This window comes from Canis aureus, chromosome 25 (genome assembly GCF_053574225.1).
Source record: "Canis aureus isolate CA01 chromosome 25, VMU_Caureus_v.1.0, whole genome shotgun sequence".
Classification (NCBI taxonomy): domain Eukaryota; kingdom Metazoa; phylum Chordata; class Mammalia; order Carnivora; family Canidae; genus Canis; species Canis aureus.
This window is the reverse complement of record NC_135635.1, coordinates 2,455,030-2,524,854: the sequence shown is the minus strand read 5'-3', so window position 1 is coordinate 2,524,854 and position 69,825 is coordinate 2,455,030. Positions and strand designations below refer to the sequence as shown.

The following is a 69,825-nucleotide window of genomic DNA, read 5'->3' as shown; positions in this document are numbered from 1 at the left end:
GGTACCATGCTACAGGGCAGGGACACTCAAGAGGGCTTCATCTGCTGTTGTCCTCCCTGGGTCACTAGGATGATGTCCCACCTTGAGAGCAGGAACTTAGCGTGGCCACGGAGGGGCCCAGGACACATTCCCCATGTACCCCATGTGTGTTCCCTGTCTAGCGGGAGGAGGAGGAGACATGGGACCTGCCATCAGAGGGCGCGTCTGAAGGGGATGTAGAGCAGTTTGCCGCATACAGAAAAGGTCTGAGAAAGAGTGGGGAGAAGAAGGAAGAAACCTGATTTCTATCCCGACTCTGTTAATAACCAGCTGGGGACTTCCGGGCAAGTCCCTTCCCCTCTCCTTATCTGTCCATCTTCCTTATCTGCAGACTGGGAGTCAGATGAAGTAAGCTCAAGGTACTTCCCAGCTCCGAGCCGAGTGCCAGCTCTGACCACGCGTACAGGGGCAGGTGGGAAAGAGGGGGAGTGGATGGCTGACGGGCGGCCAAGCCCAATCGGAAGACACGCTTTGTACTCAAGGGTGGGCTTCAGTTTCTCCACCGCAGAGGATGAAATTGAACCTCGCAAAGAGCTTGACGCTGTGAGGCTGCTGCCCACCTGCTTCTTTACATTCGCAATCTCACACCGGATCCTCTGGATGAGCCGGTTCAGCTCCGACATCTCGTTCTTGGTGTGTTTGAGGTCATCACCGTGCCGGCCTGCTGCCAGCTGCAGCTCTTGGATCTGGTTTCCCGGAGATAGAAAGTTGGTTATGAGACAGGACCACACCCCCTACTCCCGATACAAAGAAGGGGAAGGGTCCTGAGCATACAAGTCCATGGCTGGGGTCAACCAGAGGAGGTGGCTCCAGAATAGGACATGGCGGATCCGGGACCTGGGTGGTGTGGTGGTGGTTCTGACCAAGAAGTCCACCCAGTTCTCTAAGCGGGACCTGTGTGCTGGCCCATCCTTTCTCATGGCCCTGCCTGCAGTCTTTCCTGAGCTGGATGGAAGAACGGTGCAGGTTACATTTATTAAGCACCTCTGAAGTGTAAGAAGTGCTCCCCACTCATTTAGCACCTCTTTATAGGGCCCTCTGCTAAAGGCCAGGCTCTCCTCCAGGTGCTAGGTATGCAGGAGTGAGCAGGATAGGTGAGATCCCTGCCCTCACAGACAGCTTCTCCTGCAGCCCTTTCTCAGTGACAAGTGGGGGGCTGGGAAGCCGAGGACAGTGTGTACCCTGGGGGTGGTAGGATTATTGGCTCAGGGCTTACAGCCCGTATCTTCCCCTCTTCCCTTGCCCAGTCCTCCAGAGAAGAGGGGATGATGTATCCACGGACAGGGAATGAGGAACCTGTGATCTTTGCTATCGGTGGGATTGAACAGATGTGGAAAGGAGTGCCCGAGCAGGGCAGGTGGAAAGCCCTGGAGGGTGCTCAAGTAAAGGGTCTTCTCCAAACATAACTCCCATTCCCCAGAAGGCACCTAGACTCCCGCTTCCTCCTCTGGGAAGTCTTCCCACACTGATCAGAAAGGAGCTCATGGCTTCCTCTTCGCTCCGTGCCCCCACCCTGGGCCTCCCACTGCTGCTCTCCTACAGATTTGTTACTCTCTCTCCCTCTGCCCCATGGTGACATGCCCTAGTCCCTGGAAACACATCTGTTCTACAGCAGCAACGCCCCTCTTCTTTCCTCCATTAGAGGATTACCCGTCCCTTTCTCTTAAATAGGCCCGCCCAGGTCAGTTTTATGTTTTATCGTTGATAAGTCTCTACTGAGAATGCTTTTTGAGTAGATATCGATACAGCACCTGTTATAACCATTCTTTCATTCGGCACATCTACAAAGGTGGCCCTTGCATTCGCTGGTGGAGGTGTCCCTTCCCAGGGAAGGAGAGGCTGATGGAGGACAGAGACCCCCCCGCCCCAAGGGGCCTACCTTGCTCTGGTACAGCGCCTCCGCCTCGGCCTTGCTCTTCAGGGCGATCTCCTCGTACTGAGCTCGGATCTTGGTGATGATGCTGTCCAGGTCCAGGTCCCGGTTGTTATCCATGGACAGGATGACGGAGGTTTCGCTGGCATGAGTCTGAATCTGGGCTATTTCCTGAGTTGGGAGGGGAGGACAGAGTCAGGGTCCTCCAGCCTCCCTTTGCTGCCTATTCGTCTCCTGGGCTGACGTGGTGGGAAGAAGTGCCAGCTCCAGGTCTGAATGCTGGAGCCAAGGGAGAAGGCTCACAGCATCAGGATGAACCCCACATGGGCAGGGGACAGTGGGAGGCATTTTCTATAATTCACAGAGTCAAGAACCTGTGCTTGAGTAGGACTTCCTGGGGTCATTTTTACACAAGATCGCTTTTATAGCCCAGGTGGGATTGTCTCTTGTGTATATGGCCTCTGGGGACCAAAACCCTATATTTCCATGGCCTCCCAGTGCAGTTTTGTACCTTTCTATCAAAACATCCTAAAAACAAAAACAAAAACAAACAAACAAAAATCCTTCATTCTGTTTATCCTAAATCGCTCTTATTGGCAACTCCCCAGGAGGGCCAAGTGAAGCCCTCAGCTGGGAAGAGGTGGGGTGGGATAAAGGCAGGAGCATCCTCACCGCATCATACAAACACTTGAGGAACTTGAGGTCTTTGTCCAGAGAGTCTACTTTGGCCTGGAGCTCCACCTTGACCGTATAGGCTGCATCTGCATCCTGCCGAGAGGAACCCAGAACATTCAGTCAATGCAACCCTCATCTCATGAGCTTTCCCTGTCCCTGGTCCCAGAACCATCTGATTTGCCTGCAAAGGGAAGCATAGGGATGAATTAAATTACTCAATGTTGCTTTGTCTTATACTCGCGGACTCTTTGAAGATAGAGAAAGGGGAACGTTGCTCTGGTTACAAGGGTGAAAACAAAGCCCAGGAAGGTAGAATGAGCTTCCCCGAGCCACACAGGAGGGCCAAGCCGGACCGGAGTTTCCCTTTTCCCAGACCAGAATTGTCTCCTGTCTGTCTCTGTCCTTTGCCTGGGTGTGTTCCTGCCTCTTCGGCTTGCAAGAGGCCAGAGTAACGACTCCATCCCCACTCACGCAGCAGCTCCTCCCCAGGGTGCCTGGGCTGGAGGCCTGAGTGGAGGCAGTTAGCATAGGGAAGCAAAGAGAGCATAGGCTCTTCTCTCCCTTACCTTCTTGAGCACCACAAACTCGTTCTCTGCTGCCGTGCGACGATTAATCTCCACCTCATACCTGTGGGCAAGGAAAGGAGATAGCAGGGGCCTCAGTCCCCCGGGGCCAAGGAACCTCCTGTTCCCACTGGCCAGGCAAGTGAGTGCTTGGAGGCACAGTCCCCGCAGGATCTCCGAGAAAGGAGCACTGTATGGGGGGGTGGGGGGGATGGCAGGCCTATGCCGCTGAAATACCTCATTTATATTCCACTCACTGGATCCTAGGAAAGTATCCAGGTGCCTCTTAGGTTCCCCAGACTGGCTAGTGAACCAGTCAGTAGATCAGTGAGCATGGAACGCCTTCCTACCAACCAGGTAGGAAGTTCTCATCAAACAGGGCAGCCTGTTCCCCCACAACCAGGGGAGAGGTGTGAGCCCCTGGCCCTGGTGCTTGCTCCCTCCCCTCCTAAAAACTGGCACAGAGATTGGGTTTCCCCGGGAGCCTCTGGGAACAGGACTCACGAGCTTGAGGGGGGCCCGCTCACCTCTTCTTGTAGTCCTCCACCACGTCCCGCACGCTCCTCAGCTCCGAGTCCAGCCGCACCCTGTCCCCCGACAGCGTCTCCAGCTGCTTCCGCAGGTTCCCGATGTAGCCCTCGAGGATGGGCTCCAGGTTCTTCCTGCAGTTGTTCAGATCCAGCTGCTGCAGCAGCTCCCACTTGGTCTCCAGCACCTGGTTCTGCTGCTCCAGGAACCGCACCTGGGACCACAATGGAGGTGGTCGTGTCCGTGGACACAGACTATTGACTCTCAGGTTATATAGACTTTTCTAAAGTCATTTGTCTCAAGTGCCGGACTTCCATGCACACTGGAGCTTTTACAAGTGCTCACCCTCTAGCCTTCTGGAAAAAAACCAATCCCTGAAAACTCACGGAAGAAGGAAATCCCACGGAAGAAGAAAGGCTTTCTTCCGTTGCCTGACTCGGCGCCCAGATGCTCCCCCTGAAGGCTCGGCCAAGGGCTCCTTCTGTACCCTGAGCCCCCCCTCTCCCGATACTGCCGATTCTACTAGCTCTTCGTCTTCTTTAAAGAGCCAGAGGTCATCCGGCCGTCCTCCAGAAACCCAGCACCTCTGTCTCGAGATGGGGCTACCCTGTACCCAATTTTCCACCCTTTCCAAAGTCCCCCGAGGAAGCGACACGTTCCTTTATCCCTTTGTGCTGCCCGGCTTACAGGATGTTCCAATCAGGGGAGCCCTTCCTGAGGCCCAGCTGCCACCTTTCCAGCCACAGCGTCCTGACCGCTCCCAGGCAGCAGGGAGCAGCTCGCATCCCACAGAGCATCTCATCCTCCTCCCTTGAGACCCACCTTGTCGATGAAGGAGGCAAACTTGTCATTCAGAGCTTTGATCTGCTCCCGCTCCTGGGTGCGCACTCTCTGGATCTCGGGGTCCAGCTCCACGTTGAGGGGGGCCAGGAGGCTCCTGTTGACGGTGACCTGATGGATGCCCCCAGGCGGGCACGCGGACGGGCACACGGGCCCCAGGGCCACGCTGCCAAACATGCTGCCGGCAAAGCCAGTGGCCCGGCCGCGTCCATACCCAGGGCCAGGCCCAAAGCTGGAGCCCGCGGTCCGAACCCCACCAGCAGCCCCGCCGAGGGAACTACGCCGATTCCCTCCGAGACTGTAGAGGCTCTGAGAGCCGAAGCCGGCCCCAGGCCCTTTGCCAGCTGCGCGGTAAGAAGCCGCAGGGCCCGCAGCCTGCCCGAGCACCACTGCCGAGCGCCCGCTGAAGCCACCCGTGTCACCTGCAGCCTTGACGCGCAGCTGCCGACTCATGGTGGGAAAGAGCTGGAGGAAGCGGGCGCCACGGACAGAGAACGCCCTGCGCAGCGCCCCGCCGCTGCCTCCTTTTATCCGATCGAGCCCAGGACACCGGAAAGGGGCGTCTCTGCACTGTCGCCGTGCCTTGTGCTGAAGGCCCCGGGGCCACTGGCAATGCGTCCGCAGAGATCTCCCAGCCGGTGCGGCAACAAAGCGTTTCTGGAAGCCGCGGAATATGCTGCCTTTGCAGACTGGAGTGGCCCGATCGGGCATTATCTGTGCTCTTAATTAGGGACCTGGAGACTTATCCCCGCCAGAGATCTCCTAGCTTTATTTTTCCAGGGCTGCCTCCTTCTTCCTTATCTATCAGCAAGGAGCAGAGGAAACTTCTGGTTTTATCTGGAAAGGGCTCATTGAAAACCCAAAATTTCCCTCCTGAGAGAACCCTTCTCCCGGTATCTGGTCTCATGGAGGAGCTGAAGTGCTCACGAAAGAGGAGGGGAGACTTGGAAAGAACAGGAGGTTTTGCCTTCAAAGATCTAGATCCAAGACAGAGTTCTCAGGGGTCCCTCTTTGGGTCTCTAAAGACCCCAGCTGTCCAGCAATGGAACGGACCCCAGGACGATAGTGGAAATGACCCCACAGCGTCTGCATGGCCCTCAGCATAGGTATAATCAGGCCTTTCCATGGACAAGGCCTGGGTGGTGGGTGACCTTGACGGTGCCTTTCCAGGCAGCTGGCAGTTCCTGCAGCCGTGTTTTTGCTCCCAGGCCACGTTGTCTGCCCCAAATAGGTGCTCAGACACTAGTTCTTCTCTCCTCGGGGAGAACGTCTCCCCAGGCCTTGTGCCTTCTGAGGGAAGCCTTCCATGCCCACGGCCCAAGCCACGGGAGTCCCTGCCTTTCACTCCTGGGTGCAGGGTGGGCTGGTTTGCCAGCTTCCAGGTCACTTCAGGAAGCCACTCAATTCGGGGACAGGAGAGAGCAGCCCTTTATCAGCTGAGGTAGTCCTGGCAGGGTGAAATGCCCCAAAATTCCTTCAAAAACAAGCATCTGGTGGCTACCCTAGACCATCTGGTGGACTCCGACCGCTTCCTATAAGTAAGCTGGGCAGCGTCCCCCCATTTGCATCAGCCAGAGAGTAGTAGACCAGAGCTCCCGCTGCTGGGAAGGTGGGTGGAGATAAGGAGGGGGGCCATTGGGATGGAGCCTGGGATGCTCCAAAGAGGGTCTTCCCCCACGTGGTGTTCTCCCCAAAGCCCGGCAGGCAGCAGCGGGAGCTCCTCCTAGGAACCCTGTGTCCTCAGCTCCCTGGCAGCGCCTAGCCCCAGCAAGGGCACGGGAGGGCATCACGTAAGTGGTTTCTTATGGTTTTCCCAGCCAGGCTGCAAGTGCTAGTGTGTGAATGGCAATAAACGGGGTAAGTCCCTTGACCAACATATGGCCGCAGCCACCAAGGAGGCTGTGCACCAGCGAGAGGAATCTACATAAAGAACTTAATCAGGGGCCAAAGCCCCAGACTGACAGAAGAGTGTTGTGAATGACGGTTTTGGGGGGGAATGCTGGGGAATACAGGCTCATTTTGATTGGGGTTTTGAGGACCCCCCAGAACCTGGGCTTGTACCCCCACCAGCGCTCATGGCAAGGGCTGCTTCGGAGCACCTGCTCCAGGCAGTGGGGACTGATGCACTAACTACTCGGAGTAGCAGTGATGGTGGCAGTGACAGCACCCACCGGAGTAATAGTGACAGTGACAACAGGAAGAGTTCCCATCAGTTGTTCACATGGCATGCGCCGGGCATTATGCTGAGGACTAGGAGGATTTCTGTTTTAGCCCTGATGTTTGTGCGCTTGACAGGTGAAGAACCGGAGGCTTAGAGATGTGAAAGAACTTGCCCAGGCTCACTCAGCCAGTACATCGGAGCTGGGACTGGAATTCGAGGGCATCTGGTTTCAAGGTCATGTTCCTAACCAGCACGGTACGTGATAGGATGACAGCTAGAAGCCAAGAAAGAAGCAGACTTTTCGTGCTGGGGACTGGGTTGTAAGAGGGGCAGTGATGGCGACGATGCCATTGAGATGGTGGGTGTGACACAGGAGGAAGAGGAGGAGGCAGAGGGGGATTTCCCGGCAGGTGCCATCACCGCGGCCCACGCACAGGTGCCCCTCCTAGTGATGTTAGGGGATTGCCTCTGCCTACCCCGTGGGACCTCCAGCTGTCCCAACCTTCGCTGAGTTGGCAACCTTCTAATCAGTCACCACGCTCGCTCCACACCCTAGTCTTTGGGTTCATTAGACTAATGGGTGTCCCAAGGCCTGAAGAGACCGGTCATTCAAGAGCTATAAAATTGAGCACCTACTGTGTGTACTGCGCTGTGCCGGACAGTGAGAGAGAAACGCCCAAGACACTCTCCTCATCCTCTAAGAAATTGCCATTGGGGCGGAGGAGACAAGGTATAAGCATGTGAAAGTTGTTTTGTTGTTGCACTTGTTTTCACGCCACATGCTTGCATTGGATCATGAGTGACTCAGGCAAGCAGTTACTGGAATTCTGATTTTTTTAAAAAAAATCAGAGGGGCACCTGGGTGGCTCAATCAGCTAAGTGTCTACCTTCGGCTCAGGTCATGATCCTGGGGTCCTGGGATGGAGCCCCATGTCAGGCTTCCTTGCTCAACGGGGAGTCGCTTCTCCTTCTCCCCCTGCTCGTGCTCTTTCTCTCATTCTAAAATAAATAAATAAGATCTTTTTAAAAAAAATCAAAATATCCCACCACACTGCCAAATTGCTGTATGAGCTCTAGCAATCTTGGGGTGGAGGCTTTGGGTTTTCTATGTAGAGTATCATGTCATCGGCGAAGAGGGAGAGTTTGACTTCTTCTTGGCCAATTTGAATGCCTTTAATGTCTTTTTGTTGTCTGATTGCTGAGGCTAGGACTTCCAGTACTATGTTGAACAGCAGTGGTGAGAGTGGGCATCCCTGTCGTGTTCCTGATCTTAGGGGAAAGGCTCCCAGTGCTTCCCCATTGAGAATGATATTTGCTGTGGGCTTTTCATAGATGGATTTTAAGATGTTGAGGAATGTTCCCTCTATCCCTACACTCTGAAGAGTTTTGATCAGGAATGAATGGATGGATTTGTCAAATGCTTTCTCTGCATCTAATGAGAGGATCATATGGTTCCTGTTTTTTCTCTTGCTGATATGATGAATCACATTGATTGTTTTACGAGTGTTGAACCAGCCTTGTGTCCCGGGGATAAATCCTACTTGGTCATGGTGGATAATTTTCTTAATGTACTGTTGGATCCTATTGGCTAGTATCTTGTTGAGAATTTTTGCATCCATGTTCATCAGGGATATTGGTCTGTAATTCTCCTTTTTGGTGGGGTCTTTGTCTGGTTTTGGAATTAAGGTGATGCTGGCCTCATAGAACGAATTTGGAAGTCCTCCATCTCTTTCTATCTTTCCGAACAGCTTTAGTAGAATAGGTATGGTTTCCTCTTTAAACGTTTGATAGAGGGATCCCTGGGTGGCGCAGTGGTTTAGCACCTGCCTTTGGCCCAGGGCGCAATCCTGGAGACCCGGGATCGAATCCCACGTCGGGCTCCCGGTGCATGGAGCCTGCTTCTCCCTCTGCCTGTGTCTCTGCCTCTCTCTCTCTCTCTCTCTGTGACTATCATAAAAAAAAAAAAAAAAGCTTGATAGAATCCCCCAGGGAAGCAGAATAAAGTACATGGAGCTTTCTCTCCAATCTTTGGTGCTACCACCAGGAGTGTGGGCCAGGGAGCACAGGGGCATGAGACAGAGTTGGGGGAGCAGGCTGAGACACCTCCCTTCTCCGAGTAGACAGTGCGGAATCGTGTGAGGCTAAAGGGGAGAAACTTCACAGTCTGGGTGAATGACCAGGCTCTGTGTTGCACGAGAACTGTCAGGGAGACGGGTCCCCCAGGAAACCCCAAGGGAGCTGAGCCCGTGAGCACCACAGCCTCTTGCCATCTTGGCTACGGATACTCGGGGAGGGTGAGAGGCCCATTCTGCAGGACACACCACACCGGGCAGTAAATCAAAAGCAGGGCCTGGAATAATCCCAGATGGACATAACCAAAGTGATGTGAGCTTGATTTCTGAATGGCTGCTGAAGGCCGTCTTTCTCTAGTCGGTTGGCCTTCCATCCTGTAGATAAAGGTCCTTAACAGAGAGAAGAAGACACTTGAGGGATCCTTGAGCTACCGTTGGGGTGACTTGGGGGACAAACCGCAGCACCTTAGAAACGAGAAGGACTCGAAACTGAATTCTCTGATTTTCCCTTTGAAAGTGAGCTCGGTGACTCTCGACCTGTCTGAACCAGTTAGAAAGGAGGCTGTTTTTCTGTCCTCATCCCAATTCAGCTAGCTCAAACAATGAGGTTCATCCGCTTTTGTCCCACGCTCACCACACCCCCTCCCGGAACTCTTCCCCTCCCTGGCACCCCATGCTCTGCGTCCTGGAGTATTGAGGCCGACAGCAAATGGGACATGCCCCTGCCAGGGGGGGCACACGGCCCGCTGCGGCAATCTGGGGCTCTAGACGCAGGACTGGGGGCAGGGGGCAGGTGATGTGGACGGGGTGAGGCAGAAAGTTCCACGGCAGTAAGAACGGGGCACAGAACATGAGGGAGAGCACCCCGGACTGGGACTGGGAGTAGCTGAGGACCATTTTGCAGGGAGACCAACTAACCCATTTGCCTGGGACCTAGAGGGTTTTCTTTGGTGCTACCACCTGGACAGTTCTGGAACCCCTGGACAGGTGATCGCCCTAACACCCTCCATGTCGCACAGCACAGGGCAACGAGCTCTCCGGTCGTTGGTAGGGGTCACTGACGTTACACCTCCCCCAGTCTGTAAGAACGTCAGTCCCCAAGAATTCTCTGGTGTCTCTCATCTCTTCGAGGCCCCCTCCCGGCCCCCCACGAGTGTTGGCATGAATTCCCCCAGATTAGTAAAAACACAAGCAGCCGACGACACCAATTTAACTTCTCTTCCGCCTCACTTATTAAATGCTTGCTCTGTTACAAGGAGCCGCGCAGAGCGCAACCCCGGACAGGCTGTCGCTGTGGTCAAAACTCCCATTTCTTGGTGCCACGTTAGTGAGCGTGACATCGGGTGTCAGCCTCTGTTCACTGAAACTCGACAGAGGATGTTCCATGACCTGAGACTCGATGGTGGTTCTCTTATCGCTGCTAGTCTCATAGCACTTTTTTTAAAGTTTTTTTAAAAAATGATTTTATTTATTTATTAATGAGAGACACAGAGAAAGAGAGAGACACAGGCAGAGGGAGAAGCAGGCTCCCTGCAGGACTCGATCCTGGGACCTCGGGATCACGTCCTGGGCCGAAGGCAGGTGCTCAACCGCCGAGCCCCCCGGGGGCCCCTCATACAACTTTCTAGAGACACTCCTCCGTGTGCCTCCGCAAGCAGCCCTCTCTGAGTCGAGGGCCACCCCGCGTCCACTCCTCCAGCATGTAGCTCAGCAGGGGCTCGAGAGAAAAGCATCAGAGCCGCTGAACCAGGTGGCTGTGGGCCAGCACCCCTTCCTCGGGGCAGGTGCAGCCCTCCGCTCAGGTGCTCAGCTGGATTCCACTTGCCCCACCTGCCCCACTTGCCCCCTCCCCAGGCCCTCGGCCTGGGCACCACCCTCACGGCCCTCCGGCAGCCGGAATCTGCAGGATGGGCTCGCTCTCCAGGTGAGTTGGAGCCAGACTCCCCCTCCTCCCAAGGGGAGGCCATCGCGTCCCGGCTTCCCCGCGAGCTTTCCCTTGGGTCTCTAGGGCCAGCTGAGGCCTGTCTCCCAGGCCTTGGGTCTCTTCCTCTTGAGGGACAGGGGGGCGGTCCCTCAGCTCCCGCCGCTGGCCGCTCTGGGCTCTGGCCCCTGGAACTCTGTCCTGCCCTGCTTCCCTCTGACTTAGGGACCCGCAGACAGGTTGGCGACTCTCACAGCCTGGGGATCCTTTCGCCTCCAGCCCATCCCGGGGGACCCTGTCCCACTGAGCTCTCCAATCTTGTTCCTGCTTTCTCCCTTCGCTCTGGCCCCTAAGGCTTCTGTGGCTGGGAGACCGCCTCCCCCAGCCCTTTAGTGCCCATCAAGGGCTCCGGAGCTCTTCCCCCACCCCCACCCCTGCCCTTTTTAAAAAGAAAAGCTCTGAACTCTCGACAACTCCACCCCACCGCCTACCTAGTCATCCCGGCAACTTTCCTCTCAGCTCCAGTGCACAGAGGTATGTGCAGACAAGCGCAGTCTTGCTCTGGGAAGGACACATTTTCCTCCATTTGCTTGTCTCAAAACACCCCGGGCCCCTGTTCCTGTACTACTTCGTCCTTCTCCTTGCCCCAGACCCTCCACTCCAGCTCCCCCTGGAAGAAGCTTGGAAAGTATTTCCTGCCCGTCCCCCCATTCCTTGATTTTTCTTTTTCTTTTTTTTTTCCCAAAAGGCAGTGGAGAGGCTGGGGGAAATGAAATGCCTTAATCTTTTTGATCGTGACTGTGAAGTTTGGTACTTGATCCGCCTCTTCCTGTGCCCATTTCCAAAGCAAACAGGCCGGCTGTGCAGTGGGCTGTAATTAAGCCAGTCATCACTAATGACATGCTCTCTATCTCCCATCGGAGAGCTCGGCGCGGCCCTGTGCAAACAGGGCGGGGGAAGCCCCTCCCCACCCCCACCTGGAGTGGTGGGCTGGGCCTGGAGGGGGCACCTGCCTCAGGTGGGGGGGAATGGCCATCCCCCTCCTGCCCACATCATAGCTGAGCCTGCGGGGTCCTGGGGAAAGGAGTTGGGAAAGGGACAGGAGGAGGGGAGAAGAACCCCGGCAAGACCAAAGCACGGAGGGGCCCAGGTGACCACACCCGAGGTGGGAAATGGGAGGAAGAGTGTCAAAGTGGGATGTCCAGAAAGAAATACAAGAAATAAGAAGCAGGTGTTTTGGGAAAAGGAAGCTGGAAGAGATTGGGTCAGTGGGGAGGGCTGGGGGGGGGGGCGGTCCTGAGGCACAGACCGTGTGCAGGAAGGGTCCCAGCGCCCGAGGCTGAAGGCAGGGCTTGAACTGAGCCCTCCGCTGTTCCAGGAGGGGCATTTCCATCCAGCCCCAGCCCGGGTAGAAGGGGCGAGTTCCCTGCTGGCTGCCGGGCTGAGGGGCCCTGAGCACCGCTCCCCAGGACGCCAGCCTGCCAGGGACAGAGGCTTAGGCCCGTGGGGCTTAGGTGACATCTGGCCCTGCGGTCGGGGTCAGAGCTCTAGCCACAGCTGAGGCCCAAGTGGGGCCCCTTTGTAAGATTTGGTCAGCCTTCTCTCCTAGGGCAGGAGGTCTGGGGGCCAAGTCCCGGTCTCTCTAGTGTCCCAGGCCCCCACGGAGGCACGTGAGACTCTCCGGCCGGGCTACCAGGTGTGACACGCAGCTGCAGTTCACGAGCCTGCTTAGGAAATAAGCCCGTGGCTCAGAGAGAGGGGACGGGGGCCCACGCCAGGGCACCAGCAGTCTGGAAGCGGGAGCCAGGAAACACGGGAGACCGGGGCACGCTGCCTCCCAGTTAGGGGAAAGGAACACGGGGCAGCATGGAGCGAGGGGGGAGGCCACGTGTCATAACCAAGAGCCAAGAAGGGGGTTGAGAGGGACCGGCAGCCATGGGAGAGAACCTTCTAGATACAGATGCGTGCTAGGAGGGCTGAGGGGCCTGGGATGGGGAAGAACTGCTGGCCTGGGGTTGGAATCCGGCGGGAAGCTGGCCTGGCAGCCTTGCCTCGGGTGTGGACGTGGAGTGCTCGCTTGTTGAGGGCTTGCTTGGTACATTCTCACTTCATCCTCACGCTTATCCTGCGAGGTAAATGCTTTTATTTTTCCCGCTTTATGAACGACAAGACGAAGGAGCAGGGAGGCTGAGTTGCCCACGTTACAGTGAGAACTGGCAAAAGAAACAAATTCTCAAGTGGCAGCTGTAAACTGTGTCCTTACACACAGGGCGACCTCCTGCATGAAGGTCCCCACTACCCGGGTCCTTGAATCTGGAACTTGGTGCTGTACCTGGAGTTTCAGCAAGAAGGTTTTAGACCCCCGGAAAGCATCTCCTCCAGCTGGCAGCCCTGGGGTGGGCACAGACCTGTCCCAGATCATCCTCCTAGGGATGGATGGATGGATGGGTGGATGGATGGATGGATGGATGGATGGATGGATGGGTGGATGGGTGGGTAGGTGGATGGGTGAGTGGTTGGAGGAATGGGTGGGTAGATGGGTGGGTGGATTGGAAGCAAGAAGGAAGGATCCCAGCCATAAGCCTCTAGGAGGGACCAAGTCTCTGCAGGGGTGTGGTGTGGATGCATGCCAGGGGGGCAGGGATAAGCAAGGCCAAGGAAAGCAGTTTACAGGAGAGAAGAGGCTCTCGCTGTCTCTGGTGGTTCCAGCAGCATGTGCCGAATGTGAACGTTTACAACTGAAGGACAGTGCCGGAAGCAAAGTGATTGTCCTGACGTTGATAGAAGTGGTGAGGGCTGGGAAGAAAGGCAGGAGGCAGCCAGCAAAGGGCAGCCGAGATCTCAGAGCAGCTGCCAACTGTGATGTAGAAGGTCTTTAAGATGCTCCCTGTCTCTAACAGTTCAGGCCCTTTCACCCCCTCCAGGAAGCCTTCCCAGATTGTCTGTTTGGCTGTAATCTCTTCTTTCCTGTTACCCTCGTGGCTGTGCCTTGCCAGTGCCTCCATGACTATATTACCTACGAGACAGAGAGAGAAAGAGAGAGAGAAAGAGAGAGAGATTTCAGAGGGAGCCCCCTTGCAGCAGGGCAGGGATTTGCACACAGTGCAGGTGTTGTTGGGGAGGGTATTGCTGAGGGATGGGGGCCTCACCCCCGGGCCTCTGGATCAGCACCAAGATTCTCCGGTGCCCGCTGAAGAAGAGCTGTCTGAAGACCCTCAGTTCTCTGAATAGAGGTTCGGAGGTTCGGGCAGTGGCAGCAGCACGTTCCCCACCCCTGTGAGGGGAAAGGCCAGAGAGGAGCCAGGTCCCGGGCTGCGCGGCGGCTGCGGCCAGCCTGGGCACGCTAGGGAGCACCGCAGCATCTCCTCCAGCTGGCAGCCTGGGGGGGGGGGGCGGGCACAGGCCTGTCCCAGATCATCCCAAGCCCTCACACCGCAGGCAGGTGTCGCCTCCAGCGCCCGGCGGCGGAGCTGCAGCACCCGGGGCGGCTGGCAGAGGGCACTGCGTGCGCGGAGTACGGGCGCCGAGTCGCTCTCCTGCTTGGAGATGAGCCGGGGGGACTGCCTGGGAACGGGTTTCCTTTTCTAAAAAGTTTTCATGTTTTATTGTGCACATTTATATTTCACCATTAATACTGAGCCTAAATATATGCTGGCTTTGTGTCAAGATTTTTGTGTTTTTTTTTAAGATTTTATTTATTTATTCATGAGAGACGAGAGAGAGAGAGAGAGAGAGAGAGAGAGAGGGAGAGAGAGAGAGGCAGAGACACAGGCAGAGGGAGAAGCAGGCTCCATGCAGGGAGCCCGATGGGGACTCGATCCCGAGACCCCAGGATCACACCTGGGGCTGAAAGCAGGCATTAAACTACTAAGCCACCCAGGCTACCCCTTCAAGATTTTTGAAACAAAAAAGAAAATGAACAGCTCTTAGGATACAGAATATATTAAATATATATTTAATATATAGTATCGACGGGATGGTAAAGTCTATCTATGCAACATTTACACATTCAGTGGCACAAACACAAATAAGCTATAGGGACTAGAAGACATGCAAACTTTGGGTTGCAATCAGAAAAAAAAAAAAAAAAAACCTAATCAGGACTAAAGGGAGAGAGGTACTTGGTTGCCGACAAGAATCTTCCCTTGACTTCAGGTTTCAAATCAAGGAGTCAGTATACAAAAACCACCAAAATGTACGAAATCCCCAGCAGTCAGAAGAAACCATAGCAACGTGACAGAGGAAGGAACTGGCTCACACCAGGTAGGGCTGTGGGGGCTCGCCAGGCTGCACTGAGCGGGGCAGCTGGGCTGGAAGTCGGCAACCCAGTTGGAGGCTGGAGCGCAAGGTCAGGACCTACAACAGAGGGAAACGGCAGGCTGGAAACAGTCCGCAGAGGCAGAGTGGTCGGTGCATTTTTTAAAAATCCTTATTTTAATAAATAAATAAATAAATAAATAAATAAATAAATAAATAAAAGTAAATAAAAATAAATAAAAATAAATAAATATAAATATAAATATAAATAAATAGATATAAATAAATATAAATATAAATAAATATAAATATAAATATAAATAAATATAAATAAATAAGTAAATATAAATATAAATATAAATAAATATAAATAAATAAATATAAATAACTACATATAAATACATATAAATAAATAAATATAAATAAATAAATAAAGTAATAAATAAAGTAATAGAAAGTCCTTATTTTCCAAACAGGGTCCTAGGATGCTTTCCTCAAACAGGGAAGACGACAGTAAAGGTCGGTGGAGGAGCACCGAGGGGAATGTGTTTCCGTGGGAAGACCCAGGGCCCTCCATCCCGCCCTCAGCCCCTGTCAGGCGGGCCCCCGGGCGCACAGTCCTGCTGAGAAGCAGCGGGTCCCGAACCAGCACACAGCGGGCAACGCAGGCCCCTGAACACACGTCAGTCGTGATCGTTACAAGGCCGACTAACAAACATCCGCGGCTACACACCGCATCGCGGCTCCAGTACTTCACCCCGTCCATATCCTCAGGCCTCCGCCACGATGAGAAGCTTGTGGGCAACGAGGGGTCCTGTCTGGAGGCTGGGCTCGGCCGTGGGGCTGTGGGTCAGCTCCCAAGTCTATCCTTCCCTGCGCCCGGGGCGTCGGTGTTTGTTTTACCCCTCAGAGCCCCGTAGTCTCCTTAGGGCGACTGCAGTATTACAGCTGCACCTTCTAACAGCGCTCCCCATCGGACTGTCGGAAGAATTCACGGAGTTGCCAGACATAAAGGGCGCAGAAGACTTAGTGCTGAGGGCAGTGCCTGGACCAGCTTGCATCGATCCTATTGTGCAAGGGCAGGATCTCGCACTAGGCCACGGCCAGCCACTAGAAGAGCCAGGATTGGGGGCCAAGCGTGTGACACTCAGCCAGCACGCTAGCAGGCGGGCCATTTGCCCGAGACAGTCCTGGCTTTTGCCTGTCATCTGAGGATCCAGTTTGGCATGTGCCCAGAACCGGCGTTCCGCTTTGGTTGATAAATTATAGAAACTGCTCACACACGGATGTATATAAAGCTCAAATTTATTAACACAAATGTGTTTCGTCACTCGTAAGCCATCGGGTCACAGGTATACACCCCAAGCTCCTTCTTCCCAGCCATGGGCTGGACTAAGCCACGCATTCTTGCAGCAAATGCGTACTGAGCGCTCTGAGCCAGACTGGGGATCCTGGAACAGAGGATTGAGGGGGGGAGGGGGGATGAGCGGACAGGAGTGTGTGTCACTGCCATGGCACTAGGAAAACACAGCACCGACGATAATGCAGACTCGGGACCGGGGCTGTGGGTGTGTGGGGCTGTGAGCTTGGGCAGAGCGCTGAACCATCCAGGCCTCTGCTTGCTGGCCCATAAAATGGGAGGACGGAGAGAACTGTCAGGCCACCAGCTCTGAGGCTTCCTCTCCCTTAATGCTCGATGACTTTGCTGGAGTCCACCTGGAGGGACCCAAAGAACCATGAACATGGGAGGTGGCATTTCAGCCAGGCCGCGAAGGGTGAGCCGGCTTTTAGTAAACAGGGCACGGGCCCCTGTAAGTGAAAAATCCTATTTGCATAGGTCCTTGGGAATGGAAGTCCCGGCCCGCTGGAAGAAAGACTGGAGGGGTAGACTAGGGACGCAGTGGAGGAGGGAGGGTCACGGGGCCTCGAATGCCCCCCTCGAATGAGGCTCATCCTTGGAAGGTGGTCTCACCCTTGAGGATGCTCCTCTTTAGCACCTTGCTCAAGCCAACTGTGCAAACGGTTTCTGGGGAACACAAACACGCTTGCGGAAACCCACGCGCACCTCAGAGAGCACCCTTCTTCCCCACCTAACTTCTCTTCCTGGCAGTGACTAACTGCTTGACTAGATTTCTTTGTTAGTTGCTTATTTTTATTCTCCCCATGGACAGTAAGTTCTATGAGAACAGAGTCTGGGGGCACCTGGGGGGGCTCAGTGGTTGAGCGTCAGCCTTCGGCTCAGGTCGTGAACCTGGAGACCCAGGATCGAGCCCCACATTGGGCTCCCTGCATGGAGCCTGCTTCTCCCTCTGCCTGTGTCTCTGCCTCTCTCTCTGTGTCTCTCATGAATTGATAAATAAAATCTTTAAAAAAAAAAAAAAAAGAGCAGAGTCTGTGCCTGTTTGTTTTCTCTGCTATTCCCAGTGTCTGAACAACTGAAGACTGGTTCGCTGTGCTCCTACTGTGTACACGCAGCAGGTACGGACGCATCCATAAGCATATGTGCATGCTGGCCTCCAACTCTGGGGCGGAAAAGAATTGGCTGGAAGAAGAGAGTAGGGGCCCTTGTGGGGCAGCAGGGTGACGGTGGGTTGGCAGGAGAGTGGGGAAGGAAAAAGGGCAGCCGACTGCCCTGGAAATAGTGTGGGACTGTGGGCACCTCGGGGACCCAAAGGGAGGAGACACACCGAAGCTCCCACGCGTGGCCGTCCTCGCAGACCGGGCTCCCCGCCCACTGCCACACGAGGATGCCCGCCTCGCACTGCGTGGACTGGAAGCACGGGGCCTCCCAGAGGTGCGTCAGCAGCAAATCTCAGCTGCCCACCACCCTCACCTGCACCCACCAGGCCAGCCCCGGATGGCAGAGACCCGCGCCAGGGCCAGAGACCCGGAGGGAAGCAAGGATTAGGTGGAGAAGGTGTAGAGGGGCACCGTGGCTGCCGACATCCGGGAAGCACACTGGACACCGGGAATCCCGCGGCACTGGTCGTTTATTGCAGGAGAAGCGGAGAAGTGGACATGACCCGGGGGGCGCCCCTGGCTGCAGAGGCCCAGGAAAGACGGGGGCAGAGGGGGTCACGCCTGGGGGTGTGTTCTCTCTGCCCCGGGGGGCCACGGAGGAGGTGATTGGCTTTCCCAGGTCGAGCGGGCGCCGCCACGGACCACGGGGCGGGGGATGGCGCGGGCAGGGTGGGGGCCCGGACGGGCTGGAGTGGGGGCGCAGCTGGGCTCTGCGGCTTTGCACGCACAGGGCCGCTGCGGCCTGCCCCGCGCTTCACCTCGAGGCCTTCCTGGCTGCGCAGCTGCCGCCTGAGCCCTTGGGCCCGGGATCCTTGAACTCGCTGCCGCAGCCGCCTTTGGTCTTGACGTCCACGGCCGCAGGTTTGAAGCTGAAACTGCTCGAGGCGCCAAAGCAGAGCGCTGAACCATCCAGGCCTCTGCTTGCTGACAAGCCGGCGCCTCCTGCCCCCGCGCCAGTGTTGCTGATGACAGCTGCGACGGCGGGAGAAGACAGGACGGGGCTGCGGGCCTCCGGGGGCATCGGGGCCCCTCCCTCGATCGCCCCCTCCCCGTGGGGACCGATTCCCTCCGGTGGGTACTTGCGGTGTGCTAAGAGGCTGCGGGCAGCACCCGGCCTTTCTCAGGTACTTGGCCACATGCACCTGATCCCTTGCCTGAGTCTGCGTCCCTCCACCTGCGTCAGGCTTTGAGCCTCCGCAAGCTCTCGGTGAACTTCCCCCGTGGGACAAAGGTCCTTGAGGGAGGCCCGGGCACTGCCCCCACGGAAGGCGCTTGGGCCTAGCCCTGCCTCTCCTGGGGCAGCGCCCCCCCCCCCCCGCCCCTTCTCTAGCTTTTCCATCTGCTTCCACCGTCAGGGCCTCAGGCCCCCCCACCCCACCGCACCCCAGGCCCCCTCACTGCAAGCGACCGCCTTTGTTTTGGCCCTGCCCCAAGAGAAACACAGCACGGCCAGTAAGCCTCATTCCTACAAGAGGCTTCTGGACCACACACCGTGGGGTTTCCTTCCACCTTCCTGTAGGCTGTGCTTTTGTATTTCACCATATTATTTTTCTCCATCACCGCTTCTCCCTGGGAACTAAAGCCGGCTCCCTCCCGGTGCCCCTGAGTCTCCCCTGAACCCTCTCTGGTGTCATGGCCTCGGAGGCTCAGACCGAGCACAGACCCAGGCCCTGCAGGTACTTACAGATGCTCACGGAGCTGGGATGTTCACCAGACATCCTGGGGAGAGAGAGGAGGAACAGGTAAGCCCCCATGAAGCAACGTCGCAGACGTGTGCCCCTGAGGACGTGCCCTGGGCACCGCACCCCAGCCTCCCCTCCTCCCACACCCCTGCTGGGAAGGCTCGCTTCTCCATCCACCCGAGTGGCCCTGGGTCATCTGCTGGGTGGGGTCCTCGTGTCCCTGCCGGCCTCTGCTATGCCAGTGGTCTCACGCAATTAAGAGGAACGAGCTCACCGGCTGGCCGGGCCCCAGGCTTTGCCAGAATGAGCTCCACTGGGCCGACTGGTCTCCTGGAAACCACCTTGCCCCTCCCCGCCAACACCATCAAGCACGCAACTCCCAGGGCCAGGGAGGCTCTGTTTTCCAGAAGCTGCTGAGGTTAATCTTTCCTCTCCCACCTCCTCCGTGGGATTTACACAACTCAGTCCTTCCTGCCGTCTAACTTTGGTCTTTGCTGTTGCACCGTATCAAACCTATCCCCTCTAAGGCTTTACCCAGTAGGACCTGACAGGACCAGACCGTTTGCCTTCAGTCTTCCTGCTAAAGCACAGAGAGACAGAGAGAACGGCTCCAGATAGAGGAGACCTGCCCCCCCACCCCCGCCGCGCCCCCCACCTGCACTCCTCGCCCTCCAGCAGCTTGCGGTAGGTGGCGATCTCCATGTCCAGGGCCAGCTTCGTGCTCAGGAGCTCCTGGTACTCGCGCAGGAGCCGGGCCAGCTCCTCCTTGGCCTGGTGCAGGGCGGCCTCCAGCTCGTCCAGCTTGGCCCGGGCGTCCTTCAGGGCACAGTCGCCCCGCTGCTCGGCGTCGGCGATGGCCGTCTCCAGGTTGGCGCACTGAGGGGCAAATGCACATTGAGTCCGAACGCAGTTCCGAGATCCTGCTCAGGTGACCTCCTCTTATTTGGTCCTGACTGAGAGTAGATACTTTGAGGTCCTCCTACTTTCTCCACCTTTGGACATCCCTAGAGGTGAACCCGTCCTTCTCCTCACTCCAGGCACAGTTCCCCTCCAGTCATGTACTGGTTGGTGCATGACGGTGGTGGCCTTCCCCGCCTTGGGAGGGACGAGGAGGGCACCGAGAAGGTGAGCCTCCTGGGCACGTGGCCCCGGTCCTCTCCCTCCTGGTCGGCAAAGCTGGCTGCAAGATTCTAATGCCACCCCCCCACCCCCCAACCCGCCGCAGTTTTGGGGCAACTGGCTTAATCCTGTCCCACAGTGTAGAGGTCGTCTTGGGAAATCCTTAAATCATAAACAAAACAAAAAAAAGAGAGAGAGATAGAGATGGAGGGGGAACCAATAAAGCTCCTATTAATAAAATTTCTGTCCAGTAAACCTGCCGGGCCGAGTGTGGCCTCCAAAGTTCCACAGAGGATCATGCTACGGGGCAAGGCCCTCAAGAGGTACTTTTGTTCACAGCAGGTCTCACCAGCTCGGAGACACCTGCGGTCAGGTGGGAAGGCCACGTGCAGTACAAAGCCACCTCTGTGCTGCGCCCACGGGAAAGCTGCCGGGGGTTCTTGAGTCTTGTACTCGTGGGTGTGCTTTCCCATCACCTGGCCCAGGTGCTAGTGGGATCTGAATATCTGGCTTCTCCTTTCCATTGTGTCCCCTTCCCCTGGAGTCAAATCTGCTTCACCCCCCAAGGAGAGCAGCTGATCCTGAGACCAGAGAGAATTCTAGGCTGCTGTTAGCCGATGCCACCGCCTCTGCCGGGCAGGCCCCCAGTCATGCAAACACCCATAGTGTTCTGGAGGAGTGGCTCACAGGTCAGCAGAGACGCCTAGGACCCAGCTGCCCGGCCTCTGCAGACCATGTCCTGTCCTCACGACAGTGGAGGTCGAATCGTTCGGGGGTGGAAATACACTCCGTGACCTGAGATCTATCAAACTGTCGTCTGCTCCTTTTCAGGGACTGAGGTCCTGCAGGGTGAGCTGGGGAGACTCCTGGGTCTTGTGAATGCGGCATGAGGGGAGAAGGCATGAAATCTGGGTGTCCCCGGATTAAACAATTATCACATGGATCCTGGGGTCATCAAATGCCAAAGGGTCTGCAGGTGAAACCATGGGCTTTTGGATGGAAAGGCCAGAAGGCAGGAGAGCATCGTGGCCGACAGGCCCCAAGGGGAGCTGTGATGGGGACCAAGCACCGAGAGTGGCCCCGCACACGCTGGCTCCCCAGGAAGGACACCTTCCCTGACCTCCCTGGTGGCATCGTAATCACGAAGTCACTTTCGAGTAATAAACTCATCCAACGGTGAACACGTGGCATTCTATCAGATAAAATATCATAATCAGGTCCTGAGGGCAGCCTCAAACACCTTGTGGTTTTCTTTCATTTATGCAGAACTTGATTAAATAAAAACTCCATGACTGCTTATTGGATGTGGCCTTTTCTCTTTCTACTGTCAGAAGCCTGGTGCCCGGAGGAGAGGATATGTGTGTGTGTGTGTGTGTGTGTGTGTGCGCGTGCAGGGCTGTAGGGCCAGAAGGCCACTGGACTTGCTGAGGAAGCGCAGAGCCTTCGTGCCAGGCTCCACAAACTCTGGGAAACTCACCAGTTTTCCTGCTTCAGAAACATGAGTTTGGCCCAAATAACGCACCCAGGGTCACAGGGTCACTCGGTGCCAGGCCACCGCACACAGCACAGCCACAGGGGAGGGCAAACACGGAGCGGAGCCCTGGGCCAAGCCTGGGTGGGAGGCTCTCTCTCCTCCACTCTCCTTCCTCCCACACGGATTCAGGAAGGGAACCTCCGAACAGCAGCTTCTACCCACTGCATCGAGTCTCAACTCCACAGCCCGGCTTCGACGGCGCCCATACTCAGCCCGTCCTACTGGGGGGTGTCCTACTGACCGCCACCCCGCCCATCACGGAGCTTCTGCTCCCTGCACACACGCCACACAGTGTCCTCCTGGGACCCCCTTCCCCTCTCCTTCCTGCCCACCCCATCCCACCTCCTGCAGGGACCCCCACTGGGGTCTTCATTCCGCTCTGGCCATCGGGGACTCCAATGGCCCTCAGGGGACATGCTGCACAGTGGGTGGGGTACTTCATCCTTCTTTGTGGGTTCAGGCCATTCTCTCCTCACGGATTATCAATGCGCTAAGGATGGACCATGTCCCGTCCTTGTTCCGTATTTAGCCTCATACCTTTGGTGCTCAGTAAACCCTGCTAGCCGACTCATTTCATGGAACCCACCTGCTTCTTCACGTTCCCTATCTCGGAGCGGATCCTCTGGATTAGGCGGTTGAGCTCTGAGATCTCGGCCTTGGTGAGTTTGAGGTCATCCCCGTGCCGGCCCGCTGTGACCTGCAGCTCTTGGATCTGTGGTTGGGGGACGAGAGAAGAGGAGCATAGATCAGTTGGGAATTCATTCACCTCTTACGGGTGTCAAACATGGGGCGGGGGAGGGGGCCATCTGCCCTTCTTGCTGCCTGAGCAGCAAAGACACAGGGAGGAGAGAGGGAGGGGAGGGAGGATGCGCACTGCCCTTTCCTTCTGGACGGGAAAGCCCTGACCCAGTTCAGAAAGACCCTCAGGCCCACAAATGTGAAAGCCTTGATGGAGTTCGAATTTCCTGTCCTCATTTTGACAGAGTGGGAAACACGAAGAAAAGCCAAGATCGATGCATTGATTATCCACGGAAACAGTGTCCGCGTCTTCCCAGGGTTGTGGCTAGCATGGCCTCTGCTATCAGCACGGGCAACCGCGGGGCGAGGGCTAAGCCCATATATGCCCCCAACACATGCCAAGACTGTGGTTGACCTCCCTGGACCAGAAGGAGGCATTTCCACAAGGCCCAACTCCAAGACAAAGGAGGTCTTAACCCAGCCCGACACACGCACAAGCACACGCACGCACGCACGAGGAGAGAATGGCAGGGGCAGCCACTGGGCCTCGGCACACCCGGCACACGGCCCACCTTGGTCTGGTACAGCGCCTCGGCCTCGGCCTTGCTCTTCAGGGCGATCTCCTCATACTGGGCGCGGACCTCGTCGATGATGCTGTCCAGGTCCAGGTCCCGGTTGTTGTCCATGGACAGGATGACGGACATATCGCTGATGTGGGACTGGATCTGAGCGATCTCCTGGAGGACAGTTAGGGACGTGGAGCCAGTCAGGGATCTCTGCGAGGGGAGCACGTCTTCCCTCCCTGGCAGACGCCCCACAGCCCTTCCTGGGTGTTTGAATTCCGCCTTCAGCAAAGCCTAGGTGCGCCTGTCATGCCGGGGGGCAGTGATGGCACTGGGCTGGGACTGTCCTCTCCGTCATGCACCAGGACTGCTCCCACCCCTGCCACGCTCGCAGCAGCTGCCACCCTGCAGCCGGAGAGTCAAGCCTGAGCTCCCAGGGCAGCACGCAGAGCCCTCCGGGAGCTGCCAACAACCTTTCCTTCTGCAGCCCCCACACGTGACACGGCTAAGGCCACTCGTCCTGCTGCCTCAGGAGGAGATCTACTAAGATCTTCCTCTTCCTTCCCCAGGGACCTTCCCTGGCAGCCCAAGCACAACTCACGACACCCCTCTCTGCTCTCCCAGGGCTCATCCATAGGTCGTTTCCCTGCCCGACATGGCCTCCTGGGGGACAGAAACCATTCCCCCTCTATCAGGGCCTCCTCAAAGCCCACCTTATTCGCTCAGCAAACGTCAGCTGCACTGAGCTGCCAACCTTTGGTCTGTATGTCCACGCAGGCCGAGGGCCAGAAGCCTCTCGCGAGAGGAGCAGACCACACAGGAGAGCTCAGTGAAATCCTTACCCCTTCGTAGAGGCACTTGAAGAACTTGATCTCATCTGTCAGGGAGTCCACCTTGGCCTGGAGCTCCACCTTGTTCATGTAGGCGGCGTCCACGTCCTGGGGGACATGGAGAAGAGCCCGCTGCCTTCTCCCGCCTGCCCGCCCACCCTGCCACAAGGAGCCTCGGGTTCCCTACTCTCCCCACTGCCCCCGCCCCGTGCCTCACAGGGGTGGCAGGTTGCTGACACCTGCTGACACCGTAACCTGCTGGCAGGTTGCAAACCACGCGCTGTGCAGGGCAGTGGCCACACCAGCAGTGTGGTGAATGTCCGGGTTCTAAGCAGGCAGATTCTGGGAACGGCCTGCATCCCAGGCAAGGGGACTGAGACAGAAGAGCTAGGAAATTAGAGCCCAGTCAACCCTGCCCAAGGGACTGAGTGACCCACGGGATCCCCCTCCTCAGCCTACCGCCCTCACTGAGTCACGGACTCAGAGAGCCCCCTGCTCCCCGTCTTACCTTCTTGAGCACCACGAACTCATTCTCAGCAGCTGTGCGTCTGTTGATCTCCACCTCGTACCTATGTCGGCAAAAGAAAGGAGGTGGGATAATTATCCACTGGGATAATTCAGTTGTGCAAATGCTCACTGAGGAGTCAGTGCACCTCCGGGCCAAGAGCTGCATGGCGGTGGCCTACCAGCTGGGGTTCATGTGCCCCCGGGGCACGCACAAAAGGAGGCTTGCCAGGAACATGTTCAAAGGAATCCATGCGCAGCCCCTGGGTTCACACGTAACCTACCCTACAAGGCACCTGCCCGGGGTGCACCTGTGATGCGTCCTCCATCTCTCCTCCCTTTCACGACTACTCCTCCCTTGTGACAGCAGAAAGACACGTTAGTACGGTGCCAACCCCACGTTAGTACGTGCGTTAGCCCAGGGCGCACAACCTCCCAGGCACTAAACAAATGCTATCCCCACCTTCCAGTTTTATGTTCTACTCATTTTTTATAGCTATTTCTGTCCTGGGTGAAGCTAGGTCTTAGAAATAGGATGTTTGGGAAAGGGCTGGGACGTTCCTCATGCAGATACATTGTAGACTGGGGAGACGGGAGTACCGATCGCTTACAGATCTCACTGTTCTTCTACCCCTGACCATCGTCAAAGACTGTATTACAGGAAATTAAATAGAGCCCTGGGGAGAAATAATTAGTGCTGGCAGGTGGCTGCTTTCCATTTCCTTTAACGTGAGCTATGCTTTTCAGCTTCTTCCTCCTTCCTGAGGCATGCCACTGGCTGCCAAGGGGGAAAAAGCCTTGTCGGACGACGGGACGGGGTCGCGAAGTGGGTTATTTTAAAAATGCGACTGGAACATTTTCTGAGACTGTCGGATTTTGTTGGTTACACTTAGACCACACCGAAAACAGCTGATGATTTATCTCAGATTCCAGTATGTTATTTAAAAGATAACTGAACATATCTTTGTATTAAATTCTGTTGTGATAGGCTTGTTTCTGTTATAATTTATTATCACCTCCTATTATCTAAGAAACTATTCCATTTTTATTTCTCCTATCAACAAATAAGAGCATTTGCTAGCTGTAGACTAGTTTTTAGCCTACCTTTCTATTTCATAAAAGACGCAGAAGAAGCTTGGTCATGATAGCTATCAAATTATTGACATTCATTGGTCATGATTTTTCATTATTTACCTCTAGAGACCAAACACCAGAGCATACACAAACATATACATTTATAAAGAAAAACAACGCATTTTATAGTACTATTGGCCTTATAATAGTACTTTTAAATAGTACTTTATAAAAAAAAAGCATGATTTACAACATATATTATGATGCACAATTAAAAGTCAAGCTGTAACAAAGTGCATGTTGATTTTTTTTTGCCTTAGGACACAATTTATTAATTATCTCAAATCTACATCACGTTAATCTTGAATGCTTCCAAAAACCTATTGTACATGATGGCTTTCATTTACCGCTAGGTGGGTTTTATAAGAGCTCCCAATTCATTTCCTGATTCCATTTCATCCCACAGCAACCCTACCAAGTAGATTCCATCATTATTATCTCTCAATTTTATAAGTGAGGCAAAGACTTTTCCAAGATCACAGAGCTAGTTAATAGTAAGGCTAGGATCCCAATCACCTCAGAGAAGCAATGCCTTAGATTTGTCTAGCACTTTGGTTCTTTTAAGAGCCGTTAATACATTACGATCAGCATTACCCTCTCAACAGCTCCTTTGGTGGCAAGGCAGGGGTCTGTATCTGAATTTTATAAATATTAAAATTGAAGTCCACAGAGGGTCAAGAGGCTCACCCATGGTCAACTCAACTGAGTGATACTTCCAGAACACCTGGCCTTCCCACTTTGAAAAGCCCAGAGGAAGCATGGCCTTTGGAGGCCGCTGACCTGGACATCTGGGCTCTGCCTGGAAATCCCCTCTTTTTTTCCAGATTTCTGCTCAAATCCCCACTGGGCTGCAATTTCCACCTTAATTCCACTCAATCTCAATTCACACTGTATTCATTTCTACTTCTTGGAGGCTCTCTGAAAGTGATCTTTAAGCCTATCTCCACAATCTGGGTGCTTTCGGAGGTCAGAGACCATGCCATCTTCTCCCTCAGGACTCCATGGACTCAGGGCAAAGTTCCATTTGGGGATATTTCAGAATAGAGATGGACAGACGGATTGAACATGGAGCAAGAGAAATGGCTCAGCTCTGTCTCCATCCCCATGAATTGTGGAAGAAGTCCTCTTTCCCTAGAAATCCTGGCACCTGGAAGCAAACTTCCAAAAATATCAGATCACACTGGGCTGGGGTGTGTCACACTCTCCTCACTGGCCTAAACTTGGGAGAAATTATTTCTGGTTCCAAATAGATTTTCAATCATTCTCTTTAATGGTGGGATTCAGCAGCACAGATATGCCTCCACATGAAAGACGTTTTTAAAAATTCTATTTTCTTAGCTTTAGGATTTGTTCTGGGATTTTTTTAAATAATAAATTTATTTTTTTATTGGTGTTCAATTTACCAACATACAGAATAACACCCAATACTCATCCCGTCAAGTGCCCCCCTCAGTGCCCGTCACCCATTCACCCTCACCCCCCGCCCTCCTCCCCTTCCATCACCCCTAGTTCGTTTCCCAGAGTTCTGGGATTGAAGTGATGGCTCACGTCCTAGGTACTCCCATGGAAAACCTCACGCAGCAGGAGCTACAAAGCCATTTGGGTTGCCCATCTGGTTTTGAGACAACTCTCTTGGCCCCGTTTCTCCATTTCCAATGTTAAAAGTTGGGCACACCATTTCCAAGACAATTCAGGGCACCACTCTGGATAGATCTTTTCTCTTCCTAAGTCCCAACCCACCTGGATCTCCCTGCTTGCCCCATGGGAAAGGAAATAGCAAATGTTATCAGCAAAGGATCGAAGAAGGCAAAAATGGAGCTCCAAATCAACCTCATCTGTAATCAAGACCCTCCAGGGCCAGATTCTCTGCCTCTCCACTCACCTCTTCTTATAGTCCTCCACCAAATCCTGCATGCTCCTCAGTTCCGAGTCCAGCCGCACCCTGTCGCCCGTCTGTGTCTCCAGCTGCTTCCGCAGGTTGCTGATGTAGCCCTCATAAATAGGCTCCAGGTTCTTCCTGCAGTTGTTCAGATCCAGCTGCTGTAGCAGGTTCCACTTGGTCTCCAGCACCTGGTTCTGCTGCTCCAGGAACCGCACCTGGGACCCAAGGGTGGTCATAGCCCAGAATCCCCATGCCATTGCCTCTCAACAGTGGAGAGAAGGCCCCAGAAATCAGACACAGTCATCCTACGGTGGGAGGCAGGAAAGAGCGAGACTCATCAAAGAATGGACTCAGCCAGAGGGATGTGCCCATCTGGGTCTCTGAGGTAAGAAATAAGATTCAGTCTAAAAGAAATCAAGGAAGTTGGCTCAAGCAATGCTGTAACTGCCACCAGGAGTTACCAGGTGATGGAGGCAGCTCCTTTTGCCATAAATACTGGTGTTTTCAGAGTGAAGGGAGATGGGAAGAAAGGGAGAAACAGTGATGGGGGAACGGCACTGGAAAGTCACTCGGCTGGTTGACACATTCTCTCTTATGTGCAACCTAAATTGCTCTTGGTTGGTTGGGCTCCTTGGTTTTCATTTCAAAGTGGGTCATCACATCTTTACAAGGGTCCTTCATACTTGACTAAAGGTCTCACACGTTTGGACTCACGAGCTTCAAGTCTCTGCTATTCGCTAGCCTTCCTCGTCTTCCCTATCTCTAGCTTGAGGGAGAGAAGGGGACGTGAGGGGAAGAACAGACTCTGAACAGGAAAATGAGCCCTGTCCCCTGGGGTAGCAGCTCTGTTTCTTCCACTCCTGCCCCCTCCCCTCCAACCACCCCACTTCCTCCTCCCGGCACAGTGGGAGGGACACAGTCTGCTGCTGCGTGTTTCTTAGCCTCCCTCTGTGCTGGTTTCTTCATCTGCAAGGCAGATTGGGAGCAGACTCATGGGTCCCCATATACGAGAACTCCTCGGGACAGCAGCCGGCAGTCATGTCAGCTGCTGTCCGGATTATGTCCCCTGTGACTCATGGCCCAGCCCTCTGCCCCGGCTTGGAGACGGAGGCCTATTCCTTCCGTCCTCTCCATTCTTTGGGTCAGTGCCTCTGAGTCACCAGAGGCATCCTCCCTTTTAATTCCTGCCTGTCCTCCGCCCCACAGATGTACATTAAATGCACACATGGGAACTCGACAGGCCCTGCTTCTCAATCTTCTCCCCTCAGCTCCACCCTTCAATTTGCTGGTGCATCTTTCTCATCCCCTCTAGAGACCCTCCCTGGCTTATATCCCCATCCCACTTCCTACTTTTGAGGTCCCTCCCCTTCACCACCCATCATGTCCTGGGACACTCCCTGGCCGGTGTCCCTTTGGTGCTCGTCTCTTGGATACGTGTCCCCATCTCCTTGTGTGATACTGAGAGCTCTCAGAGGGCCAATCCGCATGTCTCCGGCCTCCGGCGCACCCCTTCCCATCCCAGGGTCTTATCCCCAAAGGAAAACTGAAGCTTCTGTTGATCATGGGGGTGGGGGAGGGGGGAGCACGGTTCCAAGCCCTTTGCAGACATCCCATTCATCCTCCCATCCTCATGTGGGGTGCGAGCCGCTGTTGGGTCCATTTACAGATGAGCAAAGGGCGGCTCAGAAGGGATAACTAGCTCCCCCGAGTTTCCTGGCAGCTGTCGGGGGCAGAGCGAGTACCCCTGTGCACACCAGTCCCCAGGGGCCAAACAGATGCGGGAGGACCCACCTTGTCGATGAAGGAGGCAAACTTGTTGTTCAGGGCCTTGATCTGCTCCCGCTCCTGGGCGCGCACCTTCTGGATCTCGGGGTCCAGCTCCACGTTGAGGGGGGCCAGGAGGCTCCTATTGACGGTGACCTGAGGGATGCCGCCGGGCGGGCACACAGACGGGCACACGGGCCCCAGCCCAGCGCTGCCGAACACGGTGCCCACGAAGCCACCCAGCCGGCCACCCCCCGAGCCCGAGCAGTGGCCCAGTGTGGACGCGCCCCTCCGGCCGGCCACGGGGGCCAGGGCCAGGCGCCGGCCGCCCCCCGGGCTCAGGAGGCTCCTGCTGCCAAAGGCGGCCGTGCCCTTGGCGCCGGCCCGGAGGGACACGGAGCTGGCGCTGCCCCTGCCCGCGAGGATGGCCGAGCAGCCGCTGAAGGCCGGGCGCTCACCCGCGGGCCGGAGGTGCAGCGGGCGGCTCATGCTGCGGGCGGGCGGGGCTGAGCGAGGCCGGGGTGCAGGCCGGGGTGCAGGCCCTGCTGGCCCACCTCGCTCCCCCAGTCCCTTAAATAGCCCGCTGCACGCAGCCTAATTTGTAGGTCGGGGCCACCTATTAGCTACGTGGGGCCTCTGGGGTTCTCCGTTGAGGAAATTACCACCCCTCCCCTGAGATTTCTGTCTCTCCCACCCAGAACTCCTCACGAATCCCCTATAAAATGGCCCTGAACCCTGCATTTGCTTTGCTCACCTCCTGCATTATAATAATTTGGCCACCTTATCTCCACTTGATGCCCTCCAATTACTGGGGTTATCACCACCAAGATTTGGGATGGGCGCTTCCAGTGGGTCTGCCTGGGGGTGGGGGCAGGCAATCCGCAGGGGTGCAGGGGTGTGGTCCCAGGGAGCAGATGCCCGGGTCAGTTCTGCTTCAGGAAGACATGAACAGGATGGAGCATATTCCAGAGAAACATCCTTAGCCTGTTAGTGGAGGCTTGTGGGGGCGGGGGCGGCTTCTGGATGAGGATGGCTCTGTCCTGAGTTCTGGAAGGAAGTCCCAGAGGGTAGAGACATCGTCTACGTGCAAGGAATTCTCAGTCTGTTGAGGAGTTAAGGCCAGTGAGAGCGGTGGTTGCAGGAGCTGGGGTACGGTTGGGGGAGGAGGGGATTGTTCCTTTGGGCTAAAAGGGTTCTCCAGAAAAACATTTCTGGAATAAAAGTGAGGGAAATGCGAACTGGGAAGAAGGAAGCCTAAGGAGATGGCACAGGGAATTTTGGGAAAACAGTCTTCCAAGAGGTTTGGGGTTTTTTTGTTTTTCTTTAGTTGCGGAAGAGGATGATCCATACCATCCAAAGAACCCCTGATCAGGACATCTGCTGCCCTGACATTTCTGATTCTGGATCAAAATATGACTGACTATTAAGAACAAGTTGAGAAGAGCTGAGGAAGTCACCTCCAGTCTGAAAAATTAAGAACTAGATCCGCAAACTTCATTCCAAAGAAGCTCAGGAGCATCTTTTGTGATCTAGCCCAATTTCCTTTTTCCAACTTAAATTGCCTTTAATTCTCCTCTTCTGTCAGAAAGAGCCCTTTCCCATACTGCTCTCCTGGTACCCGGGTGGTATTTCTCATCCGTCTGAGCACCGGGTGTGGGTCTCATTTCCACCATCAGATTAACAGGTACCTGGATTAACCCTTCCCTCCCTGCTCAGCCCTGGCCTCAGCACCAGGGACATTCGGGATGAGTGTGAAACAGACTGGTGCTTGGGACGAGGCTCATTGCTGTGCCCTCGGTTATACCCTGGGGACTGGGCTCCCCTTGTTGCCCTCGTGGGGTGACCAGATGGCACCGGGAGGTAATTGAGTGACACAGCCTCCACTGAACCAATCACAGAGCGTAATAACAGCTGAGGTGTTTACCCCACAGGGAACAAGGCTGTGGGGGCATCGGTGAGGGAGAGAGATGGCGCCAGCCACAGATGAACAGATAGAGTCTGGAGTGTCCTGGGTGGGAAGGGGGGTGGGCTCTCTATGCTGCTTTTGGGGAGACACTATAGCCCATTCCCTCTGGAGAGGAAGGGGCAATGTCAGTGAAGCTGGGTGACCAGCAGACCCCCCAAGAACCTCAAGGTTATGGTCCCCATCATTTCATGAGATTGCTTCCTATGCCCCATACATTTAACCAGGTTTTAATCCCCCACAAGCACCAGAGACAGTGCTTTATTAACTCTGATCATTGAGAATAGAAAAGTGGAAAAGCATTTAAATGGAAACAGGAGGGATCCCTGGGTGGCGCAGCGGTTTGGCGCCTGCCTTTGGCCCAGGGCGCGATCCTGGAGACCCGGGATCGAATCCCACGTCGGGCTCCCGGTGCATGGAGCCTGCTTCTCCCTCTGCCTGTGTCTCTGCCTCTCTCTCTCTCTCTATGTGTGTGACTATCATAAATAAATAAAAAAATTTAAAAAATAAATAAATGGAAACAGGAGAAACTTACATAGGGTTGGCTCTCAAAGGGAGCTTCTGAAATCTCCTTTTTTCTGGAAACTTCTTAAGAATTTGAGACACCGATGCCTTTGGAACCAAGCCACTTCTGCCTAGGGTCAGGGAACAGGCAGGATGACCTTTTTTTATCGTCCTGTGAGGGGTTGACTCGGATGAATCAGGAATTCCTGAACCCCCAGGCTGACCTTACAGATTATGGAGAGACAAAGGTGGCACATCCAGGTTTCAGAGGCATTGGATGTGTGAAGTGTGAGGATGTGGGCAGATCAAAAGGAGGCTGAAGCCTGGGAGGAGGGCTTCTCATGGCAACTGCCTCTGACAGCAACTTACTGTGTCATCTTGGGCTCCGGTGACTGCCTCTGCCATTAGTTCTGGGTGAAAGCAACCCCGGGATTGGCAGACTAAGCTACAAACATCACCCTTTGAAACCAGAGCTCAACAACAAAGGATGGTTGGATGGATGGATGGATGGATGGATGGATCTTCTAAGCAGGGATTTGCAAACATGTTGCCATTAAACGGACTCTCGTTTACCCTGGAACACTAGTTCTTAGGAGATTAATAGGTATCGGGTAGAAAAAAAAAAAGTGTGGGGATGGATTCCCTATTGTGTTAAAGAAAAACAAAAAAGATTAAGCGGGTACTGTATTGCAGGACTTTTTAGATCTATCACCAGGCTTAGGAAAGCTGCACCAAAAGAGGCCACAAAACTCAGTGTTTTCCAAAGAAAGTAACTGGGAAGTGGGATCATTAAAAATAAGATTTCTTTTCTACTTTTTAATATTTCTAAACTTTCTTGTATGAGCATATAATGTCTTTATAGGTGGATTATTTAAGAAAAAAAAAACAACTAGAGAAAAAGAGAGAGGTAGGCTGATTCTCATATCATACATGAAGTACTGTTCTTATTAAAAAAAAAAGAAAAAGAAAAAAAAGAAAATCCATTGTTGCCCCAACCTTTGTTTGACCATGCAGCTCCCTTTTTAGCCAAATACCTTCCGGGAACCAGGGCTTCAAGGAATGTGCTTTGAGAAACACGGAACAAATTACCTCTATTTCACCATTATTCCCAAACCCAATGTGACTTACGGTATCTTCTCAAAAACATGAAGGAAAACTAAAAATAATGACTATGGTGTGCGGCCTGATTTGGCTATGGCGCTGTGCCCAGTGTGACACTGTTAGAGCCAAAGGGAGGTCGTTGGCTTGGACCAGAGCGTATGAGCCAGCGTCACCCCAGCGCTGCTCGGGGGAAAGAAGTCTTCGGCTGGTGACCAATGCCAGGTACCTACATGGTGGAAGGTTGTGCTAGAGACTTCCAGAGCTTACCAAGTATCCTCGCACTCCTCCTCATTTCTCAGCCTCCTTTGGGGATCGACTGGGGCTTGGGGCCATGTTGGCCAGTTGCATGTGGGTTGGCATCGACATCTGTCACTTCTAGGATGAGGCACTTAACAGCCCGTGTGTCTCCTTCATCTCTCTTTCCACTGTCCCAGGAACCTTGCAGGCCATGTGCCCTGTGCAGCGGGGCTGGAAGACCAAAGCACATAGGTCTGTGAGACACCTGCTGGGAGAGCCATGTGGGGGAGCTGCCCAAATCCCCCTTGGCCTGTGAATGGAAAATAAGCCTCTGTTGTGTGACGTCTCCACTGAGACTTCAGGACTTGCCCTTTGAGACAGTCAGTGTTAATATTCTGGATCCACGTGTAAAAGGTGGGTGGTAGAAATATCTCTTAATAGCCAAGGCTTTTTCTCTTTAGTTTCTGTTCATCAAAAAACCCAATGGCTCTTAGATTTTCCGTATTTCACATCTCACTTAGGCTTTTTGAAAGAACAGTCTATTCTCGTAATACGAAGAGCGTTAATAATAACTGTGATATAAGAGCAACTATCTGCTGAGCCCATACTATGTGCCAGGTATGAATTAAATAATTCTTGTGCCTTCTTTCATTAAATTTAATTCTTATGACAACTTTATACAAGGATTTCTTTTTTTTACATTCAGATTTTATTTTATTTTTTTAAATAATAAATTTAGGTTTTATTGGTGTTCAGTTTGCCAACATACAGAATAACACCCAGTGCTCATCCCGTCAAGTGCCCGTCACCCAGTCACCCCTACCCCCCGCCCTCCTCCCCTTCCACCACCCCTAGTCCGTTTCCCAGAGTTAGGAGTCTTTATGTTCTGTCTCCCTTTCTGATATTTCCTACCCATTTCTTCTCCCTTCCCCTCTATTCCCTTTCACTATTATTTCTTTTCCCCAAATGAATGAGAACATATAATGTTTGTCCTTCTCCGATTGACTTACTTCACTCAGCATCATACCCTCCAGTTCCATCCACATCGAAGCAAATGGTGGGTATTTGTCATTTCTAATGGCTGAGGAATAGTCCATTGTAAAAATAGACCTGCCCTATGACCCAGCAATTGCACTGCTGGGGATTTACCTCAAATATACAAGGATTTCTATTATTAAGTTTTGACCGATGAAGAATCTGAAGCTCATGGAGCAGAAAATTTTGTCTTAGTCACACAGTCAGTGAGTGACAGAGGAGGCCTCAAAGTTGGGTCCATCTGACACCCAAAGGGTTAGCTTCTCCCACGAACACCACAGCATAAAATGCCAACTCTGTTGCAGATTTTTTTTTAAGTAGTCTCCACACTCCACATGGAGCCCAGCATGGGGCTTGAACTCACGACCCTGAGATCAAGACCTTGAGATCAAAATTTGAGCTGAGGGGCACCTGGGTGGCTCAGTGGTTGGGCATCTGCCTTGGGCCCAGGGCGTGATCCTGGAGTCCCGTGATTGAGTCCCTGCATCGGGCTCCCTGCATGGAGCCTGCTTCTCCCTCTGCCTGTGTCTCTGCCCCTCTCTCTCTCTCTCTCTCTCTCTGTGTGTGTCTTTCATGAATAAATAAATAAAATCTTAAAAAAATAAAAAGACTTGAGCTGAGATCAAGAGTCAGACACTTAACCAACAGAACCACCTGCGTCCCCTCCATAGCAGATTCAAAGGACCTTCATGATGTGGCTGCCACCTGCCTCCCTCACCCCAGGCGCCCCTGGAGAGACAGCCTCTCCACTTGCTGGGCCTCCTCCAGCCTGTGCCTTCACCCTCCTGCAGTCAGGACCCGTTTTCACCCTGCTAGTGCTTCTGGCCACAATGCCTACTCCCTCCTCGTGTCTACCCAGTAAATTCCATCCTCTGACAACTCTGCACCTGCTGCCTCCCCCGGCAGCCTCCCCTGAGCTCCCCGGAGCCCCTCACTCTCTGGTGTGCTATCTCTGTATCCTCTCTGGTTGTCAGCACCTCGCTGTGTTACACTTACATTGGTTACGGCTATGCCACCACCCAGGGCGAGAGCCAGGTTTGCATGTCTCCATATGCCCAACACTAACATGTGCCAGATACGTGCAAGGTACTCACATCATCGAACTGATCACAATTTTTTTTTTTTTACTGGCCCCAAGCATGTGATCCCTGAGACGAGTCATTCCACCGTCCAGTTCTCCTTTGGGCAATAAATAAACTGGCGTATAGTTTATGAGATGGTCTCTTTAAAGTTTGGAGCTTGTGAATTGCTTCGCCAGCACGAGACACCTCTTTTAAGTGAACAGATTTAGTCAAGTTTTCGAAGCAAAAAGATTTGAGGACAAGAGTCTCTTTTCACTGACATTTATTACGTATGAACTTTGCACCAGCCATTGCACAGGCCGTGTTTGTGTCGCCTCATGTGGGCCTCACAATCATGCCCGGGTCATCAGCCTCCCTGTTTTATAGCTAAAGAAACGAGACTTGAGAGTCTTGAGAGCTTTGCTGGTGATCCCCGGTTAGTTGCAGGGTCTGAGCCTGAATTCAGAGCCATTGACTTGAGCTCTAGGACCCCCTGGACCCATAGTGACCCTGGTCAGATGCACCCGTGAGTCCCACCCTGAATGCAGCCTCTCCCTGGCTCTTTGCATCCTGATGGCATCGTCGTAGCCTGGGAAACCGGCAGTGGTCTTTCAGCGCAAGAGTGCTTGGGAAGCTGGGTGGCATGGGTCCCAGAGATGGCCCCGTGCGTCAACACGACTCACACACTCAGACATCCACTTCACCACAGACCAAGGGGACGTGGCTTGCTACTTTAAAGAGACTCTACTTGGACCTTTTCCCAGAGAACAGTAAATAGCCGTAGCTTGAGCCCCAAGCTTTCCAGAGCTGGCTTCCAGCTGCCTCTGCTCCAGCTCTGCATCCTGCCACGGGAAGTGGTGCCTCCCGCTCCCTGCCGATAATCTGCATGCTGCGGGAGACTGAGACAGGCCTGCCTCAAGGGTGCACCTGCTGGGGATGGGGTCAGAGCCGAATCCCGAGTCTCACAAAATGCAGGGCGATCCTGCGGTCCATGCAAGGATCTCTTTCCCTCAGATTAAAAGATGCTTTGGGGGTGCTGTGGAGCACCCCGGAGCTCGATGCCCCGGACTCTAGGTCATTGACTCCACATATGGAAGAGGTGTGGCCTGACGTGAGGATCCCCTTAGGAGAGAGAAGCAGCCTGGTCCTTCATGAGTTTTATTAAGTTTATTGGTGAGACATGGGAAGCAGGGAGATAAAGCCCGAACAAGACAAGGATGTACATACTGAGGGCACAACCCTTCATGAATGGGACCAACCCTCAGGGCTACCCCCAGGCCTCCATACACGCAGGGGGCCCGCAAGATATAACCCATCACCTGGCGTCTCACCCGTGGAGCATATGGTCAAATAACCTCCTAAGCCGGGGTGAGAAGGGGGTCCCCACTGAGAGGAACCTTCCTCTGGGGGAGGCCTGCAGGCCGGGGCGAGGTCCAGGCCATCATTGCTGGCAGCGCTGCAGGAAGGGGAGACTGAGGTAGGGGGTCTCCGGGTATGGACGCACAAGGATGGGCTGGAATCCCGATTTTAGATTAACAAACACTAAGGCGGGAGGTGGAGGAGAGGAAATGTCAGTGGCGAAGAGAAGCAAGGAGGAGAGCAGGATAAATGTGAGACAGGAGTTTTCCCAGGGAAGGGCTACGGGAGGAAAAGCAGGGCGAGGTGGACAGCTGGGAAATGGGCTTCTTTTTCTTTTCTTTTCTTTTTTTTTTTTTTTATCTCGTGGTTTTCTTGGCGGGGGAGCTCAGAGCGGAGGTCTTCCCCTGGGGGTCCTTGAACTCGCTCGCACTCCCCAGCCTGGTTTTGGACTCCCCACGGGGGCTGCAGTTGCCACTGCCGGTGACACAGCCCCCGGACAGCACGCCGTAGCCCCCGGAGACCGAGCTGGGCCGGTAACCGTAGCTGCCAGCGCCGCCGAAACCGAAGCCGGCCCCGGTGCCCGCGGTGCCCGCCGGGGTGCTGCTGATGACTGCTGTGGGGGTGGACGGAGGAGCCGTAAGTGTGCGTGTCCCCAGCTGGGATGACCCCAAGTGCCCTCCGGCCTCCCAGCCGCAACCAGCACAGACGTCTCCGTCTCAAGCGAACCCTTCACATCAGCTGCGGACTCTAATGTGCTCGGTGCCTGAGCAGCTCAAGCTCTGGAAACAATAGGCCAGATCCCCCGGGGTCCCCAGATCGGGCACCTCCTCATTCTTTGAACAAACAGGAGCAGCAAGAGCTTCCTCCCAGAGCATCACATAAGCCAACAGTTCTTGCACTTAACTTTAGAATACATTCCTAATTTTTTTTTTCCAAAGGATCTCCTGATTGCTCGATTTAGGAAGGATTTGCTGGTGTGTCTGGAAGGAGCCCGGCCTGGGCGCTGTGGAGCTAGCACGAACAGGGGGGTGTGCAGCCAGCTGCGTGCAGGTCCCCGCTCCCGGCCAGGAGGTGGACTCAGGAGGCTCACGGCCTGCAGGAGAGCGTGGGCTGGGAGTTCCATCCCAGCAGAGGTGAGATTTCTGGGGAAGGGGCCCATGTGAAGGATCAGAATGTGATGGGAAGCTGGGATGTGATGGGAAGATGCAACGGGTCTCAGCAAGCAAGGCAGTTGTGGCCGTGGTGATCTCCCGGGCAAAGCCCAGGCTGCTCCCCGGGGGCCCGCTTGTGTTCACTGACGGCCTACAAAGACCCCGCAGAGGCGTGAAATACTCACAGATGCTCACGGCGTTGGTGTATTCTCCAGACATCCTGCGCAGAGAGGAAAGTGCAGGTGAAGCTCTGGTGCGTGGCATCCGAGTTCCCCACACTACAGCTTGACGTCAGCAGTCCAGCCTCCACGAGCCCCTCAGCTGGCCAGAGCCCTCTGCTCACCCCCCTCCCGCCCCAGGCCACTCCTCCCATTTCCGAGATGTGCCAACTTGCAAACCTGGGGCCCCCCAACAACAACATCCCTCGAGGGCCCTCCTCTGGGTTTCTCTTTATCCCATTTCTTCATTCCTGCAAGGCTAGCGCCGGAATAAATAAACACACGTGTGGAAATATCAGCAACGGAAGTTGCCCTTAAGGAATGAACTGTCTGGTTTTAGGACCAGTAACTTCTCCCCATATGTCTCGGGGATACAAGGGTGCTCTGTTAGAATAAGGTTTTCCACACTCCGATGCTTCATGCACCACCCTTCCGATCGTTGCTATGAGCATGTATGGCTCACACTGTTATATATTTAGGACTTCTAATTGACTCTGCCTTTTATAACAAAAAAAGTGCATTTTTCTTAAAAAGAAGTTTTATATCACCAGGGTGAATAGAAAGCCAACACTACCTGAACAAAAAAGAAAGAACAAACAGCAATAAAAATAAATATAATGAAAATAAAGCAATTTAAAATTTTTTTGCCTGGATATTGTTGTCTGCCAGAGGCCCTGAACCTGGGATCAACTGTCTTTTATCAATAATAGAGGTATTTGCAAGGTCAGAGCAGTGGGAGTGAATGGGTGACGGGCACTGGGGGTTATTCTGTATGTTAGTAAATTGAACACCAATAAAAAATAAAAAAAAATTAAAAAAAAATTAAAAAAAAGGTCAGAGCAGTGGCATTAAAGACACACCAGCCCCCCACTGAGGCTTTCTCCTCGCTGTGGTCTGGAAAGTCACAGGCCTTCCGTAAAGGAGTTGCTATCTCATTAACTGACCGGATGCCGTTTAAAGCTATGTTTCTGGGTGACCTCAAAAGTATCTTCAGGCCCTGCAGCAACCCTCCCACACTCTGGGAAACTGAGTCAGAAGATACCAAAAGTTCTTCCAGCTGTAACCTTCTAAGACCCCTCCCATGACCCACCTGCACTCCTCGCCCTCCAGCAGCTTGCGGTAGGTGGCGATCTCGATGTCCAGGGACAGCTTCGTGCTCATGAGCTCCTGGTACTCGCGCAGCATCCGGGCCAGCTCCTCCTTGGCCTGGTGCAGGGCGGCCTCCAGCTCGTCCAGCTTGGCCCGGGCATCCTTCAGGGCACAGTCGCCCCGCTGCTCGGCATCGGCGATGGCCGTCTCCAGGTTGGAGCACTGAGGGGGCAGGAGGTAGCATTTTCCCCTGAGTTCTAGGGCCCTCTGGGCCTCACTTCACCCCTCACCCCAACATGCTCACTGTGGTCGGACCCTCCTCAGTCTGGCCCCACTTCTTAAAGCAAAGCCACATCCACGGTGATGGAGTCACATGAGTCAACATGAGTCAGGGAGGATTGTTACTCTCAGCTACTTGGGTACTGAAAGACTCTTCCAGTTGTTCCAGACTTCAGATGGGAGGTAAGGGTGGGGGATGAGATCAGGGGCTCCATTGGAGAACGTGGGCTCTGAGACGGAGGACCAAGAGTGAGAGAGGGGCCCAGGGGAGTTACGTGGGCTAGGCAGCGCACTCCTCCCTTGCCAATGAGCCAGGACGCCCCGAAGCCCCCTCACCTGCTTCTTCACACTCTCAATCTCCGAACGCAGCCTTTGGATAAGGCGAGTCAGTTCGGAGATCTCGTTCTTGGTATGTTTGAGGTCATCTCCATGCCGACCGGCCGCTAGCTGGAGCTCCTGGAACTAGGGGGACAGGGACGAAGCAGAGACCTTGACTCAGGGCCTGGCTGAGCTCAGCCTGGCAGACTGTGCCTTGGTCTTCAGAGTGTGACAGAGGTGGGTGGGGGTCCCCTACCTTACCAGGCTGTCAACAGCCTCCCACTCAACCTTCTGCTCATTGGGTTTATTTGTTTGCATTAAGCACAGCTATCTCACTGACGGTTAGACTTGGTCATAAGGACACACGAAAGCCTTCTACTCTCCACGTTGCCACTTTATAACACTCAACTCCAGGAATGATGCTCCTCCACCCATAGCCCTTCAAAGTCAAGGTCAAATTCAAACCATGAGCAAAGGAGCAAGGTGCTTGGAGGCTTGGCATCCACCAGTCTCTCTAGATTTGTTTTCCATTGCCCCTGCCCTTCATCTACTTCTTTCTACACCTGTGCCAAACAGTTCCATGTTCCCCAAATGCCCCTGTGCTCTCAAGTTTCTGAGTCTTTGCATGAACTGCTACCTCCACCTGGAAAACCCTTCCCCATCCATTTTTTTCTTTTTCCTCAGCTAGTTTCAACTCAGCCAGGGCAGAGTTACTTCCTCCACGAGGCCTTCCTTGATCTCTCAGTTGGGCGTACTTCCATTTCCATAGCTCCTGGCACCCCAGTCCATAGATCTTACCACATTGTACTACAAGTAGGCCTTTCTGTGTCTTTCCTATCAGACTTAGCATGACTAGATGGCAGGGATCTGTCTTCTCTGTGACTTCCTCCCCTTCATAGCTCAGCTGGGCCCTAGGCTACAGGAAGTCTTTCTGGGCATGAAGAATAGTGTGTGTGTGTGTGTGTGTGTGTGTGTGTGTGTGTGTGTGATGATGGTGGTGGTGGATTCTGCTATTCCCCAACACCACTAGCCATGAGTTTGAGGTCATCTAGGTTTTGGGATCATGCCTGCCTTTGATGTCATCCAGCAAATAGTCAAAGAGTATTTTAGTTCTACCCCAAAATCTGGCTTAAGAGGAACTTGGAAAAGTGTGACATTCAGAACTCTGATGGCTGTGCACTGCTTCTCTATGTCCCTGGTGCTTGGCCTTGCAGGTTGTTATATCTGACCCTAACAAGGCCCCACATTTAGAATTCCTCTTAAAGATACCAGATCCCCTGGAAGGCAGAACGGGGGGATTCTCACTATGCCTCTGTGCTTTATCTTTGGTGCTAATCTTGGGATGATAAACACTGGGGCAGGACAGGTGGTCTTTTCCTGCTTCTCTGTAAGGCTGTGTGAGCAGGATGGCCCTCCCTACCAACCAACAGGGAGGGGGGCACTAACTTCCCCAGTTCTGACACCAAACAGTCTCCTTTTGAAGCAAATAGGAAAGCATCCTCCTCTGTTCTGCTCCCAGCCCACCCCAAACCCTCACTATAAATGCTTCTTACCAGAGTCGTGTCCTGATCTTTTGTCTAAACACCGTAAAATTGGCAGTCGTCTAGATTCCAATCCAGCTCCATCGCTTACCAGCTAAGTGAGCTTGGCAAGTTACTGACACCCCCACCCTTTCAAAGGGGAATAATAATAATAAGACCTCATAATTCTATTGCTAGAACTAGAAACTCTGGTCAATAAGTGCTTACCTCCAGATGGAGACATGCAGGTGTGGATAACCCCGAACAGCAAATGTTCCAAAAATTATGTCTGTGCAGACCTGCCTAATTCTTCTGGAAGGAGCCCGGGATTAAGCACTAGCCACTGACAATCCAGAGTGGCTGGGCCACATGGCTGTCCCTGATCCCAGCTTGCAGCAGTCGCATGTAGGGAAGTGGGAACTGGAGACTTGGGTATGAACTTGGGTTGGAACTTTTATCAAGAATCCTGGCTTTTGTTGTTGCCTGAACCTTGAAAGCCTCCCTTCCTCCCACCCCTGCTGGCCACATCCTTCTGTCCCTGTGGTGGCATGAAGGCAGGGGGAGGGACAACATAAGTCCTCAAGTGTGTGAATCTCCCCTGAGAAGGAACCCAATAAACAGCATGGAACAATTAGGAAGTTGTCATCTTGATCTGAGAAACCGAATTATCTAAAGAATTATTTCCCCACCCATGACCCATTAGAGGAGTTAAGATCTAAGGGACTCATACTCCCCCTTTATTCATTCAGTTGGACTTGAATGAAAGGTAGGAATTACCTGATCTCAGATCACACTCAAGAGACCCCTTAATTTATTGTAATTAATGAGGAGTTGAGATGCTAACTACCTGTGTTTTCCTCCCTCTCAGACTCAGTTTAAAACCCTGTCTCCAGGAAGTCAGTCCTGACCTGCCCCACCTGGTCCCCTAACCTCTGTCTCCTCAGCATCCAGGACTCTGTGCCACATTCATTTGCACTCAGCTGTGGGTGTCCTTCGATGGCTGCCTCAGTCTAAGTGGGTCAGTCTAAGAGTTTCATCTTCTCCCTTTGGGCTTCCCCCAGTGACCAGGACAGTGCAGTGCTCCGAGCAAATGTGTAGGCCATGGCAGGCCATGGACTCTAGGGAGGTATGCAGCCCACCTTAGTCTGGTACAGCGCCTCAGCCTCAGCCTTGCTCTTCAAGGCGATCTCCTCATACTGAGCACGGACCTCAGCAATGATGCTGTCCAAGTTCAGGTCCCGATTGTTGTCCATGGACAGGATGACAGATGTGTCACTGATGTGGGACTGGATCTGAGCGATCTCCTACATGGAAAAGAAGGAGACATGAAATGCTTTTTGTGGGCAGAGGAAGGGGCCAAAGTGATGGCCCTTTCCTAGCATATCCCCCAGATTCTCCCAAATGGAGGCAAGCTGTATTCCCCAAAGCCCCCCAGCCCAAATGTCTCAATACAACATCTGAAACTGTTGAATGAGTTTGAAGCAGTTAAGGAAGAAAATAGCTCATCTGTCTGTCCCTTGAGACAGGCCAGGAGTAGAGGAAGTAGTGGGAAAACAGCCCGGCCACCAAATAAGAGACACTAAGGACATGGGAGCTGACATATGCTTGGCCAATAGGCTCAGACCTGCAGCTAGATGGTCAGAGGCAGTAGGAAGGGTGTGAAGACTCCTCACCTCTACCCCTGGAGATTCCTGCTCAAGACCCAGGGAGACAACCAAGCGGTAGGAACTGGAGACTTGGGTATGAACTTGGGTTGGAACTTTTATCAAGAATCCTGGCTTTTGTTGTTGCCTGAACCTTGAAAGCCTCCTTTCCTCCCACCCCTGCTGAATGTCCTTGGCTGAAGATCAGTGGGAACCTCATAAGGATGCACGACTTCCTGATGGAAGTAAGACCAGGACATCTGGAGGCCAGGCTGGGACCGATGGTGCACACATCATTCAGGGGCATCGGGACAGATGTCATGCGTGCCTTGGATCAACTTGGCCCCCAGCATCCAAATGCTGGAGATCTCCTGGGCTCTTAAAGGAATGAGTAACCAACCACTCATTCACACGTCTGTCCTTCCAGAAGACAGAGCTGGGGATGGAGCCTTACCCCCTCATACAGGCATTTGAAGAACTTGATTTCTCCATCCAGGGCATCCACCTTGGCCTGAAGCTCCACCTTGCTCATGTAAGCTGCATCCACATCCTAAAGGAATCCAAAGACCCCTGGCATTGCCATTCTTCAAGTCCAGACAGACCTCTCCCAGGAACTGGCATCTGAGCACCAACACTAAGACTGGCTAGCTGCCTCCAGGGAATGGTGTCGAGACCCAGAGGGCAGGAATATAACTTCCACCCAAGGTTCACTGTGAGCCTCTAGAAGTCGTCTGCACCCCATCCAAACTGGAACCGTGTTACTGCCTCTATTTCTTAAAGGGGGTATAGGAGAGAGCTCTACCTTCCACACGGGGCTCATTCTGCAGTCAGGGCCCAGGGCAGCCATGGCGCTTTGCCAGAGACAGGCAGAGTTGGAAGGTAAACCTGCAGCCCCACTCAAAGCCTGTCCTGTTTCCCAAGCCAAAGTGGACACAACCTGGGCACTGACTACCCATATCTGGGCTCCTGCTCATTCACACCGAATACTAAGAGCTGACAAGGTGATATATTCTAGGGAAACATCAAGGTTTCCCAAGACGTCCCAAGCAGCACAACCCTCCGTCTTCCGCTGGCACTTGAGCTCCCAGTCTTCCTACAAGGAGCACAGACCTCAGTCTCCTCTCTGTTACCCACCCTGCCCTCCACACTCCCCCCGCCTGGGTGACGGAGGGCCATGCACCAGCACCCCCCACCTCCTCACCTTCTTGAGCACCACAAATTCATTCTCGGCAGTTGTGCGCTTGTTAATCTCCTCCTCATACCTGCAGGAAAGCGTCACATGAGTAAGGGGTGCGTGTGTGTCCTCATCGTGAAAGCAGAGAATGGATGCCCACACTATGTACCTTTTAGCAGGTATTAGTCTGTATCTTTGCAAATCTGTCCAACTCACTAGGACTATAGGCCAGTGCCATAGACAGGGTTTGAAAGCAACGCCTTCCCAAGCCAGGGGACCAGATGATTTGGGATTTGGGTTTCTCCTGATGCCTGGAGAGTAAGTTCTTTCTTCCTCTTCCCATGAAGTGTCCAAATCACAGGAACGTGCTGCTGCCCCTTTCAGCCATGATTCTTGTGTCACTCCAGCTGCCTGACACTCGTGCTAATAACGATACCCCATCTCGACACATTACTCTTAAGGAAGCCAGAACTACCCCCCAGGACAGGAAGAGGGGGCATTTCCCCAATGCCATGACCTGAGGGAGATGAGAGAAACTCCAACTCTCTCCCCTGCTGGGTTGAGGTGGGGGGAGAATGGTTCCTTGGAACTTGGAGACCCACTGAGCAAGCTTAGGAGCTGAGAGGCTCTCTCCAGTGGAGAGCAGGAGGGAGTGCACCAAGGAGGTGGCCACTTGCCAGAACAGCCCTGCCGCTGCCTGAGAGACTGACTATCCACTGTCCAGACTGCCCGGCCACCCAGAGAGGGCCCTCATCTTGCCCAGGTAGGGGAACTCAGGATGGGCTACTCTCACCCAAGCTCAGTGCCCCTGCAGCCAAGAGCAAGTGGCCCAGTGCCTGCAGGGAAGGCCCAGCTCTAGCAGGCCAGTCAGCCGAGACGTGGGGTCCTGCCCACCTCTTCTTGTAGTCCTCCACCACGTCCCGCATGCTCCTCAGCTCCGAGTCCAGCCGCACCCTGTCCCCGGACAGCGTCTCCAGCTGCTTCCGCAGGTTGCTGATGTAGCCCTCGAGGATGGGCTCCAGGTTGTTCTTGCAGTTGTTCACATCCAGCTGCTGCAGCAGCTCCCACTTGGTCTCCAGCACCTGGTTCTGCTGCTCCAGGAACCGCACCTGGGACCCAAATCAACAGGTACTCAGTCAACAGGGAGGCTGCGTGCTTTCCTTTCCTGGACAGTGGCTGTGTTGTCCTATGCTACATTAGCTTACAGGGTAAGCCTCAGCCCTTGGAAAATACCGCCTGCCCCCGCCCAGGGCCCTTTGTCTGCCTCAGGCTCTCTTTCTGGGGACAGCCTCTAAGATCAGGCAAGGCCTCATCATCTTCATTTCCTGCCGCTCAGATCTGTCTCCTCCTCACTGGTCTAAGTCTGCCTGGGCCAGTGCTCATGGGCAGCCTGGGCCACCTCTCTGAGGCAAGTCCTTAGACACCTGAGCTGGCCTGTCCTGGCCTTCACACTCCTGGGTGCCCCTGCCCAGGGCCTGGTGTCTGGGCTTCCGTCGTGGCATCTACCAGCCCAGCCAGGGGCAGGCACTCAGCCGACCGGGGCTCTTGGGCCTTCCTATGTGGCTTTCATGTCTGACTCTCTGACTTCAGAGCATTTCTCCTGGGGAACAACCAGCATTCCCAAGTTGCAGCCTGAAAATACCAAGCCATTCCCTTGCTCAAAAGGCTCTGGGGGTTCCACATCACCTGCAGGGTCGAACCCAAATTCCTCCGGTGCTCCTTGCAATGTGCGCACCCCCTCGTTCCCCTCTGTCACCGCTCACCTGACATTTGCGCAAAGCCAAGTTCTCCCCTTCTCCGAGCAAGTCTACCACACTACACAGGACGACTCCCTCTCCCCAGGCCTCCTTTCTCCACCCCCATCTGCCCCCATTCATGCTCTGCTACCCCACTCACTGTCACCCTAGTGGGCTTCCCCTGCTCCCCTGTGCTCAGCAAGTCTCTATTTCCAAGGCCCTGCTACCCCTTTCTTCCTCAGGGGTTCTCAAACTCAAGGGGACATCACCCTCACCCAGGAACTCTGGGTCCCTAACGTGCATTTCTACGAGTGCCCAGGTGATCCTATGCTGCTAGTTTCAGGAGCACATTCGAAGACCACAGGGCTAGTGCCTCACTGATCCCCATCTGCCTCGCCTTATACATCGGGTGTATTATATATAGGCTTTGAGTCTGTTTTTCAACCAGAATTTGAGCTGGTCTAGGTCCCATGAGAGGAGAAACTGAGTCTCATGGCTTTATAGATATCCTAGGCTGCCACGGAGCTCTCCTTTGTCCAGCTTCCGAGTTGCATAGACTTACTCTCCTACTTCTACCTTGAAACCACTTGCTCTGCCTCCTGGAAACCTTCTCACACGAAGCTCCCTGGCTCTTCCTGCCCCTCTGACCACCCCCCATCCGTCTGCACTGATTTCAGGTTTGTCCAGTTTCTTTCCTGCTCTGTCCTCACTGTGTCTGCAGCCTGGGGAGTGTCCAGTTTTCCTCTGCTTCAGACAGGGAGGTCCCTGAGGGCAGTAAAGGTAGAGGAAGGAAGAGGCTCTAGGTTTGGCTTGCTCCAAAAAGTCCCACCTTGTCGATGAAGGAGGCGAACTTGTTGTTCAGAGCCTTGATCTGCTCCCGCTCCTGGGTGCGCACTTTCTGGATCTCGGGGTCCAGCTCCACGTTGAGGGGGGCCAGGAGGTTCTTGTTGACCGTGACCTGATGGATTCCCCCCGGAGGGCACACGGACGGGCACACGGGCCCCAGGGCCACACTGCCAAACATGCTCCCAGCAAAGCCACTGGCCCGGCCTCGACCTAACCCATAGCCACCCACCCGCCCACTGCCGCTGGCCATGTTGAGGGAGATGCTCCTGGTGCCCCCCAGGCTGTAGAGGCTCCGGCTTCCAAAGCCTCCGCTGAGCCCTTTGCCCCCTGCTCGGTAGGAGGATGAGCTGCCCCCGGAGAGCACTGCCGAGCAGCCGCTGAAGCCCCCCTTGGAGGCAGCTCCCGACTTGTAGGTGAATTGGCGATTCATGCTGGGGAGGCCAGAGAGATGGAATAAGATGCTAACCCTTAGCTGAGATGCAATTGACCAGCCTACAATCACAGGCTCCCCCTTTATAGGTTCAGGAGGGAGCCACTGCCCTAATTTGTGGGTTTAGTTTGCCTGGGAGCAAGAAATCATTTTCTCCCAGCAAAATCAGAGACACCAGGTAAATAACTTGAAAACCTCCAAAATGCTGGGCTTGCAAGCCTTGCTCATGTAATTTGAGTCTTATCTAATTAACATGGGATAATTAGGCTGGCCAAATTATCCCTGGAAAGATCTTGGCTGAGAGATTTGTCACAGCCTCAATTGCCCTTCTGCAGGGAGGGGGGAGGCTGCATTGCAGGGGGTGCAGAGGAAGGCCTTTAATTGACAGCCTCATCTGTGAGAGATCTCAGGACTCTACCAGCATCAGATCAAGGACCCGGGCTAAACTGCTTTTATGTGGTTAAGAAAAGGCTCTGTAGACTGGCTTCCCAGGGCTCCTGGAGACAGGAATCCAGGGCCTCTGCTGGGCCCTCCCAGACAGCTCTTCTGCTCCCCTGTGCACCCGGGCTGCCCAGCACACACCAACTTCTTTGTTCTTGTGCTCTCCCACCACCTCTCCCTTGACCTTGAAATACCACCAGACATGATAGCCGACACTAGTATAGCACTTTACAGCATTGCAAGAGCTCCTTGCACACCAAAGCTCGCTTAATGCACTCTGTCAGCCTAGGGAGCAGTATGATAATCCACATTTCACAAAGGGGAAAACAGAGGTTCAGAGAGCTGAGGAGAGCAAATATTTCACGAGCCCTCTTTTTGTATGAGTCCCAGAGGATGCAAACACCCAATAAAATGAAGGCCTCAACATTGAGGTTCTCTAGGCTGGTCTTCTGACCCCACATACAGAGCAATGAAGGCTGTATTTGCCCATCTGTCCACTGACCTGTGCATTCTTTCATCCATCTTTCACTTAAGAGCCTTCTGTTAAGGGTTGACTCTGTCCCAGGTACTGTGCCAGTCTCTGGGGTCATAAAGACAGAAGCCTAGCTCACAATTCTAAGAGGAAGGGCAGACACTTGAATTTCATTAGAGCCTTGTCAACACCAAAGTATGTGACCCAAGTGTTTCACAGTTTCCAAATCCCAAATATATTCACCATACATAATACCCTTCACAAAAAGATGCAATTATTTCACCAGAGTGCTTGAATGAAGTTTGCCAATCTCACTTTTCTATTTCTGTCCAGAGATTGTAGCCCTATTCTGTATTCTGTATTATAATACAGCAGTATTTTATGCTTCTACTATAGAACGAAACAATTGCCAAATTCAACCTCTCCTGCTCTTTTTATACAAAACAGCTGTTTTCTAGTTAAGAATAATCATTTTCTTAGATGGTCTCAATTTCACTACCAGCAACAACACTTGGCACAAAGTTTTTAGCTTTGCAATTTCTTCATCAGGTGTGATGAATGAAGACCAACAAAGCTGTGTTGTGATGAGAATGCAGAGTGTTTCAGCCAGAATCACTCCCTAATTGACCCCTTTCAGCACACCAGCATCAGGGTGAACATGATTCAGACCCATGTCTCAGCAAAACTACAGACTGCTGTCACAGGCCCTGAGATCACTCCCTAGAGCTGACAGTCAGTGGTCACACTGTAAATGCCAACTCTGCAGTGCAGTTGTATGAGTGCTAATGCACAGCCAGCCCTCACTCTGCAAGGCCTTCACTACCCCTCTCCCAACCCAGGCTTTCTTCCTTGTAAACCTGCCATATGGGCACCCCAGGAATCTTCTCTGGTCACATCTCAATCCAACTCTCCTCTCTGGCCAGCATCCCCAAAATGTACCTATTTTTTTCTCTAATTCAATGTTTCCTGTGTTTTCAAGTGTGTGCCATTCTTCAACAGGCAGAAAGTTTCCTAAAGACGAGACCCACACACTACCTTCCCTCTTCACTGCCCAGAACCACAGGAGGGAGGGACTCTCAGGAAGTCATGGAGGGACAAAAAGATTTTTTAGTGACCCTTGAAATCATTCCCTCTAAGGACAAGATCCTTGGTATCTGTCTTTAAAAATTCCCCTAAGTGGGCCCCTTATATTTCACATCCTGCCACTGCTTTTGCTAGAGGAAAATCTGATCTTCACCCAATTGCTAAATCAGCCCCATTTCCCACCAAAGGCCAGTGCTGCCATTAGCTTTTGCTTAGGCCTCTAAGCAGGCATCTATGATGGGTTCAGCACACAGAAGGCAGGAAAGCAACCTCCCATCACACCCAGAAGCAATAAAATCATGCTGTAAAAGAATATTTAGTATTTGTCATCCAGGAAGTTGGAGTAAACCTACTTTTCCCTTCTTTTGACACTGCTTAGCAGAAGAAATAGCATGAACACTATTCTTCTACTTACTACAACTAAGAACCGAGATATTATATATAAAACAAACATAAGAAGACTCTGAAAGGTGGAGAGGAAAAGTCACACTGGCTTGGGATCTTAGGAATGACATGGTGGTGAGTTCCCTGGGTTTCCTATTTGTTTCATATATCCCAGACTTAGGGCAGACAAATGCAACAGCCTGGAGGGTACAGATTTTTCAGAAGCTCTACAGAAGTCTAACCTTTCCAGCCAAATATCTAGGAATGGGGAAACCTAGAAACAGAAAACTTATAGACAATAGCCACTCTACTCTAGCCAAACATTACAAAAAACACTGAGGTCCTTTACCCACCTACTCCAGCAAAAGTTGAGCAGGAAGCCTAGACTCACCAGATTATAATCAGGCACCCTGGGTGATGCCAGAGAAGGCCAAGGCAGAAGCTGGGACTTTTATCCCCACCACCCAATTGTCCCAGATCCATCCAACCACATGAGGAGCTCTGACTTCCACTTCCACCTAGCAATAACAGGGTGGCACCCAATCCTTTGCCCTATTAGGGCAATGTCAGAAGAAGATGGATAAAACAGAAGACTAAAATAAGATCCAGAGTCTTATAATAGCCAAAATTCCAGGTTTTGATAAAAATTACTTATAATACCAAGAACAAGGAATATCTCAAACTGAATGAAAAAAGACAATCAATAGATACCAACACTGAGGTGACAAAGATGTCAGAATTATCTGATGAATATTTTGAAGCAGGCATGATAAAAATACTTCAGTAGCAATGAAGAGCATACTAAGCAGATGGAAAAATAGAAATCTCAAAAAGAAATAAAATATCAAGAAGAACCAAATGGAAGCTTTAGAATTGATAAATACAATAACCAAAGTAAAAACCTCAAAGGATAAGGTTAACAGTAGAATAAAGGGGCCAGAGGAAAGACTCTGAACTATACGATAGAACAACAGAAATTACTCAATCTGAACCATAGAGAGAAAAATAGAATGAATGAGAGAAAGAAAGAAAAGAAAAAAAGAAAAGAAAAGAAAGAAAAAAAGAAATGAACTGAGCATCAGAGACCCATGCAACTATAACAAAATATTTTACATCCATGTTATTGGAGTTTCATGAGAGAAGAAAAAGGACTGGCTGAAAAAAGTACCCAAAGAAATAAGAACTGAAAATTTCCCAAAGGACATAAATCTAAACATTCAAGAAGCTGACAAATCCAAACAGAAAAAATTCCAAAACATCCACACCAATTCTGGTGTGGATATATCACAGTCAGAATTCTGAAAACTAAGGATGAATTAAAATTGTGAAAGTAAAAAAAGAGGAACAACACCTTACTTATAAAGGAAAGGATTTCAAAGGGTAGCCAAAGTCTCATTAGAAGCCACAGAAGTTAAAAGGGACTGGCACAGTATTGTTCAAGTGCTTGAAGGCAAAAACAAAAAACAAAAAACAAACAAAACAAACTGTCAACACGGTTTCCTATACCCAGCAAAATTATCCTTCAGGAATGAAGGGGAAACCCTAACACTCTTAGATGAATGAAAACTAAAAGCAGCATTTGTTGTCAGCAGACCTACCTTAAAATGGTGAGAGGAAGTTCTGTAAACAGAAAGGACATGATAAAAGAAGAAACCTTGAAACTTTGGGAAAAAGGAAAGAACATGGTAATAAAAAACAAGGGGAAATATAATAGACGTTCCCTCTCCTCTTGAATATTCTCTAACTGATGTTTGATTGTTGAAGCAAAAATTATAACACTGTGGTGGTTCTAAATGAGATTAGGGGAAGTATTTAAGAAATTATACCATAAAGGAGGAGGGTAAAGGGATGTAGAGAGTAAGGGTTTCTTCACTTGCACTGGTCAAATGGCAATAGCGGTAAACTGTTAATGTTCCTATGGCAGCCACTAAAAATGGTATACAAAGACATATGCTCAGAAACACTATACATATATCAAAATAGGCTCTTAAAAAGGTTTAAGCAGCCACAGGAAAGCAGGAAAACAAGGAGAAATGAGAAACAGAATAGGTACAAGAATTAAATTACAGACTTATCCCTTAACATATTAAGAATTACATTAAATACAATCTAAATACATCTGTTAAAAGACGGAGTTTGTCAGGGCTTATTAAAAACATTTAAAAATAATAATAAAGATTTAAAAAATAAAAAATATTAGCCCAAAAATAAAATAAGTAAAAATAAAAAAACATTAGCCAACTATATGCTATCCACAAAAAAAAAATGACTCACTTTAAATATAATAATATATGCAGGTTAAAAGTAAAAGGACAGAGAAAGATAGCATCATGCAAATATTAATTAAAAGAAAATAGGACTGGCTATATAATCATCATATAAAGTACCTTTCAGAGCAAAAAAACCTATGAAACACAGAGAAACATTATAAAATATAAAAGGCCTGATACACCAAGAAGACAAAGCAATGCTAATGTGTATACACCAAATGAAAGAGCTGCAAAATATGTGAAGCAAAAGCTGATAGAACCAAAAGAAGAAGTAGATGAATCTACAATTAGAGTTAGGGACTGCAATATTCCTCCCTCAACAATGGATAGAACCACTAGAGAAAAAAAATCATCAAGGATATAAAAGATCTCACTGATGCTCTCACAACAGGATCTAATTGGCATTATAGAATTCCCAACAAAAAGCAGAATAAATATTCTTTTCATGTTAATGTGCTCAGAACAGTACCTGGCACATATTAAGTGCTGGATACATGTTGCAAGATCAACCAACACTTATTACAGATAACTTTTTACAGAAACTGAGACACAGAGAGGTTAAATTCCCTGGGCAAGAAGACCACACAGCTGGAAACTGGGAATGGAAGCCAGGCAGCCCACTGCAGAGCCCATGATTTAACTACGACTGCCTGAAATCTTTTTAAAACAACTCAGCCCTATGATTCCTATTCAAAAGGTTTGGGATAGGGCCTGAGTTTATAGTTTCTTAAACTTCCTCACGATTTTTTTCTCCAGATACTGAACCCACTCTTGGGGGTCTGCCTTTTAAGGGCCCGGTCAGGAGCACAATATGATTCAACTCACATCCCATTGTCCAGAATTTTGTTTCATAGCCACAGCTATCTATAAAGGGGGTTTGAAAATGTTGCCCATAACTGAGTGGCCATAAACTCATCTGTAATTTCTATTTCTGTAGGAGAAGAGAAGAAAGGATATTGGGGGACAACTGGCAGGCTTAGGCACATTCTGTCTGCTAGATGAGCACTCTTGACCCTGTATCACTCTACTGTTAAACACCATAGGATGGAGTCCGAATCGCTTGAGGTAACAAAGCAGCAGGATGACCAACCTGGGACCGAGTGGGTTCTCAGAACATAGGATGCTCAGTTTTTGTTTTTTTTTTTTTTGTTTTTGTTTTTGTTTTTGTTTGGATGCTCAGTTTTAAAACCAGGGATGTCCCAGGAAAACAGAACAAGCTAGTCACTCTGCCCAGAAAAGTCCTCATCAACCTCTCCTGCTACACCTCTCTCTCAGGTACACCAGACTATATTTCTGGGAGAGAGAATAAAGAGTCAGGCTTTTGTCAAGCTCTTTTTTTCAGTCCTCAACAAATCTTTATTAATGACCTACTGTGTGCCAAGCACTGCTCCCATCTCCGGGAGATAGCCTTCTATCCCATCCCCCTGGCCAACTCTTCCTCAATGTTTAGGTTTTAGGGTTCAGTTTGAAGGCTCTTCATCAAGGAAGTTTTCCCCCATCCTACTAGTCTGAACCCTTGCTCCTGATAGGCACTTCCCCTAAACAGCACTTATATCCTGTACTCTGTACATTTTCTTTCCTGCCTTCCCAGTAGACATAGGTCTTGGCCATCTTTTTGTATTAGTGTCAAGGACAGAATCTACCATATAGTAGGTGTTCAATAAATGATTGTTGAATGAATGGATGGCTCTTTAGAAACCTAGGGCTTGCTCAGATGAGAAGCTATGCCTGTCCTCCCCCTGGTTGGCCATGTTCCCTCCTTTCAGCACTCCCAACAGCACTCATGACACAGGGAGCTGATGAGACCTCTCCTCCCAATCCCACACCGCTGGACTTCATGGGGTGCTATGCAAGGAACTACTTTCTGAGCCAAGTAGGAGACAAAGCAGCGGAGTTGCCCTTGTGAACTGAGCCCCCAGGCTGCTGCTTCCCACTCCACACCTGCTGGCCATGACCTGATAATAATTCTTGTAATGAGAATGATAATAAAACTATTATCCCTTAATTAGGCAGTAATGACACCAGCTTGGCTGCCAAGTAAGGCTGGAGGGCCTGCAGTTAATTTTTTTTTTAAGCAGAAGCTTTTCAATAAGGTGGGAGAAGAAGGGCCATTTTTGCCCACTTTCCAAAGCGAAGTAAAAATAACATGCACTTCGGTCAGCCCAGGTAAGTGAACATGGGGGAGAACAGAGGGTGAGCATGTGTTTGTATACCTACGTGTGTGTTACAGGATGGTGACTGAGAAAGAGCAATACTCAGGACCCATCTGGGTAATGCGTATTTTTGAAAGTTCCCAAACAAGTAAGTTTCTGATGAAGTTTATTGGAAAGTATGGGTGGGGGGCAAAGAGTAGGAAGGTAGAAGGAGGCAGCTCTTCAAAAGAAAAAATAGGATACACGATCTTCTCCTTAGATAGTAGGGCCCAGGGCTTCCACACCCCTTCTAGCCTAGCAGGTCACACTAGATATGTGTTTTTAACTGGACTTTACCTGGAGTGTGATCCTAAGATACATTTGCTTCTATTATATTTTTATCCTCATCCTTGGGAAAGAGGAAACTCATGAACTCAGCTGCTGTCATATGTACCTCCAGGTGATGATGCACACAGACTGTCTCAAAGGAGTGGGTCAGGTTGGCATGCCCACAGAGATCTTCCTCTCAGCTCCTCCCTTTGGTAGCTATCCTTTAGAGGTATAGAGGGGGGGAAGAATTTGTTTTGACCCAGAAGCCTGCCTCCAAATTGCAAAAAATTTAAAAATTAAAAGGTGGAGTACAGCCAGAGCAGGCATGTACACTGTGAAACACTCGGATTGATGGACACCATGAAATCAGGGCCAGATTTTATTTTGCCTCTGAGAGGGAAACCTACAAGTTTCTGTGCCCTGAGCTGGAACCCTGGTTAATCATTGAACTGGACTCCTCATTTTCCACACCAAAGCTGGTATCTCCAGAATTCCCAACTTGAGGTCTGGACCCGCTGGAGCTCCTACTGCACCCTGTAAACCCTGAAGCACCCACAGATGCTACACTGGATCCTCTGAGGATGTTGCCTCCCCTTGCAGAGACTCTGCACCCTGGGCTGAAGCCAGATGCAACCATACGAGAAGCAGAGACTATCTTGACACTACAGCTATGGGGAGACAGAGAGGAAGGCTTCAGGGCAGCTTTGGGCATCCCCATACACCTCCTACATCTCTGCACACCCATCTCACACATAGCATTGAGGGGCATCTTCCTGAAGTGGTCCAAGGAACAATGGCCATCAATGTTGTGCTCTCACCCCACCCATTCTTCTGGACCATCTCTCCACACCAGATTCAGGGGGTCCTGATGGCAAGATCTCTGCCTCCCCCGCCTGGAGACAAGCATGAGATTCTAGACACAAAAGGAACCTTGACCTCCTCTGCTCAAAGCCCCTCCTGGTCTTGTGGCCTGCAGGACAAGACGCAACCAGTGCAAGACTGCATAGCCATTGCCCACATAGTGAGGTCATGGCCATAGGTCCCCAGTCTCCTAGCTAAGAGCTCATCCCTCCTTATCTCAGGAAAGGTCATGGGTGATTCCTGACTTACCAGCAAAGGAGAACCCCTCATTACTCACAGCAGCTCACATTTTCGATGACTTCTCCAGATAGCCTGGTATCTAGAGATATCAGATATCAAAATAATCAGTAAATCTTCTAACAGGGGCTCAGAGGAGGATAATATCCTGAAAGAAGGATACCCTAGGTATGATTCATAAAATATGTAATTTAGTCTCACTCTGGAAAATACCTGGGCTCCAGAGCTGCATCAGTTCCCACCTGGAGTAACAAGGGCAGCTGTCCTCAGTTTCCCCTGACCACAATCTTGACTTTCGGTGGGCTTATTGCCACTATTCCTGGGATCTCACAGCTGGTCCTCTCTCTCCAACCCCCTTGTTGCTAGAGCCCCTCTCTACCCTTTCCCCAGCTTAGGCTCAAGCCAGCCATGCCTAGACTGAACAAAACTCAGGAAAACTCTTTTTCTTCTGTCTTTCTCAATGGCAGGGAAATCTCCCCATTTCGCCCTTTGGTCCACAGGTTCAGAAGGAAAGTTTGGAGGAGTTAGGGCTTCCAGCCTACAGGGCAGGGACCTGCACTACTCACATGCACTCTGGAAATGGGCCTTGACCAGATACCCCTCTTCGCCACCACTGACAAAGCTCAGGTGATGTTTCAGGAATAAATGAGTTAATTAATTGTCTATCACAGATGGAAAGGTGACACAGAGTCACCACTGATGGACACTCACACATTCTCTGCCCTCTGGGTCACCTCCCTGCTCTCTTCGCCCTCTAGCAACTTGTGGTAAGTGATGATCTTCATGTCCAAGGCCAACCTGGCTCCCAGCAGCTCCCAGTAGTCACCTAGCATCCAGGCCAGATCCTCCTTGGCCTGCTACAGGGCAGCCTCCACCTCTGCCAGCTTATTCTGGGTATCTTTGAGGGCCTCCTCACCCTTCTGCTCTGCCCCCAGGACGGTGTCTTGCAGGGAGCAGTGCGCTGCCAAAAGCCATCAGCAGATAGTAAGCGGGGCACAGAAGACCATTTACCTACCAGCTTGCTGTACTTCTCTTTCTCCCACCTTCATAATTTATTATGGAACATATGCTAATATAGAAAAATAAAGAAATAAAATAATCTTTATTAACTCCATCCCCTCAAAAGCTACCACTGCCAAGTTGGTTCCCTACCTGTTTCAAAATTGGTGATTTCCCCTTAAAGTCTCTGAAAGGCACGGTTCAGCTCTGTGATCTCCATCTTAGTCACTTTGAGGTCATCACTCTTTCTTCCAACAGTAGCCTAGAGCTTCTGCCACTAGAGCCAGGAAAAGGCAGCAGTGAAAGGTAGCACCACAAGGAAAGCCTAACCTAGAGCAACTTGCCCCAGACTTCTAAGCTTCACTCAACCAGGACTCGTGTGCCCTACTTAGTCTGGTCATTGTGGTCGAAACCAACCCATAGAGGAGACACATTCCTATCTGCTGGGAAAGCAGGGTCTGGGTAAAGAAAGAAAACATTCCTACCCAGCATAGGTATGCAACTACTAAAGATCACAGAATCAAATTTGGGCAGGAATACACTTCTGATCTGTTCTTCCCAGCCAGACTCTGACAGGAGAGATAGCCAACAGGCAATCCACAGTAGGAAGAATGCAGCAACTATTTTATGTGTGGATCTGGAATCATTATTCCTGTTAAGAACTGCCTTCAACTATATTCCACTCAGGTGGGTATTGGGAAGATCAGGCTCCCTGAAGATGTGCCCCCACACATATGCAGGAAGGAAGGCAGTGGGAGAAGGTGCTGATAGAAGGAAGACAGCCTGGGTGACACACGGGCTACCATGATACATGGATTGAAGAGCTGGCTGTACAGGTTTGAAAGCTACTGTGGTATCTCTAAACTCATCTGGGTCTTCAGAATTAGGTCAACTCCCCAACATAGAAATGGCAAGACCCCAGGAAGCCAGAGCCCTAGTAACTTCCAGTAATGGCTGAGCCAGAGACTTTCACAGGTTCCTTCCCCCCTAATAGGACATATGAGGTCAGGTGGCCATATCAAACACAAGGCCAGGGAGCATGTCAATCCCTGTTGGCAGGAGTGGGGATCCTGTATGCTCTTTGGGCATAGCCCAGCACAGGACAGTTCTCCAGGTGGGCACCTTGGCCTGGTACAGGGCCTTGGCCTCAACCTTGCTCTTCTGGGCAACCTCCTTGACACTAGAAAGGATGCTATACAGGTCCAGATGCCAGCTGTTGTCCATGGACAGCAGCACATTGGTGTCATTGACTGGCTGCTATCCCTGGGTCAGCTCCTGTGCAGCAGAACAGGAATAAGTCCTCTGGAAATGCTCAGTACCCACATTTAGGGGTTCCCAGAGCCACCTCACCAGCATCCATGCAGAAGCTCAAGGTTAGCCCCGAGGAAGCCTCTCTCTCTTTCTCAGTTTTCTAACCATCCCAAGAGCTCCCTGGGAGCTTAGACTCCAAACTAAGAGCAGCATAGAAGACCTAAATAACTCACCTTCCTGCTGCAGGGTGTCCACTTTGGCATTGAGGTCCACACTGACCAATTAGGCACTGCCCACATTCTGAAAGAAAGGAGGCAGTGGGCCCAGGAGCCTCAAGATTCCAGGGAGAGAGTGATATCTATAGGGTAGGCCCTGGGGGAGACTAACAGAGTGGGGACAATGCCAGGTGGATTCGATATCATTAAAAAGTTGAAAAACAGAAATTTGGAGCCAGAAATCAGGGTAGCCTTTATTCTTACTACTTCTTACAGTCTTGCCCACAGACCAGCGATGACTTGGCAGTTAGTAGGGGCCAGGGATGCTTCACAACTGGAAACTGAGCCAGGTAGAGAGCAGGCTGGAGACAGCACCAGAACCAAGACCTAGGGGACCTTCCTCAGCACCTCAAAGTCCGTCTCAGCCTTTGTTCTGCTGTTGACCTCTACTTTGTATCTGCTGGCAGCTTGTGGATAAGGAGACTGTTATGTCTCAAGACATTCCCTTTTCTCTGCTTTCATACACTCTGAATGTACATCCACAGATTCACAAGAAGAAAAACAAACAGAAAAAGATCCCACAAGTTCCTGGAAAGAGAAGCCAAGTCTATGCCCTAGCACTGCTCTCACACCAGACCCGGGAGCCACACATATTTTGGCCCAACACCAACTGTTCCACCTTCCCCCACTACTCACTTCTTCTTGTATTCCTGCATGCCATCCTGGATGATCTTCAGTTCTACTTCCTGCCTCATCTTTTCTGCTGTGAATCTGTCCACCTGCCTCCTGAGGTTGCCAACATAGCTCTCAAAGTTGGACTCCAGGCTGGCAGAGCGGGTGCTGACACCCAGCCGCAGCAACTCCCACCTTGTCTCCAGCACATGGTTCTTCTACTCCAGGAGCCACACCTGGAACCAGTAAATCCAAGGGCTCAGCCTCAGGGGACAGCCACAGTGAGCTTGGGCCTGGCGAGAATGACAAGTAACTCCAATTAATATCAATTCTCAACATGCTATTAAAGTGATTAGTTAGCCTTATTATTTGAAGAGGTTTTAGGCATATCTATACAGAGGTCCAGATTTCCTAACATAGGATAAGGTCTGGGCCTTTGCATTTTAGCAAGTTCCCTCCTTGATTTTTATTTGCACCAAAGTTTGAGAACCATTGACCTGCGTCTTTTGGGAGGGGGTGTCAGGAAGAGATTTATCAATGAGCCCACCAAATAACTCACTCTTAGGATAATTCTTTTATCAAATAGCTCAGCTACTTTATGTGGACAAAATGTCCCTTTTCCCATTCTTCTCTCTGTTTTCATGACATTGCAAGCGACAGTTGCAATAAATAACAAAAGAGAAGAATTCACTGATAATCAGTACCTTCAATTTGTTGAGTATCTTCTTGCTAAAGCTCATGAGACACTGTCCTCCTACAGTGAACCTCTGCCCCTACTCGTCCCTCAACTCCTTCCCCCACCTCTTAGCCTAGCAGCTCTTGCCAGGCCATGAAGGAAGAGCAGAGTTTAATTTTATCTCGAGCTGGAGCTTCAATCAAGCAGGAGCCCCATATAATTTCCCACATTTTCCTCAGCTTTATAGAGGTATAATTGAGGTATAATAAATGGTAATATATTGAAAGTGTACAACATAATGATTTGATTTATGTATATATTGTGAAAGAGCTCCCACAATTGAGTTAATGAACACATCTATACCTCATATGGTTATCGTGTGTGTGTGTGTGTGTGTGTGAGAGAGAGAGAGAGAGAGAGAGAGAGAGAGAAAGAGAAACAGAAACTTAACTTCTACTCTCTTAGCACATTTCAATTACACAATATAGTGTTATCAACTATAGCCATCAGGAAAGAACATAGCTACTTTAAAAAAAAAAGATTTTATTTATTTATTTGGGAGAGAAAGAATGAGCATGAGTGGTAGGGAGGAGCAGAGGAAGAAGCAGACTTCCCACTGAGCAGGGAGTCAGTTGCGAGGCCCATCCCAGGACCCTGGGATCATGACCTGAGCCGAAGGCAGATATTTAACCGACTGAGCCACCCAGGTGCCCCAAGAACATAGCTCCTTAGTACACCGTCTACAGTGGTAAGACTGTCCTAAATCCAGAGCTCTGGGCACATTCACCAATTCTACTTTCCTTCTTACTGGCTTCCTTATTTTTTTCCCAGCTCTGAGTCTATGCAATAGTGCTAGTCCATATTGCCCCTCCCTAAGAAAGAGCACCCTGAGAAGGGTTGGGTTGGGCAGAACTACAACATTCCTCCCAGACAATCTTGAGCATTCCTTTGGCACAAATTCAACATGCATCCTTCCTGCCCACCTCACCTTCCCCAGGGCTACTCAGAGTAAGCCTCAATCCAAGGCTGCTCCAACAGCGCACTGTTTGGTGCAGCTAGTATAATAAATCCAGCCTCCTTTTGGTGCTAGGACTAGATGAGATCTGAAGGTCAGGACGTCTCCAGGCTGCTCACCACTCAGCCTGGCCAACAGAATTTGAAGCTCGTCTGATCAAATCATCTGCATTGGACTCATGCTTCTTTTCCAGAGCCCATCAATTGAACAATATCTGGTTTTTGTGGTCTCTACTTACTGTCTTTGAGAGTGGGAATGCCAGTCTGCTGGAGAGAAACTCTGAGACCCAGAATCATGTGGCAACTTATGGGGAAGAAACCATTTGCCAAAGTCAATGTGTCCACTTACAAGATACCCATTGGCCATTTTGACTTCTTTGAGACTGAACCTATCAGCCTGTTCTGATTTACTATACATGCAGAATAAATCGCTTTTATTTCTGGGTGAGACTGTAAAGCTCTAGTTTGACTTGGTGGTGAGAGATAGCTGAGGGTCAGATCCAGTCTCCTAGGGAGGCTTGGAGAACATGAAAAATAAAGTGGGCGCCTTATACCGGGGGCCAATTTTAAGCGGCAGGGACTAGGCTAGTTGACCTCAGATAATCTAGACTTGCACTGTCCAATGTGGTAACCACTAGCCCATTTCCATCCTGGAAGAAGACTCACCTTGTCGGCGAAGGAAGTGAAACTGTCATCGAGTTCCTTGATCTGCTGTCACTCCAACTGCTTCACCTCCTAGACCTCAGGGCCAATTTTCACATCTAGTGGCTCCAGCAAGCTTTGATTCATTACAACTTTTTGGATGTTCCCAAAGCAGACTGCTGGACATACAACCTCAGCCCCCTGAAACTACCACCAAGGCCAAAGCTAACTCTACTGAGGCTGTCCACCCCATAGCTCCCCAGACTGTTGCCTTGGCCCAGACCTCCAGCTATACTGCCAGAGAAGCTCTTGCTCCCACCAAAACTAACAACACTCTGGCTACTGTAACCTCCCGGCCTGGTGTGGCCTTGGCAGCAGCCACCACTCTTGTAGACCAACGGTGAGCTTTCTGCCCCTCTCCAGCACCCTCCCAGCAAGATGGCCAAGCCATTACCAAAGCTCCTGCTCTGACACCTTAAGGCATAGACCCGCCTGCTCATGGTGACACAAGGGGCATGCGTGACACTGAAGAGGTGGGAGGAGGCAGTCTCAATGTTTCTCTGCTAAGATGCAGAGGGATCCCCTCATATATCTCCTGCAGTCAGCAGATGGCCAAGGACTGTTCTTGGTTCGACTCTCTTGAAGGTGGAAGTGACAAAACAAAACAGTACCATCTACTTGGGAACGGTATGTCAAATAATTATCATTTTTTAGCAGGGTTTTCATAGTATTATTTATCTATCAACTATCTGTGACCTAGGCAGCACAAAGTGTGTGTAATTATATCCCAAAAGCTCTCAGATAAGATGTTTTCTGAGACACTGGTATTTTAACATTTTAAAATTTCTACCAGGGTGATATTGAAACTTGAGGTACATCTTCCAGAGGCTTTAGACTGTGACACTGATGAATTAGAAACTGATCTGGAAAGAATGGTGATTCAGAGAGACCCATTCAATAGAGTTCTCTATAGTTGGTGGAAGTTGCTTCTGCTTCTCTACTCCTCCCAACCAAATATGTGTGTGTGAGTGTGTGCGTGTGTTTCCAAAACAGATGTTCAATAAAGAATGGAAAATAGTTAAATAAACTGTACCCGTAAATGGAATATTATATAGATAATTTAAGTGATGGTTAGAAGTTTTGCAAAAACATTACTTTTTTTCCTATTTTATTGTTAACAGAGAAAAAGAGAAATCAAAACTGAATAATCAGTACAACCGTGAAGTCCAAGGCACAGTAAAAGAATAAGATTGGAGATTGAGTCTGAATGTAGCAACATATTTTTTAAAACTGACTAAAGCTAAATACTTTAGAAAAACATGTTCAAAATATTATACATCTATATCCAAGTGTCAACAATAATTATTTCACTAATGAAATAATGGTGGTTGATTCAAAATTGTTTTACCTTACTTTATTTCTAAGCTTGAAATAATGAGATATTATTTTTATAATACATGCAATCAAGTCCTGTAATGTTCCAAACCCCTCTGCAGGGAGATGAAATGCCTCTTCCTTTAGGAAATGCTCAGGCCAGCCAAGGACACTGATCCCTTCTTTTGGTCACCCCATAATTATGAGGGCAGCTGCCTGAGGGAAGTTTCCGGACTCAGACTCCTCTCACTCCCTATCATTCAGGCGGGGAAAATGAAGGTTACCACACTGACCAGTGGCCCCACCACAGGCCCTTCATACTCCTCTTCCCTCTGAACCTGCAGGCCTGAGAGAAGTCCCCTGGCATCCCTGAGCATTCACACATGCACTGGCTGGCCTCGGTGATCTCTCCCAGTTGGGCTCCTACTCCAGATCCAAGCTGAGAAGCTGAGATGTTTCCCTCACCCTATAATCCTGTACCCTCCCTGCTCAGCCAGGCCTAATGGGAGGCCCCACCCACTGTACAAACACCCCTAATCCAACCCAGGCAAAGGAGGAAAACAGAGTGGGATATAGTGGAAATGGTATGGGATGTAAGATCTCTACCTTTGATTCTTCATTCCAGCTCCGTTACTTCCTAGTTCCATGTCTGTGGGCTTTTCAGCCTCAGTTTTGTCATCTTTCAAATAGGGTGACAAATGGGGCAAATGACATCTGTCCTTGCTACTCAACTAGGTTGTTATATAAACCATTCAAGAAAATAGAAATAGCTACTAATTTTCACATTGGAATTTTGGAAGGACAAGTGTGGAGTCCACGTCTTTCTGCAGCAGCAATAGCACCAGCAGCCCTAACATGTACTGCCTAATTGCTGTGCTCCAGCGTGTGTGACGTGCTTTACAAAGATAATCTCATTTAATCCTCATGGCAGCTCTACGAGGTAGGTATCACCATTATCTTCAGTTTTTAGAAGTAGAAACTAAGGTTCAAAAGATTAAGGGCTTTGCCAAATACTGCAACTAGTGAAGAGGTAGAGGCAGGATTTGACCAATGCTGATTGATTCTAGAACCCAATATGTAAATGTTGAATTGAATCAGATATTGAATGGGTAAAACCTGCGGTGGCATGGATTGGGAGCCCTGCTGGGAAGTGGTGCACTTTGGCCACTCGACCAGCCTAGGCCCATGGGGAGAGAGGGGTTCGGAGGCAGAGGGGCTGCACTTCCCAGGTAGAGGCAGGACGTGCTTGCACAGTCCTGTCTGTGTTGTCCTCTTCCTTCTTCAGCAAGGCTGGGATTCTGGTGAAAGTCGTCACTATTTTGTAAATCATTTTCTTAAAAATTTTCTTGAGTACCCCAGGTGCATTTGACCCTGGACCAATCTCTGTGGAAGGTCATGAGCCAGAGAAATTGTTGTCCCAGTCCTCAGGAAGTTTCCAGTCAAAATAGGCAAAGAAAGTGTCTACAGCAGATTCTCAAACCCTCTTCTGCTCCCAGCCTCTCCCTCTGCACCTTGGAGCAGCCTCCTCTGAACCTCCCAAACTGAAACCCAATCCTTGCTCCAGCCCTTTTCATGGGGTCACTGGCTTCATCTCCCTTCAGACCATGCACAGAAACCTCCATGTTCTCAAGCTCCAATACAACGGATATTTGGAGGAATATATATCTTCTTAGTTTGTTTTTTTAATTATGAAAGAAATGTATGCTTTGTGCAAAAACCCAAACAACAGAACAGGATATAAAATACAGGGTAAGAAAAAAAAAATACAGAGTAAGAGTCAACCCTTGTCACACCCTTTCACTCTCTCCTATCCCAGGGCCACTGCTAGCCCTTAGATCACATCGTGAAAATTAGACACCCCTTTCCTCCACAGCATTGTACAAATTCTCAGCAAAATAGCAAACTGAATCCAGTAGTATATAAAAAAGGCTAATATAGCGTGGCCAACTGAGGTTTATTCGAGGAATACAAGATTGGTTTAATGTCTGAAGATCAATCTGTGTAATTCACCACATTAAGAAAAAAGAAGAAAAATTATATGATCACCTGAATACATTTCAAAAAGGCACTTGACAAAATTCAATCCTCATTCCAGATTTTTTAAAACTACATTTAATATTATAGATAACAGTGAACAAATAAATCCTTCCCTGTATGATTGGGAACAAGGTAAAAATGTCCGCGTTGCTGCTCTAGTCAACATTACACTGTTGTGCTGAAGGTTCTAGCCATAGCAATGAAGCAAGAAAAAGAAATAATACCAATCTGAAAAAGAGGACACAAAATCATCTTTATTCATAGACAACATCACTGCATACATACAAAATCTTAAGGAATCTACAAAATAGCCACTGGAACTAATATATGAATTTAGCAAGGTCAGGGTCAATATATTTTTTATCGTATTTCTGTATCCTAGCAACTAACAGATAATAAATTTAAAAGTTTACATGTCATTTACTATAGCAAAAAAACAGGAAATACTTGGGGGTAGGTGTAACAAAATACGTATAAGATCCATACCTTGAAAACTATAAAACATTGCTAAGAAAAATTAAAGAAGATGTATTACTCACATGTCATATTTTCTGTGTTTTGACATCTGTAGGCTGAGGAGAGCCTGGTCCTCCTGAGCTTGGCCCAGAGCAAGTCTTTCATATGCAAACCAACCAATCCTGAGTCTACACCCCCTACCACCTTCTTTTTTATTTATTTATTAAAATTCAATTTGCCATCATGTAGTACATCATTAGTTTCAAATGAAGTCTTCAATAACACATCGGTTGCGTATTACAGCCGGTGCTCGTCACACCATGTGCCCTCCTTGATGCCCGTCACCCAGTTACCTCGTGCCCTCACCCACCTCCCTTCCAGCAATCCTCAATTTGTTTCCCAGAGTTAAGAGTTGCTCATGGTTTGTCTTCCTCACTGATGTTTCCCCATTCAGTTTCCCCTCCTTCCGTTATGGCCCCTTGCACTATTTCTTATATTCCTGGTATGAGTGAAGCCATATGATAATTGTCTTTCTCAGATTGACTTTCACTTATCACAGTCCTCCCCCCTTCCAGTTCCACTCACGTCAAAGTGAATGGTAGGCTCATCCTTTCTGACGGCTGAGTAATATTCCATTGTATATATGCAACACATCTTCGTTAACCATTCATCTGTCGAAGGACATCTCAGCTCCTTCCAGTTTTGCTACTGTGAACATTGGGGTGCAGGTGCCCTACCACCTTCTTATCAAACACTCACATGCCTAAGCCAATATTTCCTCTGCCCCAAATCATCCCAGGGCCAGGTACCAGCTGCACACCACCACTATGTCCCAAAGGCCACAGGAATCCCTCAAACTAGCCTCTCCGAAACTGTTTAATCGGCCCTGCCTTGTGTCTCCTATGGAAGCTGTAATCCCATTGCCTTACCTTTTCCTTTCTGCCTCCTGACTGACACTGGTGCGTTCTCCTGGGACTCTGTAGGGCCCGCGGTGACCTCACCTCTGGGACCTGGGAATATAATCGACCTCTTCCTTCTAAGCTCCAGTCTTGTTTCCTCCATTAGGCTGGGAGGCCTAACCAATGAGCACTAACTGGCCAATGCAACAGCACAGATGGGGCTCTTGTCACCTGAGCTGGAGAACTATGTAGAGATAATCTCATTCTATCTCCTCGGAAAGAGAGAGGACTAGTCTGATGTTGCACAGCAATGCCCCCTAAGGTGGAGGGCAGGATTTAAGTTTCCCAACCCCCAGTGAGAGGCCTTCCCCTCCTCACAGCAAATAAGACCACAAGCGTCCCACTCACACAGGCTTTCTGGAAGGAGTGAACTGTCCAAGGACTCTTATTTGAGTTGACAGGGAAGAAAGAGGACAGTAAAGGGGTAAGAGGAGGAGAGAAGTTCATTTGAAGTCATACCGGGACTCACAGGCAGAGAAAAAGGGAGGGAACCGCAGAAGGGAGGGTGTCCCAAATATTCTACTCATCATCAGGATGTAAATACTTAGCCCAGTTCCCTATGAAAATGGAGCTTGCAAAACCCTTCTCCCTGTGCCCATGTCCCTTTTGAAGCCCAAGACCTGACAAGTCAGTTAGTTACCAGATTTGGTGGAAGAACGGGCAGAGATAGGAAGGGTTTGACCCAGACTCTAGACTAGTCTCCTGTGACACTTAGGAACAAAGGAGAATCCATCCCCCAAAGCTGGCCCTTCATTCCTTGACCTGCTTAGAGCTTTCAGGCTTCAGGCCTGTGTCCCTCTGAGCTCATGTACAGGCTCATTTTGCTATTGGAACCTAACACAAAAGTAACGTGTGTCTGAGTAGATCTGGATTAAAGGGCTTCATCCCAAGTAGAGCAGAAGTGAGGAGTGTGAACACAGAAGGGGTTGGAGACTCACAGCATCCATAGTCCCAGCAATGAAGGTAGCTGGGGATGAAAACTGCCACCTTACCTTCCTTACCTCCCTTCCCCTCAGAACATTATCAGAAGAGCACACCCTTCCTGAGGCCTTTAAACACTACGTGAATTGGGGAGTGGAGGCCCAGTTTCTGTGTCCACCTTGGACCTTATCTGTTTCCTTACCTAAACTGGGGATTCAAAATGACTGATGCTAAAGCTCCCTTCAAGCCCTAAATGCCTGGGATACTAGACCGTGTTTAAGGCCGCGTTCATGCCTGCATAGTAAATACATTCTAAGACAGCCAGCCCCTTACACTTCGCCTTCCAAGCTGGCACCCCTCCCCTTGGCATCTCCGCAGACCTATCCCACCCAACCAAGGCTGGGGCATCTCAGGGCCCTTCTCTGAGCAGCACAGCACCCTTGACTGGTCAGTCTCATGTACGGTCTGTCACCTTGCTGCCCACAGCCTTCAGAGCTCTTTCTGTCCCACACCCTCAAACCTGGAGCCAACAGGTCTAGGATCAGGTGACACCATCTCTTCTTATTAATGCCTCCTCTGAATTGTTCAAAGTCATCTCAACAGCCTCTAGTGATGCAGAAGAATCTCCCAGACTCAACTAAGGCTTCACCAAGGTTTTGAAGCTAAAGTAAAATGAAAGGGAAAAGAATCCCACAGGACATTTTTTTTTTTTTAGTTTTTTTCTAATTTATTCATGAGAGACACAGAGAGAGAGGCAGAGACATAGGCAGAGGGAGAAGCAGGCTCCATGCAGGAAGCCCAAGGTGGGACTCGATCCCAGGATCCCAGGATCATGACCTGAGCCAAAGGCAGAAGCTCAAGCACTGAGCCACCCGGGTGCCCCTTTCTCTGAGTTGTTTCAAGCCACATCTGCTGCATTGAACACCACATACATATAGCTTGACCTGACCCAACCAAATCTATCAACTCCCATTTGGGCAACTCTGGGCAGTCTAATCCCAACCCCAAGAGCCCAGTCCTTCCTGAGCTCCAGGAAGCTCCAGTGACATGACAGGCCTTTGTGGGGAAGAGGCTGAAATTATCACAACCACAGGGGAAGGCTGTCCTGATTGGGATGTCCAGGGCTAGGGGGTCCCAGAGGGCTGCTGGATGTGGGAGAAGAAAAGGATCCATTATCTGCTAAATGGGTTAAGGAACTTCTCTGATGGAAATGTGAAAATAGTGGGGTTTTTTATTTTGGAGATCACTTTATAGTCCTCCAGAGACTTTCCCAGATCTTCTCCTTCAGCCTTTGTTGAGAACTCCTGCTGGGATCTAGGGCTTCCAGGATACAGTGTCCATAACCTCGGTTGAGCTAAGGGAATTCCATCTTGGAAGCTCAGAGCTACGGGCAGCCTGGATGGAACTCAGGGGGGATCAGCTGATCTGCCCTGAGGAGAAGGGACCTCAGATCAGAGCCTGTGACAGAAGAGGGTTGGAAGAGGGGGCGGGGGGAGGGACATCTGTGGGAAAAGCTTTTTAACAAGGATGGCTTTGATTTTCTGGGAAAGAGAATTTTCCACAAATCCCCCTGTCACCCTCCTGGCATTATCACAGTGCCCAGATCTGGCAAATACTTTCTGAGCAAATCACACCCACACCCTGACTCCAGGGCTAGCCCCTCCTGTCTCTGTTCTCAAAGACTTCCAGAAAAAGTACCCTTGGCTTCTCCTCAGGGCAACATGGCCCTGCTCCAGGAAGCTTCTCTTTTATCATTTCCCAAGCTCTCCCTTTTCTGGTATCTCAGATTCGACGGCTCCTGGCTACCCATTTCTGCCAAGGCTTGACATTAAACACACATCACAGGTTATAAATTGCAAATGAAGTTTATTGTGCAGACACCAAGACCACAGCGCTTTAGATGCAGAGTCAGAAAGGTGGGCTATATACACAGAAACGTGTTTCCCTCGGGGCAGGGCCACCAGAAAGGTGCAGGCTTTGGGATGGGGCCCTCAACAGAACAGTCGTCTGGAGAAGGGACCCCGAATGTGTGACCCCAGGAGGGGCCAGGAGAGGGGGCATGGCTGGAAGTGCAAGCCTAGGCAGCGCAGACACTTCCCCGGGGCACAGAGGGTGTCACTGGCTCCAACGAATTGGTTTGGAGAGAAGATATTTCAGACACAGTATGTGGGAATCCCTTTCCTCCAAAACGCCATCAGAGATGGAAGACAAGGTTTGATTTTCTGTCGATTTGGATGAGCAGACACAGGATTCTACGTTCTAAAGCAGAAGAGTCAAGGGTGGAACTGATCCTTATCTAAAAGAGAAGGTCACACTGGAGCCTGAGCCAGAACCACCCTTTTGGGAGCTGAAACCTCCTCTAGAGCCACCTCCAGAGCCATAGCCTCCTCCAGAGCTGGAGCCATATCCTCCCCCAGAGCCAGAACCTCCTCTAGAGCCACCTCCCGAGCTATATTTTCCTCCACTGCCACCTCCAGAGCCAGAGCCTCCCCTGGAGCTGCCTCCAGAACCATATCCTCCTCCAGAGCCAGAGCCTCCCCTGGAGCCGCCGCCAGAGCCGTAGCCTCCTCCACCGCCACCTCTGGAGCTCGATCCTCTGCCTCCAGAGCTGTAACTGCCACTTCCAGAGCTGAATCCTCCTCCTCCAGAACTGGATCCTCTACCTCCAGAACCATAGCCTCCAAAGCCGCCCCTGGATGTCACGCTTGAGGACATGGAGCTGCTGGTCACAGCTGCAGAGAGAGATGGCATCGCCATGGAAGTCCTGGGTGCCTTGGCCCGCATCCTCCCTACACACCACCCGCGGGACCGGAATAACCCCACTACTTACAGACAGTCACGTTGCTGCTGAGGTCTCCAGACATCCTGTCAGGGAGAGAAAGACTAGCTCACGGCTGAGCCCTTGGGCTCTGACTGCGGGTTGTTCTACAGCTTTCGGCCTGCAAACATGCGCTTCTGCCATCGGCCACCAGGGCCTTCCAGGGCCCACTCACTCTGCACTGGCAGGTCACAGACGTGGGCAGGCCCCACATTTTCCCACATGGTGTAGCATCCCGATTCATCTCGATTTTTTGCTCAAATGAAAATGATCAAAAAGCAAATTCACTTCTGACCGGCAACCCACGTTTGTATTTCAATCTATGTGAGGGAGTCTGATATCCCAAATCCAAGCCATGCGAGAAATTTTGAAACAAGGCCACACCGTCAGCATTCAACTCCGAAAGAATTGCAGCTCTGTACAGCCTTCCCATCCTAGCCCTCTGCCCCCACCTCCTCTGCTCCATCTGAAGGCTTTGCCACTTCTCCCTGCGGGCCGGGGGGCGGGGGCCTGGCCTCCAAGACAGGTACGGAGCCACAGCCGAAGCAAAGCAGCTCCTTCTCTGTCTCACTGGCTGGCTGGTGGGTGACCTGGGGGAGCTTGGCCCCTTCCAGGTGCTTCAGCCTGATGAAATCACGAGGATGCCGCTAACGCACACAAAGGGCTCAGACAGGGCCTTCAAACAGAGGGAGGACAGGTTCCCTTGTGGAGGGTTAGC

General features: G+C 51.3%; 4 protein-coding genes across 4 annotated transcripts in view; all 4 read right to left on the bottom strand.

The window, feature by feature from the left end:
• Window positions 1-4,989, bottom strand: part of KRT74 (keratin 74) — an 8,370-nt gene extending 3,381 nt beyond the window's left edge. The window contains exons 1-6 of the mRNA XM_077871831.1: window positions 4,501-4,989; window positions 3,678-3,892; window positions 3,154-3,214; window positions 2,585-2,680; window positions 1,919-2,083; window positions 600-725 (exon numbers count right to left, since the gene is read on the bottom strand). Of these exons, the coding sequence (XP_077727957.1) occupies window positions 600-725; window positions 1,919-2,083; window positions 2,585-2,680; window positions 3,154-3,214; window positions 3,678-3,892; window positions 4,501-4,971 (1,134 nt within the window). The 5' untranslated portion in view covers window positions 4,972-4,989. The remainder of the gene's footprint in view (window positions 1-599; window positions 726-1,918; window positions 2,084-2,584; window positions 2,681-3,153; window positions 3,215-3,677; window positions 3,893-4,500) is intronic.
• Window positions 4,990-17,830: 12,841 nt separating this feature from the next.
• On the bottom strand, window positions 17,831-29,688 carry KRT72 (keratin 72). Its single transcript, XM_077871830.1, has 9 exons — window positions 29,227-29,688; window positions 27,436-27,650; window positions 24,424-24,484; window positions 23,928-24,023; window positions 23,095-23,259; window positions 22,371-22,496; window positions 19,787-20,007; window positions 19,134-19,168; window positions 17,831-18,421 (listed from the first exon to the last, which is right to left on the bottom strand). Exons 1-9 carry the CDS (start codon window positions 29,686-29,688, stop codon window positions 18,204-18,206), a joined length of 1,599 nt encoding a protein of 532 aa, XP_077727956.1. The 3' UTR covers window positions 17,831-18,203.
• A 5,842-nt stretch (window positions 29,689-35,530) lies between these two features.
• LOC144297555 (keratin, type II cytoskeletal 73-like) lies at window positions 35,531-47,330 on the bottom strand. The gene is given in 9 exon segments (XM_077871829.1): window positions 35,531-37,072; window positions 37,796-37,830; window positions 38,919-39,139; window positions 39,533-39,658; window positions 42,174-42,338; window positions 43,132-43,227; window positions 43,879-43,939; window positions 44,746-44,960; window positions 46,417-47,330. Coding segments are annotated over 9 exon segments (1,767 nt in total). The 5' UTR covers window positions 46,864-47,330; the 3' UTR covers window positions 35,531-36,671.
• Window positions 47,331-68,151: 20,821 nt separating this feature from the next.
• The window catches only part of KRT2 (keratin 2), a 7,144-nt gene continuing 5,470 nt past the window's right edge, over window positions 68,152-69,825 (bottom strand). Inside the window, exons 8-9 of the mRNA XM_077871828.1 lie at window positions 69,120-69,154; window positions 68,152-69,021 (exon numbers count right to left, since the gene is read on the bottom strand). Coding sequence (XP_077727954.1) covers window positions 68,582-69,021; window positions 69,120-69,154 — 475 coding nt within the window. The 3' untranslated portion in view covers window positions 68,152-68,581. The remainder of the gene's footprint in view (window positions 69,022-69,119; window positions 69,155-69,825) is intronic.

What these genes read in the sequence shown, in the direction of transcription:
- KRT72 (XM_077871830.1), bottom strand. Translation starts at nt 29,688, where the DNA reads ATGAGCCGCCCGCTGCACCTCCGGCCCGCGGGTGAGCGCCCGGCCTTC. An exon ending in GTGGAGGACTATAAGAAGAG is followed by an intron (nt 24,485 to 27,435) that starts GTGAGTGGAGAG and finishes TTGCCGACATAG; the next exon opens with GTACGAGGTGGAGATCAACA. An exon ending in AGGCGCTGTACCAGACCAAG is followed by an intron (nt 22,497 to 23,094) that starts GTGGGCCGTGTG and finishes CCCCAACCACAG; the next exon opens with ATCCAAGAGCTGCAGGTCAC.